The sequence below is a fragment of the Lepidochelys kempii genome, chromosome 13 (assembly GCF_965140265.1).
Source record: "Lepidochelys kempii isolate rLepKem1 chromosome 13, rLepKem1.hap2, whole genome shotgun sequence".
NCBI lineage: Eukaryota > Metazoa > Chordata > Testudines > Cheloniidae > Lepidochelys > Lepidochelys kempii.
The window spans coordinates 39,858,002-39,928,817 of record NC_133268.1 but is presented as its reverse complement, the minus strand read 5'-3'; the positions used below and the strand labels follow the sequence as shown (position 1 = coordinate 39,928,817).

The following is a 70,816-nucleotide window of genomic DNA, read 5'->3' as shown; positions in this document are numbered from 1 at the left end:
ACAATTTGGATAGATAGATAGATAGATAGATAGATATAGATAGATAGATAGATAGATAGATAGATAGATAGATAGATAGATAGATAGAGGGGGTGGATGAAGATAGATAGATAGATAGATAGATAGATATGTGGGGGATAGAGCGTTAAATATATCTAGATTATCTGATAGCTAGCTAGCTAGGTGGGGGATAGAGTGCTATACAGATATATAGCTAAATATATCTATGTAGATAGATAGACAAGCAGTTAGAAAGATAGAAATTCTATGTTTTAACATAACTTCTGTCCTGCAGTTTTCAAGATGATCTATCAGGTTGGGGATATAGCACCAACGAGTTTATGGACCAATCCTCAATTTCACTATGGAAATAAAATTATTAATAATGTTACATGGTAAGTTTCCCCCTTCTCTCCAATGGGCCTGATCTAAAAGCAATTAAAGCCAATGAGATTCTTTCCAAAGATCCCAATGGCCCTTGGATCATGCCTTTTGTGAACAAAAATGGGGATGTAACAAGTCTTCCACTGTGGAGCAAAGGGCTTGGTCCCCTGTGCATGGTTATTGTAAGGCTGTGTGTTGCTGTGGGAATTATGGAACAGGCAACACAAAGCTCATATTTGGGAAGGGAACAAAACTCTCTGTAACACCCAGTAAGTCGTTTTTCTTTAGCATTTTAATTGAATGCATAGTTGCGGACAGGACAGCACAAAAGTATTTTAGTTATTATTTTAAATAAGTATCTGTCTCCCAGAAGAAAATGGACTTGATTCCTTAGAGTTTGTAGAATACAATATAGTTGAAATAAGTGAAAATCTAAGAAGGGCTCAGATACTGTAATAGGTAGGTAGGTAGGTCAATCGATCACTCTGTTATGGGTTGAAATACTGGACTATACTTTTTTTCTTTTGGAACCTTCTTTGAAGCTAAAATTCATGTGTACATCCCAAGAGACATAAATTCAAAGAGATGCTGCTGCACAGTAATAATGCGCTTTGTTTTTGTTATTGGATGTGTCATTGTGTGTCTTCAGTAGCAAGTTGGAAATTGATCTTTGGGAGAGGGACGAAATTGACTGTGGAACCTGGTAGGTGATAATATCCAAGATATGCTGGTAAATATCTAATGGATTTGAAAGCCTAATTTGTATTATTGGAAGTGGGCCTTGGAATCTCTTGGGTAGCTTTGAAAATATCAGCATCAATGTTTTTTAAGACTAGAGGTGAGTCTTTTTGCCGTGGGCTTTATCACTGTGGGTAACAATGATTTCAAGCTCATCTTTGGATCTGGGACACAACTAATTGTAAAGCCAAGTAAGTATTTGGAACATTATGTGGGATTTTCAAAAAACATCTCAAGGAATTGGACCTCCAGTTCTCATAGGTATAGGTTAGTTCCAACTGGAATATTTTGGGGGAATTTCTCTGGCCTGTGTTCTGCAGGCAGTCAGACTAGATGATCACAGTGGTCCTTTCTGACCTCAGAATCTATGAAAGCCAATGAGAATTAGGCACTTAACTCCCTATCGATTCCCTTTGGAAATGAGGCATAATTCCCTTTTATTAAAGTGATAAAATATAAGAGCAGAAGGACTGAGAAATTAAGAGAAACACAAAAGGGGCAGAAAGGATTTGAAAAGTGGTGGAGTATGTATCTAATCTTCTTATAGGGTCACTGATCACTGTCATATCTGAGCAGGAAAAAAAGTCACAATGCTTCCCGGAGTAGAATTCTGCCTTTTTCTGATCCATAGTTAGATGACTCACCCATGTGGCCACTCCTTTTCACATATCCATTTTAGACAATGTAATTGTCCAACCAAACACACAAAGCCAGAGCCTCAACTCCATTAACTTCAATGACATTGCATCAATTTACCCTAGACTGAGCACCTGGCCTAGCAATTTAGACTTCAATATTAGCCACCATTGCAATTTGACATGTTTTTGTCAACATGGCCCCCTGGCCTCTGCAGTAGATAGATTTTTGTCATGGCAGAGAACACTGTGGGACTACAAGCGGGTACGACAAGCCAGTGTTTGGAAGAGGAACTAGACTGGTTGTCATTCCAAGTAAGTTCCTGTCCTTAATTTCTCCTGCTGTATGGCCTCTGAAGCAGGGCTGGCTAGAAATTTTTCATCAAAACAGTTTTTCCATCAGAAAATGCAATTGTGACAAAATCTTTTTTTTTTTTAATGAAAATATGTTGGTTTTGCTGAAGTTCACAAAGGGACAAGGCACGAAGGGCAATGCTGTTCCTATCTAAGTCCATGGGCATCAGGCACCTGCCTTTTGTATCATTCAAAAATCTCTCCCATTGCACCTAATTATGTTTAACTGAGAGCAGAAACATTTCAGACTCCATGAGCGACCACTAGATTCCACTCCCCTGTACAAGCTGGGGATGGAACCCAGGTGTCCTGACTCCCTGCTCTCCGCCCTACTCTAGCACACTAGACCCCACTATCTCCCAGAGCAGGGAATTCAATCCATGCATCCTGATTCCCGGTCCCTTGCGCTAATCTTCAGGACAGCTCTCCTCCCTCTGAACAGGGGTTAGAACCCAAGTGTCTGGACTTCCAGCCCATGCCTCTCTTGCCACTGCACCCCATAATTCACCCCAAAACTAAGGACGGAATTTAGAAACCCTAATTTAGAGCCCCTTCACACTAAAACTCTCCTCACATCCCAGAGGTGCGACTAGAACCCAGGAGTCCAGGGTCCTAACCCTCCCCTTTTAAGTCACTAGACTGGATTCCTTTCTCGCACCTGGGGATAGAACCCAGGAGTCCAGGGTCCTAACCCTCCCCTTTTAAGTCACTAGACTGGATTCCTTTCTCGCACCTGGGGAAAGAACCCAGGAGTCCTGAGTCTCAGAACCCCGACTGTAACCTACAATTATTAAATACAATCAGGGAGATGTAGACAGACAAAATACATCCAGCTACTGTATATTGGGGTAACATCTTTGGCATCAATGGCATTGCACTGATTTATAGCAGCTGAGGATCTGGTCCGTTATATGGAACAATATCAACACTAGGCTAGGATGTATTGGCTAATCCATCCCAAAGAGCTCTGTTTGCACAAGGAACAGCTCTTACATTTTTGTAGGGGGGGGAAACACTGTGTGAACTACGGCAGCACACTCACCTTGGGAGGTGGGACGAGACTTCTTGTGAAGCCCCGTAAGTGTAGCTGATTTTCATTCCTACTTGGCAGAAACCCAAATTTTCCCAGTGGAAAACCGGGCTGCAGCTTGGGCTTTTAAAGGTGTTTTCCTTTTAACTGGGAGGCTGAAATGTGTGTCCAGGAAAAAGAGAGTGAGAAAGTTCAATTTGGATTCCACCCTGCTGAAGGTGGACCTTATGAACAGCTCTCAGAACGTTCCTCAGCGCAGACCCAGAATGGTCCTGGTATTGTACTTCCCAACACAATAGCTAATGCCCGTCTGTCCTGATTCACAACCCCCACTGCTGGGATCTTCACACCACAGCCAACTCTTCCAATGCCCCTTAATCCTGACCCACCGCCTCCCTATCCCTTTAGGCTCCTCCTTGCGATCTGCCAGTATCCCTCAATCCTGACCCATAGCCCCTGCTATTCCAGCCCTGGGCTCCCTGGCCAACACATGCAACTCAATCCTACAAACAAATATTTCCTCCTTAAATTCCTGGTTTTCAGAATCATATTGCTGGCCTTGAGGTGCTCAACTTTGCCAAGTGATTTGCTGCGGTTTTTGCTGTGGAGGGAAATGTTGTGTGACTGCTGGCACAGGGGGATATGGGCTCGACTTTGGCTCGGGGACCAAATTGTCTGTTAGACCAAGTAAGTTCTCTGCCTTCATGGGTACTTCTTCTGTGGCACAAGGGTCTTTTTGGTCTTCAAGGCCCTCCTGAAATTGGCTGCTGATTTTATTGCTGCATTAGTGTTTAGATATAGGTAGATATTATATATCCATCCATCTATGTATCATTTTGATGGGTCGATTTTTCAAGGGCACCGCGGGGTGTGTTGCCTACGGGGTGGATAGTGGCCGAAGCATTGTGCCCCTAGATTCCTGGCCCACGGGTGTCAGCTCCATGGGGACAGATACCATTCTCTTGGCTAGGGTTTTTGTTGCAGTGGGAAGCACTGTGTGAATGATGGTACTTATAAGCTCAGCTTTGGGAGTGGGACAAGGCTCCTTGTTAAACCTGGTAAGTCCCCTGGCTGTGTCACGGTGATGGACATTAGCTGAACTGTGAGTTTCTGAGAATGTCCATTTTTGATACGTTTGGGGAGTGATTATTTTTGTTAATGGATGTGGGAGACACCCCGGCTACACTGAAGTTACTCAGTCCTACAAACACAGTTTCTGGTTTTGGGGATCCTATCACCATCCTTTAGGTGCTGAGTTCTGCTCAGTGATTTGCAGGGTTTTTGTGATGACGGGAAACGTTGTGTGAACATTGGCACAAGGGGATATGGGTTAATCATTGGCTCTGGGACTGAATTGTCTGTTAGACCAAGTAAGTGCTCTGCCTTTCCGTTTAAAAGTTTCCTCAGTTAAAAATGAGCGTTTGGTCATTAAGGACCTGATGAGAGCAGCAGAGGATTTTATGGAGGTGTTAAACCTAGTTTACACTAGACAAGGTTAACTAGCATCACTGTGTTGATATAGCCGTACCAGCACATTCCTCCAGTGGAGTGCTTACGATGCTACGGCTTAGACCAGCTCCCCTAACAAAATAAGGTACAGCAGAAAACATGCTCTTGAAGGAGGTTGGTACATTGGAGAGATTGCAGAGAAGAGCCACGAGAACGATTAAAGAATTAGAAAACCCACCTTATAGTGGTAGACATGAGCTCAATCTATTTAACTTAACAAAGAGAAGGTTCAGGGGTCACTTCCTTACAGTTTGTAAGTACCTATGTGGGGGACAAATATTCAGTAGTGGGCTCTTCAGTCTAGCAGAGAAAGGTCTAACACGATTCAATGTCTGGAAGTTGAAGCCAGACATAATCAAATTGGAAATAAGGCGTCAATTTTAAACAGTGAGAGCAGTTAACCACTGGAACAATTTACCAAGTGTCATGGTGGATTCTCCATCAAATCAAGATTGGATGGTTTGCTAAAAGAGCCGCTCTAGGAATTATTTGGGGGCAGGTCTCTGGCCCTGTGTTATACAGGCGGGACAGACCAGATGATCATAGTGGTCCCTTCTGGCCTTGGAGTCTATGAATTTAGTGTATGTAGCCACACAACACCATTGTGAGGTAGGGAAATAATGTCCCAATTTCACTGATGGGAGACTGAGGCACAGAGAGTACACATGACGTGCCCAAAGTGACAGAAATTGTCCATGGCAGAGGAGGGATTTGAATCTGGATTTCCCAAGTGCTTTGGCTAGCACCTGGACCACTCTACTTCACACACTGCAGAGCTATTTATTTACCTACATATGTTCTTGTGATTGGATTTTCAAAGGAGCCCAGGGGATTTGGGGGCTCTCTTCCTTTAGGTTCCTTTCAATATCCCATTTGGTATCCATGTCGAATATAATTGGAAACGTTGCCTGAGGTGGAGCACCTTCCTCCCCAATTCTGGCTTAGGGAGGTTAGTTCCTAGTCAATGCTGTCAGGGTTTTTGTTGCAGTGGGAAACACTGTGTGAATGTTGGCGCTGGTAAAGTCACCTTTGGGAGTGGGACAGGGCTCCTTGTTGTACCCAGTAAGTGCCGTACTCATGGTTTTAGTTGAATTTCTGAGTTTCTGAGGATGTCTATTTTTAATACATTGTGGGAGCTGGAGAATCACTCAGGGCTGGACAGAACTGAATTTCTCCTTCACAGAAGTTTTTTCTGACGCCCTTCATTTCTGACCCACAACCCTTTGCTATCCAAGCCTTGGGCTCCCCTTCCAGTTCTGCGGATGCTCCTCAATCCCAACCCACAGCTTTCTGCTATCCTAGACCTGGGATTTTCCCCTCTCTCCCCAGCTCTGCCAGTGTCCCTCAATCCTGTCCTTGCAATTCCTAGACAAAGGGATTCTAGTTAGAGCTTTGGGATTTGCTATCATGTCTCTTGCCCATGTCTAGGTAAAGGGGCCAAGAACTTTGCAGGGTTTTTGTGATGGCAGGAAATGCTGTGTGAATACTGATTCGGGGAGCTTCAAGCTCAACTTTGGCTCTGGCACGAAGTTGTCTGTCAGACCAAGTAAGTTGCCTTCCTTCGTATGTAATTTCTTTGCCTTAAAATACGTTTTGGTCTTGGAAGCTCAGTCCTGTTTCTAGGGTCACATATCCATCTGTCCATGAATCTATCCATCCATCTATGTACCCATCCATTCTTCCCTCCAAAAGAGAGGGAAAGAAATACAGAGTGAACAAAAGATTTCCAGAAAGGAAGGATAGATAGACAGACTCGTAGATTCCAAGGCTAGAAGGGACCATAGTGATCACTGAGTCTGACCTCCTGTGTAACACAGGCCATTCAACTTCTGCTCTAGGAATTATTGCGGGGCAGTTCTCTGGTCTGTGTTACACAACAGGTCAGACTAAATGATCACAGTGGTCCCCTTCTGGTCTTGGAATCTATCTAGATATCCATCCTTCCCTTCATAGAATCATTTTTTTTCTTTCTGTTCTGTCTTTCTATATTTCTTTCTCTATATTCTGATTTCTTCTCTCTCGCTCTGTATGTCTTGCTGTCCTTCCCTCTAGGAAATCTCTCTCTCTTTCTTTCTCTCACTTTTATACTGTGCCTGTGATTATCGTATCTGACTGCTCAACTCTATTAAGTCTCTTTACTATTACATTTTTCATTCTTTTAGGACTTAGGTGAATATTTACTGACACTGTAAGGAAAAATAGGAACAGAAGGGTCAGAACAAGAATCCCCTCATCCCAGGTTTCTGTCTCCAATCATTACCAAATGCTTCAGAGAATGGCTGAGGGAACCTCATGGTGGACAATTATGGAATAACCTGGCCAGGAATAGCTCAAGGAACCCATTTGTAAGTGCCCACCCTTCAGGAAGCTCTGTAGAACTTCTTGTAAAGGTGGCAAACACTGTGGGATTATGGGACTAATAACAAATTAATCTTTGGAGCTGGGACCATGGTCATTGTTAAACCAAGTAAGTTTTTTCCTTCTTTGGACTGAGTAGTGGCAGGGGAAAGAAAGACAGTTGGTCATTTTGGCAAAATATATCTATACTCAGTAAAGGCCATAGAGCAGAGCCTTTACTCACATTGATGAGTTATTTTCATGTATAGTAATTGGTCACCAGCCTGAGTGAGAAGTTCACAGCCTAGCACTCATATTTTGAGTGTCTTTTTGACTTGTTTCTTGGCTGAATTTGTCTTTGACTCCCATCAACTGAATCTTTTTCTACCCTTTCCTACATGGGTTCTTCCTTCCAGCAGGCAAAGTTGTAACAAGTTGCAGGGGCTGGATGCTGAAGTTAGAAAAACTTTGAAGTGGAAATAAGATGCAGCTCTTTAACAGTGAAGGTGATTCATTACGGGAGCAGCTTCCCAAGGCTGTGGTGGATTCTCCATTGTGTGGAGTTTTTAAATCATGACTGGATGTCTTTTTTAAAAAAACACCAGAAGTTATAGGAATCGTTGGGTGAAAGTCTCCAGCCTGTGTTATTCAGGATGTCAGAGTAGCTGACCAGAATGGTCCCTTCTGACCTTGAAATCAAGGGATGTGATTTTCAAACCCTCCTGATGGTCAGATCCCTCAGGTAGCTTTGCTAATCTCATCCTTTGAATCTATGGACGTGTTTTGAATCCATGTATCTTTTCCTGTGAGGCGTAAGAGCAAGGAATTATGCAAGGAATGAACTTCTGCTTTAAAACAAACCATAAACCTCCAGAAAGGAAAGGTGAGGAGACTGGAAGATGAGTTATTAGTTCGGAGGAGATGCTCAGAGACTATGGTGATGCAGACAATATGAGAACCTGGAGAAACCATTGTCTCCTCAAGAGTCAAAGCAGCAGTTACATTTGTGTTTAAAGCCAAATTTTGCAAATGTTGAAAAAAATATCTTGGCATGAAAGCTAGTCAGTTGTGCTAAGATCCGGGGAGGAGTGTGTGGAAGTAATATTAAATCATTTTAATAAGGGACTCCTGAGAGTGGACACCCTGAAAGTGTGCTGTTTTCAAAGCTGCACAAATTCTTTTTTTTCCCCACAGATATAGGCAAAAATAAGGTGAAGGAACCACATGAAACTTTTATCACTTGATCCAGGGTTTCTATTGTCATAGAATATTTCCTGGAGCTCCCCTCATGCTCCTCCACCAACATGCTATGAAAACTCCAAGGGGGTTAACAATATTTACTGGCACTGTGCTCCGAACAGCTCTGGATGAATTTAAGCCCTGATTTGATCCCTTTTGTTGAGACCTAGAGCACTGTATGGAAAAGAAGGGTGATAAATGAAACGGGAGAGAGGGAGTCATGGACAGAAGAAGTGATCAGGCTGGAAGGTTTCAGTAAAGGCCCTAAGCATTGTGTGACTACTGGGTCAAGTGCTGGTAAACTGATCTTCGGAGCGGGAACCAAAGTCTTCATCCAGCCAAGTAGGTGGCTTGTCTCCATTTGAAGTCCAACCCTCAGAGATTAAGTAGAATTCAATTTAAAGTTATGGAATCAGATTCCATAGTGGGTGTAAATTGTCCATAGCTTCATTGAAGCCAATGGGCTCAGATCTCCATCTGGTGTAAATCAGGGGACTTCCATTGAAGTCAAGAGAGCTGTGAAAATTTCACCAGCTGAAGATCCAACCCTACAGGTTTAAGTAAAGGGCTATGATACTGTGCTAATCAAGGCTATAAATATGACTTTGGATCAGGGACTAGACTGACTGTATTGCCAAGTAAGTATATTTGCTACTACTAATAATTTAATGGTGAGTTAGATATATGTATGAGGTGGGATTTTTTTGAAGCTGCTTAATGTATTCCACTGTCTAACTCCCATTCATTTTATCAAGAATTGGGCACCCAGGACACTATGGGGTCTTTGCTTTGAAACTCTCAGTGTCTTAATGTATTAATAATCCTCTGGAACTCATTGTCACAGATATCACTGACGGCTAGGACACTGCAAAACAACCCAAAGCCGTAGCTATGGCACCATCCCTCACTGAATTAGGGTGCCTAAATCCCTTATGGCCCTTTGAAAATCCCATCCTAAACAAAAATCTTTATCTCTTTATCGTCTGAAAAAAATTGTGTGCAACAAGGGAGTACATGCAAGAGAAATGGGATGAAATAAATATGAGAAAATCAGATATATTTCAATGGGATTCAGGGCCTAGGTCCCACTAATGTCACATAAGAAATCTGTAATAGAGTGGGAAATCAAAGCCAGGTCTCTCAAATATCACATCAGCACCTTATTCATTGGACCAGCCTGCCTCTTCCTTGGGCACCCAACCCATCAAGAGGAGGGTAGGGAGCAGGAGAGAGAGAGAGCCCAAAAGGGTTCTGTTAAAGGGGATGTGTATTGTGTGGATGGAAGTTTTGGATGGGGGAAGCCAACCTCTGGAAGTGGAAGAGTGTTGACTGTAACTCCAAGTAGCTGACTCATCAATTTAATTCAGAAATGACCAAGAAATGATTGATGAGTTGGAGTAATCTAAGCTCAGTGTAGAGATGGTCAAAGAGTGTAAAGTATTTTTCACAGGAAATTATGAAAAATGTTCATTTTTTCTAAATTTCTCTCTCCCCAGATACAAAACAAAACCCCCTAAAACAAAATCCATGAGTCAAAAATCATTTTCAGCTTTCCATAAAATTTTACAGCTTTTGAAAACCAAAAATTGAACTGTTTTACTGAAAACTCAAAAGTTACAAAAAAACCCAAAAACAAAAACAAACAAAAAACACAACAGTTTCTGGTTTTTTTTTTTTCAGACAAATGGAAAATTTCATCCAAAATTCATTTTGGCCATTAAGCCATTTGTCAGCAAAGGAAAGAATGAGTGGAAGAAACAAAATTGACCAACTCTACCCAAAAAGAAGGGAAAGATCTATATGGAAATGTTTGGCACCTGTAGATTGCTGGGATTTTTAAAGTAGTCTAAGGAGTTAGATACACAGCTGTCTTTGAATTTCTCTGGGATCTGGGTTCCAGAAACTTCACTAAAAACCCAGCCTCAGTGCATGGAACCCCGACTACAAATAGCCATCGCTACTATTATTGTTAAGCTGCATAATACTGTGTGATAACAATGCGAGAAAACTCCAGTTTGGGCTGGGGACGAAGTTATCAGTTCAACCAAGTACGTGACTTTTTCTCTGTATCCTTTCCTCCCACATTCCCTTTCTCCCGATCATGGTTTTATCCTGCTGTCCATCCCTGTAGTATCCGAGCACTTTCCACATATAATTAATAGGAATTGCGACTCCCATATTGGATTTCATATAAATACCTTGGCAGATTCTTTGTTTAAAATCAGAAATGTTAAGGCACCATTACCAGATCTGAAATATTTTTTTATAACATGTTACCAGTGATTATTGATCAGCTTAATTGATTTCTGTAGGCAGAAGTCATGGATTCATAGATTCCAAAGGCAGAAGGGACCATTGTGATCATCTAATCTGCGTTCCTGGATAACATGGGCCACAAATCTTCCCCAAAATAATTCCTAGAGCAGTTCTTTTCAGAAAACCATCCAATCCTGATTTAAAAATTGTCAGTGCTGGAGAATCCACCACAGCCCTTGGTAAACTCTTCCAACGGTTAATTGCTCTCACTGTTAAAAAATTACGTCTTGTTTCTAATCTGGGAAAGACGTGTGAGAAAATGTGTTTCAGTGATAATTACCTACCGATAATGTAGGAAACAGTATTCCCATCCCATGAATATTTTGAAGAGTTTAATTTTTTTCTCCATTTCCAATCAGAACGAAAAGGCAAAATCTCAAAAGTATTCATAAACCAAAAAACGGATTTTTTTTTCCTGGTTTAACTCACTCAAAAAATTTGTTTCAGTACTTTCAAAACATTTCATTTCGACTTTGACCTCCACACCGCTCTTTTTTTTAAAGTCTCATGTGCCTAATAAATTAATTTCAGTTTGACCTGGAAAATTGGAATTTTTCATTTTGAAAATGTCAAAACAAAATGTTCAGACAATTTTATAACTTTTCCTCCACATTTTTTTTCAAGCCAGGAAATTCATCAAAACTAATCCAGTTTTATGAACAGTTTTGGTTGCAATGAATTGGCATTTTTTTAACAAAAAAAAACATGTAGTTGAAAAATTCATGACCATCTCTAATAATGATGATTTATTTTATTATTTTATAATTTATTATTTATAGGGTTTACCGGACTGGGTCAGACCGGTGGTCCACACAGCACAATCTCCAATTTTTAGTGATGGCCAGGATCATAGGAACATAAGACGTAGGACTGGAAGGGACCTCCTAGGTTAACAAGTCCAGATACATAAGAGGAAGGGGCAAGAAATGCTTATGAGCACAAATAGAGTGGGAGCAAAAGCACCCAAATTGCCTTGACTATCAATAGGAGTAGGATACCCAGCCGACCTCTTGTGCCTTTGAGAATCTCTCCTTTGTTAATGAATGACATCAGGAGAGGAAGGGCAAAGGAGTTCTTGCAAAGGGAATGAGTATTGTGTGTATGATGGTTCTGGCTGGGGGAAGATGATCTTTGGAGGTGGAACTACAGTTACTGTAACTCCAAGTAGGTGTCTCTCTCTTTCAATTCAGAAATGACCAAGAAGCAGTTTAAGAGATACCATAAATTAAAACCCAGTCCCAAGGAAAAGATCTCTGTAGAAGTGTTTGGCACCTATACGTGGCTGGGCTTCTTCAAGTCATCTAAGGGAGTTTGACCCCTAGGTCTCATTAAATTTCAGTGGGATCTGAGTACTGAAACCCCAGCCTGAATCAATGGAGCTTCCAGTTCTTAGTGTGGGGAATGAGCATTGAGCGGGCCAGAGGTCCATATGACAAGCAAGCAGCAGCTGGTATTATTGTTAGGCTTCGTAGCACTGGGTGAGTAGCGATGCAAGAAAACTCCAGTTTGGGGTGGGGACAAAGTTATCCGTTCAACCAAGTATGTACCTATTTTCCAGTCTGTGTGTCCATCCATCTGTCTCTGTTTCACAAAGTTTCTTAAAAATACTGGGCCTAAATCCAGAATAACATCATTTGTGGTAAGAGTTTGAACTGGAGGAAGACCTGAATCAGCACCCTTGGGTCTAGTGGGTTTGTGATGAAGCTCACAGCAGTGTGTGTATAGTGGGACAGCTGGAAAGCTAACCTTTGGGAAAGGAACCAGGTTAACTGTGAACCCCAGGGAGTATTGGTGTTAAAACCAGCCATTCTGCTTTTATAACACAATAAGGTGTCAAAGGGTTCTTTGGGGATTCTTTAAAGCTTGTATATTTGGTTGGTTTTGATTGATCTGAAATATATTTTCACTCCAGTTGTTGCTATCCTAAGTTGACTTACTTATGTGTGTTGAAATCAGGACAGGGAATTTCAAAGCAGCATAAGAGAGCTACATGCCCAAATCCCTTTCAATTTCCATGAAGCTGGGCACAACTCCTTAAGGTCCCTTGAAATATTGGCCTGAAATGTTCAGCTAGTAAAATAACTTTCTATTCATTCCCCAGAGTTCATGCTCATATCTATGGTGATAAGAGCTAGCTGGATGGGTGTGTATTGGGATAAATGGATAGATGTATGTACACATGATAATAGGCAGTTGGCATTCCCTTGCTTGCAGCTGGGACGTAAGAGGATATTTGTACGGGGTTGTCTCACAGGGTGTATGATGCAAACAGGTTGATCTTTGGAAAGGGGATGGTGCTCTCGGTGATTCCCAGTGAGTATCACAGTCTGTTGGGAAGGTAAACAAAGAAACTGTTTGGTTTTTTTTTTCATTATTGTAGAGGTGGTGAAGAAAAGAAAGAAATTTAAGGGTGAAAATTTCAAAGGCACTGAAGATATTGAGGGCCAGATTTTCAAAGGTGGTTCGGCACCTAAAGCTGCGGATAGGAGCCCAGATGCATTTCCAGAAGCACCTAACTCCCATTGAAATCAGTCAGTTTTATGAAACCAGATGCTTTTGAAAATCCCACTAAGGAGTCGAAATGACTTTAAAAATCTGGTGCTAGGTCTCATTTGAAAATGGAATTTAGCCTCCTAAGGGTACGTCTACACTGCAAAAAAAGACGCACAGTGACAAGTCTCAGAGCCTGGGTCACCTGACTCAGGCTTGTGCTATGCAGTGTTTGGTCTTGGGCTGGAGCCTGGGCTTTGAAACCTGGTGAGTGGAGTGCGTCTCCTCACAGCCTGGCCTCCAGCTCTGAGCCCAAATGTCTACATTCCTCCTTTTCGTCCCATAGTGCAAGCCTGGCTCAGTAGACCCAGGCTCTGAGACTCACCACCATGTGGTTGACCCTAAGTCACTTAGGCCCTTTTGAAAATGTTATCCTGAGTCTACCTTATTCAGTCACTAGAGCCATTAAAAATTCTCCCTGCGTGATAGAAGGAGAGCTATAGACAGCTCAGTCTTCTAACCAGTCAAATGCAACATAGAGGTCAACTCTCTGCTCTATGTTCCAGGGGTGATTGATAAATAATATCCACGAAAAAGCAAAATCTCTCTCTCAGGGAGGACAAAGCTCTGTTGGTTTTTGCTAGGCCGTAGATCACTGTGTGAGTACTAACAGGGACAAGCTGATATTTGGCAATGGGACCATTTTAACGGTGAAACCCAGTGAGTAGCATGAATGAATTAAGGATTTCCTTTACTAATAATGATCAATGACAAAATTTTAGTGACACAAGTGAATGGTGTTTAGCAAACCTGATTTCAAAGACCAAATTTCCAATGGCAGTGCATCCATTTTTGTGGCATTTTGTATTCCCTTGTAACCATCCAGTGACATACTTTCAGCTGCCCTAAATTGACTAAGTTTCACGGACCAAAATGGGGCAATACTGACTTAATAAATACTGAGGATCTGGCTCACACAGGGCTAGGTGGGTACTTAGACTCATAGACTTTAAGGTTAGAAGGGACAATCATGATCATCTAGTCTGAGCTCCTGCTCTCCCACCCACTCCTGTAATAGACCCTTAACCTCTGGCTGAGTTACTGACAGCCTCAAATCATGATTCAAAGACTGATTTGTGTGTGAAATTATCCCTGCCCTTTTAGGACTTCATAGTGTAAGTGTAAAATTGATAAAAAGAAATAATTTCTCCCCCATAAAATGGACAGTTAGCCTGTTGAACTCCTTGGCATAGATTTCATTGAGCAGGACAGTTATATGGATGATGATGGAGAATTACATTAGCAAAGAGTAAATCTTATCAGTTTGGAAGGGCTATAAACCAGGGTATAAGCCAAACTCTGGGTTCTCCCATGACTGTCCAGTGCAGGGTCACTTTCACTTTCCTCTGGAACAGCCGGTATTGGCGACTAGCAGAGACAGGGTAATAAACTAGATAGAAAAGTCCCATGTTCTTATCCTGTAGAATTGGGATTTTCCAAGTTGGGAAGCTGAGAATTGCTTCCACAAAGGAAACAATTCTTCTGACGACTCCAGTATTTCCTGATAAACGTATAACACTATTAAATTTAATCTAATTTACAATCTATTTTATTTCCTAAACTTGCAAAGAAATGAGAATGAAGCAAGTAGCAAACCCAGGAGCAATCAGGTTAATTTATTTCAACCATCAGTAACAAGCTCAGACTGGAGAAGAGAGAGGCTAGTTTTTGTTGGGACGCAGATCACTGTGTGTTTGATGCAAACAAATTGATATTTGGGTCAGGAACCATTTTAAATGTGGAACCTAGTAAGTAACTATGTCAGTCTATCTATCTTCCCTTGTGTCATCTCTTTATCATGGCTGGTTGGGAAATTTTTGACAAAATGTTTTGGGTTCTTTTGGTTGGAAAATGTTTATTCATTGCGAAAGTTTCTCAGGTGCAGGATGGAATTTCTGGTCAAAACATCAGGGAGACCCATCCCATAATAGCCAGGTAATTACAACACTCATCTGGCATGCAGGCGACCCACGTTCTTAAGATCCTCTTAATGAGGAATAAGAGGGACCCAAACCTGGGTTTTCCAGATTGTAGGAAGTGCCCTAAACATCAGGCTATTGGCTATTCTGGAATGTCTAGCTGTCTGTCTCTTGCTCTAAAAAAGAATAATAATAAAAATTTGAGTTTTGTTCCAGTGCAGGATGGGGAAATCATTTCCCTTCCATCTCTCTCTACACCTTTAGCATGGAGATGCTGAGAAGGCTAGAGGTGAAGTGCAGAATCTGTAGTGGTATATTTCACTGTGTGTATGATACAGGATATAAGGTCCTGTTTGGAAAAGGAACAGAACTCTCGGTGATCCCCAGTAAGTATGAACTTTGGTTGGGAAAGGAAAGTCTTCCTCCCACCAGCTGAGGATTTCTGTATTTTTAACTGTCCTGAGAGAGAGAGAGAGAGAGAGAGAGAGAGAGAGATTTATACCTCTTCCCCAGATGACCGAATCAAACTTATTTCCTTCATATGATATCTATGGTGTAGGTTATGTCCAGGGCCCAAGGGCCAGATTTACAAAGGTATTCAAGCCCTAAAGGTGCAGCTCAGTGCCTAAAGGGAATTTCAAAAATGCCTAAGTATTAAAGTCCATGGGAGAAACTCACCTACTATGGCACTTCTGAAAATATCACTAGGCACCAATTTGCATCTTTAGGCACCCAAACAACTTTGAAAATCCAGCCCTAAATGCTAATCACAACAAGAAGAGAAGAAACTCAAGGAAAATAGTTAAAACCAAGACTTGTCGTGGAGCTGGAAGAAATAGCAAGAAGAGAGCTTGTAGGGTGAGCAGAGGGATCCATTTGTGTAGCTAGAAGGGATTTTGATGGGACGCGTAGCATTGTGTGAATACTGCAGGAAACAGGCTCATCTTCGGGAGTGGAACAAGAGTATCAGTGGAGCCCAGTAAGTACAGAGGGAAAAGAGTCTTCCATGGGTTAGAGGGATAGATTGACCATAACATACACAGGGAGACAAGGTGGGTGAGCAAATATCTTTTACTGGACCCACTTCTTCAGGTCTGGGGAACTAACTCAATCCCAGACCGGAAGAAGGGCTCTGTGAAAGCTCGAAATCATGCCTCTCTCACCAACAGAAGTTGGTTCAATAAAAGATATCACTTCACCCATCTTGTTGCCATAATATCCTGGGACCAGCATGGCTACAAACTGCCCATAACATACACCGGCAGGAATGCTGGACTGAAATGGAAAAAAAATGGGGCTTAATTGCTTGCTTTGCAACAAACTCCTTGGGCAAGTCAGTTATGGGTTTTTCCATAGTACCCAGCTCCCATTGATGTTAAGTTAGATTTGGGTGCTCAAATCGATGGAAAGGCCCATTCTTTCTTTGTTTATTCTTGTGCTCAAGAAGTGCTTATTCAACCCACAATATCATATGTGCCTATATAGCAATAGACAACAGCCTAATCCTAACATCTAGAATGTTGGATAAATTGGTAACGAGATGATGGGAAGTGTGGGGCCGGGATTGCTGACATATGGCCAATCACTGTGAGAATTATGGAGGAACTGGTGACAAACTCCTATTTGGGGATGGAACCAGACTGAGAGTGAAACCAAGTAAGATGATCAATATTCTGGGAGTTGATGAATGTGAACATGGAGTAGCAAAAGGCACTGCTTTTGGGTGGGGTTGTTGAAGTAGCCCAAGTGAGTTTGGGCTTGTCAACATGGGGACACTCAGGAAAGTTAATCCAAATTCACTTTCAAAGTGGATAGATATAACTGGATTAAACCCATGTGTAGACCTTAACTTGGGTTAGTTTAATTCATACCATTAATTAATTTGGATTAATTTTGCACAAATCCCATTGAATTTCAATGGCAGTTAGGGGGGCATGTTCAAAAGCACAAGAAAAGAGCCAGAAAATGTATTTGAGTGCAGGAGAAAATGCCTTACATCAGGGGTGGGCAAACTACGGCCTGTGGGACTGTCCTGCCTGGCCCTTGAGTTCACGGCCGGGGAGGCTAGCCCCCGCCCCTCCTCTCCCCCTCTCCCGCAGCCTCAGCTCGCCACGTCGCCAGCACTCTGGGTGGTGGGGCTGCGAGCTCCTGCCAGGCAGCGTGGCTGTGAGAGGCGCCGGCCTGCCCTAGTGCTCTAGACTGCGTGGCGGGCTCCGGCCAGGCAGTGCGTCTGCCAGTCCTGGTGCTCTGAGTGGCATGGTAAGGGGGCGGGGAGCGGGGGGGTTGGATAGGGCGTGGGAGTCCCGAGGAGGCCTGTCAGGGGGCGGGGGTGTGGATAGGGGTCGGGGCAGTCAGGGGACAGGGAGCAGGGGGGGTTGGATAGTGGGTGTGGTCCTAGGGGGGTGGTTAGGAGCGGGGGGTCCCAGGAGGGGATGCTCAGGGGACAAGGAACAGGGGGGGTTGAATGGGTCAGCGGTTCTAAGGGGGGAAGTCAGGGGGCAGGAAGTGGGAGGGGGTGGATAGGGGGCAAGGGCCAGGCTGTTCGGGGGGCACAGCCTTCCCTACCCGGCCCTCCATACCGTTTCAGAACCCCGATGTGGCCCTCAAGCCAAAAAGTTTGCCCACCCCTGCCTTACACTGTGAGATTTAAGCTCAATCTGTTTAGTTTATCAAAAACAAGCTCAAGTCGTGACTTGATCATGGTGTATAAGTGTCTTCAAAGGAGAGGATACTATGTGGAGAATCTTGTGGAAAAAGCCATACCAAGAACCAACAGCTGGAAGTTAAATCCAGATACATTCAAAATCGAAATGGAGCACAACATTTTAACAGGGAGGACGATTAACCATTGGAACAAACTACTAAGGGAAATAAAGAAGGCACTCTTTCTTGAAGTCTTCAGGTCAAGACTTGGTGCCTTTCTGGAAGATATGCTTTAGTCAAAAACAATACAGGGTAACTGGGTCACTATGGCCAGTAGTAGGTGCTCAGACTAGATGATGTATCTAATGATCCCATCTGGTTTTAAAAGCTATTGAAAAGTCCCATTAAAAACCTATAGGATTGTGCTGCTTAATATCTTAGGTGAGTTTGCAACTCTGCCCCATTGCACCTAATTCCCTTAGCCGCTTTTAAAAAGTCCACCCTGAAGACTTTCCAAGACGGGTAACACTAGGACTAAGGGAGAGAAGTGAGTAGTGCATACATACAGTAGAAGAATAAATACTGTATGTTTTAGTTAAATCGTCCCAGGATGGGAATGAGCAAGGATAGAAGTTGTGCGTGTCTGTCCATGTGGTGGTTCTGGGGATGTTTTTGTTATGCTCATAAGCACTGTGTGAACACTGGTGGTTACAAATTCATCTTCGGGAGCGGGACCAGGCTTCTTGTTAAACCAAGTAAGAGGCATGCATGTTCTCCCTTTGAACCCTTCGTGGCGGTTTTGTAGTTGATGGGACAGGTGAATTAGAATGGCAGCGTGCTAATGCGTGAGCCTGATATTGGTGTAGCGAAGATGTCCATGCTGTTTGCTTATTGCGATATGAATAGCCCTTCCTCCTTTCTAGTTCTCCCACAGCTGTCCATCATTCTAGTATCTGACGGGACTCGATATAAGGAGATGACAGATGGATAGACTTGGTTAAAGTTACTCCTGAATTATACTGTGGTGGGTGAGGAGCAAATTACCCCCATCCACCCAGGATAACGTAAAACACAGAGATCAACAGAACATCAGTCTGGTGATTAACATGTTCCAGGACTGTATCCTTTCTGTATCTGTAGAGGTCATTTGTGGCTTCACTACATTAAATCCTGAGCCCAGCCTGCAGGAAGGTGCATATGTTGGTAAAGGGCTCAGAGGAAGTAGAGGAATGATGTTTCTGTCACAGCATCAACCACTGTGTGAATAATGTAGGCGCTGGGGCCAAACTCACTTTTGGGGATGGAACCAGATTAAGAGTGAACCCAAGTAAGTGTGACATTAAATGCGCTAGAGGGGTCTAGCGGACAGGGGAGCAGTGTCCTGTTCCAGACCCTCCGCGTCTGTTCCTTTCTCTGCTCTGTGACCTTGGAGGCATCATTTTGTCTCTGTTTCCCATACCGCCCTTCCTATTTTAGACTGCAAGCTCTATGGAGCAGGACTGTCTCTCCACATATGCTTTGTGTAGCTCCCCAGTGCAATGGGGCCCTAATCAGTGACCGCTGTGCCTCGGTTCCACAGCAATAGGCAAGAGAGTGATAAGAATGTAGCCCTGACCTTGGATGGAGATTCTAGGTGTTACGAGAGGACTAATAGTAAGAGGGAAGATTATGCTAAAATCTGACAGGTAAGAAGAGTAACTGCTTAATTTGGTCCAAAAGGGGGTTAATATAACTAGGACTAAGGGGGGCACAGGAAAACATTGGATGGGTCAGAATAAATGATGTGTATTTTATCCAAGAAGTGAAAGGATTGGAATAAGCAGGGTGAAATAGGTGTATATAAAATGGTTCCGGGGAAGTTTTTGTTGTGGTGATAAACACTGTGTGAACAATGATGGCTTCAAATTCACCTTCGGGAGTGGGACAAGGCTTCTTATTAAACCAAGTAAGATGCATTTGGTTGATTCCTTTTAATTATTCAAGGAGTGACTGGTTTTACATTGGAAGAGATGGGCAATTTGGAATGGCCAAGTAATAATAAACAAGTTTAATGTTAGGTTTCAGAGTAACAGCCGTGTTAGTCTGTATTCGCAAATAGAAAAGGAGTACTTGTGGCACCTTAGAGACTAACCAATTTATTTGAGCATGAGCTTTCGTGAGCTACAGCTCACTTCATCATAGTGAACATGTCAGTGAAGAAAACTAGAAGTATGTCTATCTATCTGTCCGTCTGTCACACTAATTTGTGGTGGGACCAAATGGAAGAATCTAGATTGCTTTGGGGTTAAGCATTATCCAGTTAGATTCCAGCCAAGAGATGTCCACAGATAGGATGAGGCTTCTTAAACTAAGTTGCCCACAAAGTTCTCATTAGGCTCATGTTCCCTGTTGTATAGTACTCTGGAGGTCCACCCACCACCCTTGGGCTACCATTTCACAACCCAGTACTCTCGCTACATTCTTAACCCTCAACCACCCATGTGACAACACAGACACGCCATTTTGTAGGGCTTTGTACCACAGTGTAAATACTGGCACATTGGCGAAGCTGGTATTTGGAAGTGGGACCAAACTTCTCGTTACTCCAGGTGAGCTGAATTCCCATTCTCTGTGAGCCTTATTCTAATCTCCACTGGCCACAGTGTGTGCTCAGATACCACGGTGATGGGCATGACATAAGCACTGAAAGAGAAAAAGGACAGAGAAGGAGGAAGACATTGAGGTGCTGGACTGGGACTCAGATGGTCTGGGTTCAATTCCTGGCTCGACTCCATGTGAGACCTTGCAATAAATCCCTTAGGCAAGGAGTTTTCCAAAGAGCCTGGGGGAATTATTTGCTTATCTCCCATTGGGCAAGCAAACCCCTTTGAAACTCAACTCCATTAAATTCTTTGGAATAGCCTAGCCATAATCTCTCTGTGCTTCAATTCCTCATCTGTAAAATGGAGACATTTCTCCCTCTTTTGTGTGTCTTGTATAGTTAGACTAAACTCTTCAGGGCAGGGACTCTTTCTCGCCTCGGTGCCTGGGCAGCGACCTGCACTAAGCGGCCCTGATCTCAGTTAGGACCTTTATGTTCCACTGTCATATAAACAGTAATACAGTAGACTTGAACCAGTGTAACTGAGGCCAGAATAACACCCAGGGCATGTCTACATGGCAAGTTAATGCACAGCAAGCCAGGGTGTAAATCTGCTGTGCTCCAGCGTGCCACGTACTAACTGTTCAAGGTATCTCCATCTGCGCCCTGGTAATAGCAATGCTTTCCAGCCTGACCGGCGGGGTGTGGAGGGTTCCTTAATTAATGGTTGTATAGTGCCTTGACAATTTCAAAGGAGCCTGAGGGAGTCAGGCACCCAACTCTGGTTGAATTGCAATGGGATTTTGGCACCCAACACTCTTAGGGCTGCAAACATGAATGCGGGTCAAATGGTTTTGAATATACCAACATGTCAGTTAGATTTGAAAGCTGAAATCTAACAAACTAGATTTGCCAACCTGATAAATAGTATAGCCAATATTCCAATGGACATCTCAGAGGGTTCTTTGAAAATCTCTCTCTAGAATTACTATAAAATTGTTATTTAGTCATTATAGGGGGAGATCTGCAAATAAAACAAATGGATAAAAAGAAGCTTACAAGAAGTGGAAGGTTGGACATATGACCAGGGAAGAGTATAAAAATATTGCTCGGGCATGTAGGAATGAAATTAGGAGGGCCAAATCGCACCTGGAGCTGCAGCTAGCGAGAGATGTTAAGAGTAACAAGAAGGGTTTCTTCAGGTATGTTGGCAACAAGAAGAAAGCCAAGGAAAGTGTGGGCCCCTTAATGAATGAGGGAGGCAACCTAGTGACGGAGGATGTAGAAAAAGCTAATGTACTCAATGCTTTTTTTGCCTCTGTCTTCACGAACAAGGTCAGCTCCCAGACTGCTGTGCTGGGCATCACAACATGGGGAATAGATGGCCAGCCCTCTGTGGAGAAAGAGGTGGTTAGGGACTATTTAGAAAAACTGGACGTGCACAAGCCCATGGGGCCGGATGAGTTGCATCCGAGAGTGCTAAAGGAACTGGTGGCTGTGATTGCAGAGCCATTGGCCATTATCTTTGAAAACTCGTGGCGAACGGGGGAAGTCCCGGATGACTGTAAAAAGGCTAATGTAGTGCCAATCTTTAAAAAAGGGAAGAAGGAGGATCCTGGGAACTACAGGCCAGTCTGCCTCACCTCAGTCCCTGGAAAAATCATGGAGCAGGTCCTCAAAGAATCAATCCTGAAGCACTTACATGAGAGGAAAGTGATCAGGAACAGTCAGCATGGATTCACCAAGGGAAGGTCATGCCTGACTAATCTAATCGCCTTTTATGATGAGATTACTGGTTCTGTGGATGAAGGGAAAGCAGTGGATGTATTGTATCTTGACCTGAGCAAAGCTTTTGACACGGTCTCCCACAGTATTCTTGTCAGCAAGTTAAGGAAGTATGGGCTGGATGAATGCACTATAAGGTGGGTAGAAAGTTGGCTAGATTGTCAGGCTCAATGGGTAGTGATCAATGGCTCCATGTCTAGTTGGCAGCCGGTGTCAAGTGGAGTGCCCCAGGGGTCGGTCCTGGGGCCGGTTTTGTTCAATATCTTCATAAATGATCTGGAGGATGGTGTGGATTGCACTCTCAGCAAATTTGCGGATGATACTAAACTGGGAGGAGTGGTAGATACGCTGGAGGGCAGGGATAGGATACAGAGGGACCTAGACAAATTGGAGGATTGGGCCAAAAGAAATCTGATGAGATTCAATAAGGATAAGTGCAGGGTCCTGCACTTAGGACGGAAGAACCCAATGCACAGCTACAGACTAGGGACCGAATGGCTAGGCAGCAGTTCTGCGGAAAAGGACCTAGGGGTGACAGTGGACGAGAAGCTGGATATGAGCCAGCAGTGTGCCCTTGTTGCCAAGAAGGCCAATGGCATTTTGGGATGTATAAGTAGGAGCATTGCCAGCAGATCGAGGGACGTGATCGTCCCCCTCTATTCGACATTGGTGAGGCCTCATCTGGAGTACTGTGTCCAGTTTTGAGCCCCACACTACAAGAAGGATGTGGATAAATTGGAGAGAGTCCAGCGAAGGGCAACAAAAATGATTAGGGGTCTGGAACACATGACTTATGAGGAGAGGCTGAGGGAACTGGGATTGTTTAGTCTGCGGAAGAGAAGAATGAGGGGGGATTTGATAGCTGCTTTCAACTACCTGAGAGGTGGTTCCAGAGAGGATGGTTCTAGACTATTCTGAGTGGTGGAAGAGGACAGGACAAGGAGTAATGGTCTCAAGTTGCAGTGGGGGAGGTTTAGGTTGGATATTAGGAAAAACTTTTTCATTAGGAGGGTGGTGAAACACTGGAATGCGTTACCTAGGGAGGTGGTGGAATCTCCTTCCTTAGAAGTTTTTAATGTCAGGCTTGACAAAGCCCTGGCTGGGATGATTTAATTGGGTATGGGTCCTGCTTTTGAGCAGGGGGTTGGACTAGATGACCTCCTGAGGTCCCTTCCAACCCTGATATTCTATGATTCTATGATATTTAGGGACCTAAATCCCACTGGAAAAAAAATCAGTGGGAGTTCATCACCTAGCTTCCCTCTGTGCTTTTGAAATTCTTCCCCATGGTTGGCATTAATTTTAGTACTGCTGCTAAGTCATGTGAGGAGGATTCCTTGAAGAGAATGGTCAAGATCTTTGTGATTGTATCCTTGCTTCTCTAGCTGAAGGTGTGATCCTGGAAACACCCAATCCATTGTTTTGAAATCAGTGCTAATGAATGGAAGTTGAGGAACAGGTTCTGTGAGCTTAGACGTGTTTTTGATACAATGAATAGCACAGTGTGAACTATGGGGCAGGAGATACATTCATCTTCGGCAAAGGAACAAAAATATCAGTCGAACCCAGTGAGTATGTAACCCATTGCAAGACAGAACAACATCAAGGGATTTCAAGAGGTGATTGAATTATGGAAAAAAAAATAATGAAAAAATGATTCACTAATTGATGAGTAAATATTGCAAGAATGTACCTGAATATTATTCAGTCATCTCTAGAGATGGTAGAAACATTTCTTTGTGAGGGTCTTAACTGAAATTTTATGGGGAAATTAATCAGATAATTTATCCACAAATATTATTTAACCAACACTAAGGTGGTATTTTCAGTGGAGTCGAAGGAAGTTAGGTGTGTCAATGGAAGCTGGGTAAAGAACGACCTTCGTCTCTGTTACCCCAGTCCTCGTTCATACAGATATAAATAATGATGAGGGGACTATAAGAAAATATAATGTTTTGTGGTTCTTGAGTGGTACTCTGATACTGTGGTGATGGGCACTGAGAGAGAGAGAGAATTTATAAGTACATTACTGGAGTATCAATGTCAAATATGCATTGAATATTTATCTTACAGCATTCAGAGACAGAAGCACTTTAATGTATGAGGATAGATAGAGACAGATACTCTGAATGTAAGGATGGATACAGGTATTGCAATGGAAGGAAAGAAAGAAAGAGAAAGAAAGAAAGAAGTTGATATCTCGGCATGTTTTTGCTGCAGTAATAATTGCTTTTCGCATGCCAGTAGCTTCAAAGTCATGTTTTGGAATGGGATGAGGGTTCTTGTTAAACCAGGAAAGTTGCATGCAATGTTTAAATTTAACAGGGGAAGTGTCTATATATTTGGCATTGGAGTGATCATGCAACAAATGCTAAATGCTGATATAAATAGGAAAATAAGTGGATCTCTCTTGAGTTGCCATCACTCTAGGTATCCAGAGATGAGACCCCCCCAGAGAACCACCGCGGATTCTATAGGTCTTCTCTACTCTCCACTTCAGTGACAAGCCACTAGTTTCTTTATCACTGGAGTATTTATAAGTCTCTGAACAGCATCTCTTCACTCACTATCAGTCTGAGATGGGAAAGTTCTATTCCCAGCAATATATTACCCAGGGTTACAATTTCAGCTCCATTGAAGTCAATGGCCAAAACTTGCATTGACTTCAATGGTCCAGAGTTTCACCCCAGGTTTAACAATCCAATCCCCCCGGCCTATAACACAACCCCCGGGTCTCTCTTTGGTCTATGTCCTAGGTGTTGGGGCCCCCACAACTATCTCACTGTCCTAGATTGCTGTCCCTTGAAGACCCATGTGTCTTGACTTAGACACACTATTTTGTAGAGGTCTGTGTCACAGTGTTGATTCTGGGGCAAGGGGGAAACTCATATTTGGCAGTGGAACTAAACTTCTAGTTACCCCAGGTGAGCTGAATTTCTATTCTCTATGAGTAGCTGGACCTGATGTTGATCTAAGTTACATGAGGTTATACAAATGGCAGTGACATTGATTCCAATAAAAAGAAAAGGAGTACTTGTGGCATCTTAGAGACTAACAAATTTATTTGAGCATAAGCTTTCACGAAAGCTTATGCTCTAAGGTGCCACAAGTATTCCTTTCGTTTTGCGGATACAGACTAACATGGCTGCTACTCTGAAACCATTGATTCCAATAGATGTACTCCTGTTTTGCGTTGCGATGAGTGGAAAGAGAACCAGTCCCATTGACTCCAGTGAAATTATTCCTGATTTACACGTGAATGAGTGAGGGAAGAATCACTCTGATCTATCTGAGATAATAGAAAATATATGGGCAAAGAACTAACGTGTTCCTATTTATCGGCATATCCTAGAAAGGCTTTTGTGGATCCAAAAGGTCATTTTGCAGAGGCCATAATTGTTCTGCCTTATATCCTGCACTTAGCACAGAGACCACTGGGTAGATCAGTGAGGAGATGGTGGTGGATGCAGGGTGAGGGTTTCTGTCACTCTGTGAACCACTGTGTGAATTATGGAGGAGCAGGGACTGGACTCATCTTTGGGGATGGAACCCAGGTGAGAGTGAAGCCAAGTAAGTGAGATGTGAGGTGAGAATGTGAAAATGTCTGACGAGCGTGAAGTGGAGCAGAGAGGGGAAGAGCTTAGAGTTGTACAAAATATATGTAAATAGGGTTAAGGAGAACCAAGAAGGTCAGGGAGTTTGAGGTGGGATTAGGACTAAGCAGAACAAAGTTCAATTCCCATATTTACCCTTTTAGGGCAAGTCACTTAAGCTGGAATTTTCCAAAGAGCCTAAGAGATTTCGGCCCTCAGGTCCTATTGAAACTCAATAGCAGTTAGGTGTCAAAATCCCAGCTACAATCTCTGTTTCAGTTCCCCAGCTGTAAAATGGGGACATTAATCGTTTCCCGCACACACACTTTGGCTGAGATTTTAAAAGCCACCTAGGGGATTTGGACACCCAATTCCTATTATTTTTTAATGGGAACCTGACATATGACTCCTTCAGGCAGCTTTGAAAACCTCAATAAACTCTCTTAGGTGGGCATGGTCTCTGGCTCTGCATATGAGCAGCCCCCAGTTGAATGGGAAAAAAGTATTTCCTTTTATCACTGTTACATTTGCTGCCTTTCAATTTCTTTGAATGTCTCCTTGTTCTTGTACTATAGATTTTCATAGCTGAGGGATATGGATAACACAAGCCATAGCATTTCATCCATATACCCGTGCCCTGAGCCCAATAACTACTGTTTGGGTAAAGCATATCTTCCAGAAAGCTGTCCGAAGCCACCACAAAATGGAGAACTTGCCATTTTCCATGGTAGCTTGTTCCAGTGCTTAAAAGGCTGGGTAAATAGATGTGCCAGATCTACCATCTCTCTCTCGCTCATTCATATTTTATATTCCTGTAATATGTCCCCTATTGTTCTCTTGACTGGCTTTTTCAAAGTTGCCTCAGGGAGTGAGCTGTTCATCTCCCTTTAATTTAAATGGAAACTTGAATATAATGAGGTATATATTGGACTTGAACTCAGCCGACGTGGTTTCTATTCACAACTCTTCCAGTAACCTGCTACTTCACCGCCCCCTGCCTCAGTTTCCCTATTTGTAAAATGGGGATAAAGATGCTGACCTCCTTTGAAAAGCACGGTCAGATCTACTAATGATAAGAAGCAGGTATTGTTATCATTAATGCTCTTCAGCCCCTTTGAAACTCCCAGCCCTCCTCTCTAAAGTATCGGATGAATTCAATGAGAGGTTAAGTTACAGGAAAAGGTCATATCAGAAGTGTGAAGTGTAAGAAAGACAGATAAAAATATTGGTTTTGGGATGCAAAATGAGCAGTGGGTTCTGAGGAACCATAGGCCTGTCTTTGGCAGCACAGAGGGGGCTCTGCCGGAAACAATGTGATTTTTTGGACAGGCACAAAGTTATCAGTTGAAGCCAGTAAGTATAAAACCCCGTAACAGACAAAACAATGTCAGGGAGTTAGATGTGGAAACTATTATTCATGATATGAATAAATCATGCACTGATTAATGGGGGGAAATCTCATCTGGTTTAATTGATCATTATTAATCCAGCCACTGTGCTGGGAAACGTCTGTTTGCAGCAACATGCACTGGGAAAAGTGTAATTAAATACCTTAGTCCGAGCTATTATTCCACCTGCTCCTGCTGATGTAATGGGAATAATTAGAATGTGGCTGTAAGTGGATATCCAGTGTAGTAGCCATTGAATGGAAATGGGCAGCAAGAGAGAAAGAAAAGACAGACAGACCTATGTGGAGGCTGCCATGGTATTTACTAAGTGATAAATACAGAGAGAGTAAAAGGGTCAGGAAAGTGGCCAAATGAAAGGAGAATGAGTGATGGATTGAGGGATAAATAGAGGCACAGACAATGATCGATAGAAAGAGCTGGGTGGCTAAAGTGGTAGAAAGAAAGAGATAAGACTTAGTGCTTATGATCCTTGCAAGTGTTTTCAAGGCTCAATGAAAAGAATGTGGGCCAAATCCTCAGCTGGTGTAAATCAATGTCGCTTCACTTCACTTACCATCTAGTCCCTTCCCCTCCGTGCCTCTTTATCCCCATTTCACAGAAGGGGATGATGGTATGAATCTCCTTCGCAAAGCATATTGAGATCTACGGATGGAAAGTGGTGTAAGGGGTAATATCTGTTATTGGACCAACTTCTGCTGGCGAGAGAGACCAGCTTTCGAGCTACACAGAGCTCTTCTTCAGGTTCTCGAAAGCTGGTCTCTCCCAGCAACAGAAGCTGGTCCAGTAACAGATATTACTTCACCCATCTCATCTTGCTAACACCCTGGGACCAACATGGCTACAACAACAATGTGTCGAAAGAGTAGCTATTATTATTAGAAGTCCCAGGTACGCCACTCATTTACACCAGGTGAAGATCTGGCCCCTGTGGAATAAGTGCCGTGAGTCTGATTCTTCTCACACCAGGCATTGGCCAATAATAGTTCCACCGATTCCAGTGGAGTGCCCGCTGACTTTCCCCTTTCGCTGAGGCGGGTGGATCGGGCCTGTTGTCGTTCAGGGAGGCAGCCAAGGGAGAGTGGAGGTTGCATGGGTGTGTGGGGACAATTCTGAGCATGTTCTTGTTGTACCAGAAAACACTGTGTGAACATCAACAGCTACGAACTCATCTTCGGGAAAGGGACCAGGCTTCTTGTCAAACCAAGTGAGAGGCCAGAGTTTTATTCATTTGAGCTGTGGCTAGGGCAGCTGGATTCCCAGTGAGTGTTATTAAGGGCTATTTAGAGTGGCAATACACTAGTGAATATCTGTTTGATATTGTAACAGTACAGGGATCAGTGAAATGTCGCTTGCTGTCCAATTAACATCCAATCTTTCATCTTTTTCCATTGATTTCCATCACCATAGTGTCTGGTGGGCCTCGTTAGAGCAAAGGGAGATTAGATAAATAAATAAATGGAGCAATTATTTTAAATAACCCAAGTGTCACGAATTCCATCCCCTTCCTAGGAGATACCATCCACAACCCAAGACTTCCTGTGTATTGCCCTAAATTTTCTCCCACTATGGTTTGCTTCCCCCACACACCATTTTGTAGTGCCTCGTGTCTGGGTGTGAACACAGGGGGTTACAGCAAACTCACATTTGGAGCAGGGACCAAACTTCTGGTATCTCCAGGTATGTTTAATGCCCCAGGGGTTTTTTTAAACTGGTTTGTCAACTTCATTAAGAGTAGAATTATATACAGGCACGTAGGGCAATTCCCCCCATTGGTGTAAATCAGGATACATTGACTATCACTTGAGTATGGAGCTATGTTGATTTACGCTCAACCCAAAGATGCCCGTGTGATGTTCATTGGTGGGTTTGAGAAATTCAGTAATAATTAGAGGTGGTCAGAAAATGGAAGGATTTTTTTGTGAAAATTTTCAACAAAAACCACAGGGTTTTTTTGGTTCTTATTGGAATTTGCATCAGAAAAGGTCAACGTTTTAGTGGAAAACCCTAAACACCCATAATTGCTCTATTTCCAGCACCTGAAAACCAAAAATATTCAGCTGAAAAGTTGCAGGTTTCGCCCAACAATGTTTGATTTTCATGTTCTTTGGGTTTGCCAAAGAAGAGTTTAAAAAAAAAAAAAAAGGAAATGAAAGGGAAGGAGGCAGCTTCCATGAAGGTTTTCATTCAGTTGAAATCTCAGTTTTCCTTTGAAGGGAAGTTTGGCAGAAGTGTTTCTGACCAGCTCTAAGAGGGAAAAATCAATTTTATTTTCATAGCCCTGCACTGATTTTTTTCTAGAAAGTGGTCATTGTCTTGTAGTTAAGGCACTGAATGTAACTGGGGTTTCTTTCTAATTCTGCCAGTGTCTCCCTGTGTGATCTGGGACAAATCATTCCTGGTGCTTCAGCTCCTCCTCTTCAAATTCATAATATGGTACTTTCGTGTCTATTTCCACTGTAGGCTCTTTGGGGCAGAAGCTGTCTCTTCTTCAGTTTGTACAGCTCCTAGCACACTGTGCTCCTGGATTTGGTTTGGACCCCTAGGTGTGTTACAGTAATGTGTGTGTGTGTGTGTGTGAGATATTACACATATATTCTCTTTACGTATAGTTGTAAGTGTATATACACACATATACGTAGCTGGATCCTAGACATCAGCCGATTCGCTAAAAGCAGAGGTGGTGGAGTTTCGGTTGCATCCAAAATCACTGAGTGAACTAGGAGGCTCAGGAACCAGATTTACCTTTGGGAGTGGCACTCAGGTGAAGGTGGAACCCAGTAAGTGAGAAGTAAGATGAGGAATATGGGTTAATATGCAGGGTGCAGACACCAGAGGGGGGTGCTTAGTTTGTTGGAGGGGCTGCAATAATGGGGTGAAACTGAGCAAAAAAGTAAGAAGTCTTGTTAAATGACAAGGGACAGAATAGACGCCCCAGGTGATCAGATATCACGGGAACAAGGATCATGTGCGTACCGAGACAGACAGATGGACAGAGATACTGCTGTGAAAGATGCCCCAGTTGGAAGGACAGACAGATAATGCAGATGAAATAAAGGGCATAGACACTGTGGACGGAAGGACAGATAAAGAGAGAGAGGTGCAAGAACAGATAGCCAGATTTACCAGTCCTGGGGAATGGGGCTTCCATCCCCTTCCCTTGGTGTTCAGTGCCTCCTATGTGTGGACAGAGCTCCACACCCAGGCCAGAGAGCTATCCCCGGCCCCACCATTTTGTAGAGGCTTGTGTCACAGTGAGGACCGGGGGATTCGATAAGCTTCTGTTTGGAGCTGGGACTAAACTTGTGGTTTCTCCAGGTACGTTCAGTGTTCCCAAGTGACTTTTGTTTTGTTTAATCTGCCTTGGCGTTTTGGGAAGAGCTTTCCCAGTTAGCTGGTTGTGTTTTGGCCCTGCCGGGAGTAAAGGTGTAGGTCAGGGCCAGCCCCGTAGCTGGTATGAATTGGTGTAGCTCCATTGACCCCAAAGGAGCTGTGCTGATTGAGGCCTCCTGAGGCTCTGGCCCTACACCACGAGCCATTAGAGGGGGCATGAATGGGCCGGTGGCAGGAGGAAGTGCTAGAAAGTGACTGAGTGCCTTGCCAGACTGGAGCAGACCTGGGGTCTATCTGCCCCAGTCTCTTTTATCTGATAGTGCCCATTGTCATCATGAATGACTATGGATGGGCCTATGAACGGACTGTGGATAGTCAGTCTCACTCTTCGCCTGGCCCAGTGACTATCTACTTATGCGAAACCATCTGCTCCACCTTGGAGTTAGCTGTGCTGCTCGGAGTACCTTTCCCAGACCTGAAGAAGAGCTCAGTGTAGCTTGAAACCTTGCCTCTTTCACCAGTGGGAGTTGGGCCAATAAAAGATATTCCCTCATCCAGCTTGTGTCGCTATAGGCCAGTGGTTAGGGCGTAGATGTACAGCATTCTCCTACAATGTGAGAGAGCCGGGAACAAATCCCGTCTCCACATCAGGCAGAGAAGGGAATTGGACATGGGTATTATTCTACATCCTAGGCGATTACCCCAACGACTGGGCTAATATTTATAAGGGAGGTCCCCTCCAGTCTAGGCTAGGCCTGCACCAGAGGCAGGTTCCCCGGACAACCAAGTGTAGACGGTACATGCTGGGAGTAGTTAAAATACTGCCATGTGAGACAGGACTCCTGGGTTCCATTCCTCCCCCCGTGGCTGACTCACTTTGTAACTTTGGGCCAGGCATTTATTCTCTGTGACTCAGCGCCGTCAGGAAAGCTCGTGAAGGCTTCCTGGGCTGTGTGGAGTTTGGAGCAGATCAGCTGCCGTTTGGATGAGGGACGTGGCTAAGGGTCAGCTCAGGTGAGCAGGACACGGACAAATCCACAAAAGCAGAATGTGGAGAGTGCGCGACGGAACTGGAACGCAGCACTTCATATTTTGTGGCTGGTTTTCATGAGATAGATAAATATCACCTGGGAAATGCACTACTTGACCTATTAAGTCCTTGTAACCCTCCTGTGTATTGCTAGAATCTCTCAGGTCATCACATACATCGTAGAGTTACAGAAGTCAGGGATGAAAGAGACTGGGCAGGTCTTTCCCCACCCATGTGCCAATGGTCTGTTGTTCCTATAATATTCAGTAGGGACCTTTTACACTCCTTCCAGTCACTTCCTTTGGGAAATCATTCCCCAGTCCTCTGACCTGTTTTGTACGACATGGTAAAGGGAATGAGCTGGGACCATTGCCTGCATTTCGTAGAGGCCTGTGTCACAGTGTGACTAATCAGGGAGTGTGGGCAGTCATATTTGGAACTGGGACCAAGCTTCTTGTTACCCCCGGTGAGTTTGATTTGCCTAACGCTGCTTCAACAGCAAAGCCAGCCATCCCTTTTAGACAATTGTAGTGTACTGAAAACCGGTGCTAAAATTACAGCTTTCCCTTTCAATTCCAAGGGGGCTGCTTGCAGGTTAGGGGGCTCAGGGGGAAGTGCATGATCCTCAGCAGTTATTTTGCAAAGAGCCAGCCCAGAGCAAGTTGTTCCTCTCTGCCTTAGGGAGAAGCCTGCTTTATCTCTTGCTGGGTTTGGTTCTTGATAATGAGAGTTGTGGAGTCTAAGAGATAAAGCAGTGTTACCTTGCAATCTTCCAGAAAGATAAAACTATAAACTACTCTAACTTCTCTGCACGTATGCTGCGAATATAACACCAGTGAGGGGGTGGGCCAGGCTTTCATGGCACCTAGGTTGCCTAGACAGCTTTGACGATGTCAGCCTAAGTAACTTGACCAAGGTCACACAGACTGTGACAGCAAAGCTGGGATTTGAAGGCAGATCTCTTTTGTACCAGCCCAGCCAAAAAGAACAAACAAACAAACCAACCAGCCTTTCCTTTTACTTCATTAGCTGTAGCAAGTACAGACTAAGTGGGACCTAGGAATCCCTGGGGATGGAACTAGATACCTCTTTTCCATCTCCAATTCCCACACGATGGTGGCAGCAAAAGGGGTCCATCATGGACACATGGGGAAATCCAGTTAGAAATGGACTTATAGACCTGGTGTCCAAAGCAGGAAGTGTTCCGGAAACCCTAACAGAGGGCAGAATCGTGTCAGACATCAGCCCAGTCACAGATGTTCTTGTAAAGGCTTCCTGGGTTGTGTGAATTATGGAGGTGGGGGATATAAGCTCACGTTTGGAAAGGGGACCAGGCTGGCGGTCAGGCCGGGTGAGTATAAAAGAACGATCAAATGATAAGGGCAGAAGAAGAGATTGTGTGATGGCTGCAGAAGACAATGATTCGCAGTCCATGGAATACAGAGAGATACCTAAGTGATCCTGCAGATGGAAAGATAGACAGAGGGTTAGGAAGAGGTATGCATGGGGATAGATCAATACAGCAGTGCTACACAATGAAAGAAAGAAAGAAAATATAGTAACGAGGGACTTATGATTAGACAGATGGATCTGAGTAACTAGATGTGTACATATACAGAAGGCAGGGTACAGATAGATAGGATCTTGAGGCCTGCAGATTCTATTAGGTGACCCACTTGGGCATGAAAACCCTTGTATTTATTGAGAGGGAGTACAATTTTCAAATGAATGACCTTGGGTCCCATCTTCGAGTGACTCAGGAGGCTAAGGGGGAAAAAAATCTTATGTGACTTAGAAGCCTAAGACCCACTGACTTTCAGCAAAACTTGGGCTCCTAACGACCAACTTTTCCTAGGTATTTCGGTGACTAAAGATGCAGATCGGAATTCAATGGGAATTAGGCACCTTACTCTGTTTGACACTTTTGAAAATCCGACTAGGTGCCTATCCGCACCTTTGGGCTTCTAAATACCTTTGAAAATCTGACCATAAGGTATTTAGGTGCTGAGTGGGATTTTTCAAAAGCACCTAGACACTTAACGTCTATTGATGTTAATGGGTGCGAGGTGCCTAGGGACTGTTGAAAATTCCACTCGGTGCCTAAATACCTTTAAATCTGGCTCATGTCACTTCTGAAATTTTATCCAGAATCTTTTCACATGATCATATAATTCCTAGGTTTAGAAGAGTCAGGGTAGTAAATTACTTCGTAAATCACCCAGTCAAACTCCAATCTCTGGGTAAATATTGGATTCTTGACAAGAGATTTCCACCAGGGATTTCTTCAGTTCTTTTAACAAATGACTGGAGTAATGTGATTTCTCAGTCGAAACGAAATAGTTTTACAAATTTCATGTCATCTGAAAAAAAATCAGACTGACTTGAGACAGTCACCCTCCCATTTTGTAGAGGCTGTCATCATAGTGTGAAAACTCAGGGCTATGGAAAAATCATATTTGGAACTGGGACCAAACTTCTTGTTACCCCAAGTAAGTTGACCTCTCTGTGCTGCTTTAACCAAAGGACCATTTTAAAGGAGTCTGTGGTACAGCTGGGGATGCAACCGAGATTTCCCGAGTCCCATCCCAAACACAAGACCATCTTCGCCCTTGAATACATTAGCAAGTCGGGTGATGGATCAGCCAAGACCAGGGATATGGGCCTAGATGGAACTTTTCCAGCTCCAATTCCTATCAGGTTTTGAAATCAAAGTGGGCCCATGATGGACACATTGGAACCTCAGCTGGAAACAGACTTGCAGACTTTGTGTCCAAAATAGGAAACATTCCCTAAAAGCTTAAGTGCAAGCAGAGTATTAGGTAAGGTCAGTGCCATGAAGAAGGTTCTTATAAAGGTTTCCTGGGCTGTGTGAGTTATAGAGGAGATAAGCTCACGTTTGGAAAGGGGACCAAGCTGATGGTGAACCCATGTGAGTATGGCACAAGGACAAAAAGAAAAAGGCTTCAGGGAGAGAGGCAACCAGTTCTCATTGAAGTTCAATGGAAGTTGGCTGCCTAACTTTGAAAATATCAATCATAATGCAGAGGATACATGATGGAACTGAAATGCAGTGTCTCGGTATTTTGTGATAGGTTTTCATGGCAAATCAATAGATCTATGAATGGAAAGGAGTATGGATAGATAACACAATGATTAGCCATTAACTTTAAAAAATAGTTTTCAAAACCTGGACATTCTGAAAATGTCTGTCAGTTACAAAATAGAATTTGGATAACTCCCATTATGAACCAAAAATTATCAAAATGGGTATATTAAGGCTATATTTATAAATAATGTATAAAGGGTCAATAATCAGTTATTCGGTTTTGTGAGCCTGTCAGAGGCATGCTTAGTATGTACTGTGAACAGTTATAACTCATCAGTAGAAGGTGCTAAAGAAAGGTACAATCCATGGTTATGAGCTAGTTACTGACTTGTTGGATTCTATAACAGTCTAAGAACAGTTGATTAACCATTCAATAAATACCGATCAGTTGTTTCTTTAACTTTTATAAACCATACGTAAATGGAACCTGAGTATAACTGGTTGGAATCTAGTCTAGTCAATGTCTATACCCCACTCCTCACCATAGTATCACAGAGGTCTGGTAGGTCATATTTAGCTGAAATCCACTCTAACAATATTTTTCCTTGCCATATACTGTAGGGCCCTCACTTAGTATCTATGCAAGCTTGGAAGATGCCCAATTCGATAGTGACAGGCACCAATGCAAAGCCCTGAGGTAGGTAGACAGACAGACAGACATATGCATGGTTTGGAAATGTACTAGCTGACCCACCAAGGCCTTATAACCCTCACTTATTTCTCTTCATATCATCCTATAAATTCCAGAGTGACAAATGTGAGAGAAGAATAAGGGATTACTGGGTCAGCCAATCCATGCCTCCATCTCTTAGCCATCGCTGGGTTTTTCCCACCCATCTGGGTCCCCAGAGATGTGTTAAATTGTTTTGTCCAATGGGATTTCCCAGCCCTTCACTGGGAGAGCATTTCACAAGCTTCTCCACTTCATATCCAAGATGAGCAGCAGTTGAAAGAGTCACCTCCCATTTTGTAGAGGCAGGTGTCACAGTGTGAGTAATGAGGGGCTAGGAAAACTCATATTTGGAATGGGGACCAAAGTTCTAGTGACTCCGGGTAAGTTTTTATTCCCCACCCCCCAAGGGTTTGTTTTGAAGCGGCTTCCCATGTAGGTTTAAGGCCAGGTAAGAATAAAAATTGCCCCCTATGTTATTATTCATCGTGTTTATGACATTAGTGCCTGAGGCCCAGCCTGGAAAGGGGCCCCGTTGCGCTAGGTGCTGTGCAGACAGAGATGCTGCCAGTCCCTGCCCCGAAGAGCGGACAATCGAAATAGAGCAGACAGGCCCGCTGTGAGGGAAGGAGTCAGAGTGAACAACGGGATGGCAGCATGGCATGTTAGTGCCATGATTTTTTAGCTGAATTAAATGAGGAGGGAATCAGCTAAATGAAAGGACAAAGGAAGGGAAGGGGGTGAGGAGGACACGGCAGGGGAGAAGGAGGTAGGAGGGCAGTGTGAAGTGCTTAACATAATCCTACCAAAATAGAAGAAAATGGATTTTTCTTCCAAAATGGAAAATGTTCCAAAGTACAAATTTTTGCTATGGGGGAAAAAAAAAAAAAAAACCAACAACAGCCATGTGACAAAAATGTGCAATCAAGGAATTGCTAATGAAAAGCTAAAGTGTGGAATGACAACCGAAAAACAAGCATAACGAAAAACAATCATTAACAATTTCAAGGAAATCAAATCCCTTAGGTGGCTTTAAAAATCATAGAATCCTAGGACTGGAAGGGACCTGGAGAGGTCATCTAGTCCAGTGCCCTGAACTCATGGTATTATCTAGACCATCCCTGACAGGTTGGAAAAAAAATCTAGGGCAATGTTTCCACATTTGAAAATCAAACATGTTTAGTGGGGGAAGAGCGGTAGCAAAGAAAAGTTTCAAGCACCTCTACTTGGTATCCATAGAATGAAGTATTCTAGATTAAGTAACCGAGGGCTAAACTCTGGTAAATGGAAATAGGCCTGGGAAAGCTCCCCTGGCCTGTGAAATACGGAGGTGGAGGCCATCAGGTTCTCTCTGGAAGTGGAGCCACGCTGGCAGTCAAGGCACAAAAAGGAAATGAGAAGGGCAGACTAGGAGAGCTCGCTGCGGGAACCGCAGTTGAATGATTCAGGGTAGATTGAGGGAGCACATTGTATCCAGGGATATTTTAAACAATGGTTTCAAAACCAGAAAGTGTAGAAAACAAATTCTTTCCGTTTCAAAATGGAGTCTGGACAACTCCCAGCGGGTTTCCAAATGGGTGAAGGAAAGTCTACCTGCTGGATAAAAACTGAAATGTAAGAACGAAAACTGCGGGGGGTCAAGTAAAATTTGAAACTGAGGGTTTTTTTGTTTTTTTTTAAATGGGAAAAGATCAGTTTGAGAGGGGGGTAAATACCCATTTTCATGAAATGGCATCATACCGGAAATAGCGTGAATGAAAACTTGCAGCTCGTGTACCGAGACTGTTCCCTACTTTGGCACTGCGAACACGTCCCTGAGGGCAGAAATGCTGGAATAGGTCAGTGCGGTTTTGGCAATTCTCGTAACGGCCTTGGCTGGGGTGTGAATTATGGTGATGGAAATGACAAGCTCCCATTCGGTAGAGGGAGCAGGCTGAGGGTCGAGCCCAGCGAGTATGGCCCAGAGAGGCAGGCTATGAAAAGGGTAGGGTGGAACTAGAGTGCAATGATAGAGAGAGAAATAGATAGAACTCAAGTCTACGACCACTCTGGTGTCTGTGAGGATCAAAGCCATGCAACTTTATGAGGGGCGAGATACTATGAAGCTGGAACCTATGTAAGCACTTGGATTGAGAGACCAGTGAGAGAAACCACCACATTCATCCTGAAGTCAGAGAGTTTCCGAGTGGTTTCTCTGACTCATTCTTGGAGGAGAGTATTTGTAATGGTTCGGACTGGGGTGGGAATACTGGACCTAGGACAGTGATCTTTGGAGCTGGAACAGAACTCTTAGTGCTTCCAAGTGAGTTTCCTAATTAAAATAGTCATTATGGCAGAACTTTGTAAAATCATCTATATTCGAACCAGGAATTTTAATGTGAATGAGGTATCCAGCTCCTGAAGCAGCCAAATCTAGGCCAAAAAATTCTTTTGACTTTTCCAGATCAACCTAAAAATCTTCTATTTTATGTGTCTTTTCTTTTTTTCTCCTCCCCTCCCCGCACTTCATTAAGAGGAGCTTTTTGGCACTGCTTGAAAATGATATTTTTTAGAGCTGGTCAGGAAGTGGGTTTTTCCTCCCCCGTCCCTGATTAAAGAAAAAGTTTCAGCAATTTTCTAAACTTCATCTAAATATTATTCAGAAACATTTTGTTTCCACTGAAAACCTGAACCACCCCAGAATTGGTTTTGTTTGGGGCAACCCAATGTGGTTACTTGAAAAAAAGAAACAGGTTTGGATTTTGCCACAAACAACCCAAAAATGGTTTTCAGGTTTATGGCTCTTCAACAAACATGCCCAAGTTTGTCAATGAAAACAGAACTTTATTGCTCAAATATTTTCATTTAATTGAAAAGCAATTAAAAAAAGATGGAAGAAGTTGTACCAACTCACATTTTTTTTCCCAAAGGGGATGAAGTGGTTTTGATTGATGTAGGTGTCCCTGCGTGGGGTTCTCTGGCCTGTGTTATACAGATCAGACTAGAGGAGTTTGTGATCCCTTCCCGCCTTTAATTTATGGCTGGGGATTTCAAAAGGAGCCAGAGGTCAGGTATCTTGGGCTGGCATAGCTCTGTTGGTTAGGGGCGTGAAGAGCTCTGATCCCTGTGCTGGCTGAAGTCCCTAGTTTAGATGCAGTTAGACCAGCAAAGCTGCGTTTTTACTGACAGAGCTTATCCCTCTCAGAGGGGTGGGCTGATGACACCGGTTCAAAGCACACCTTTGCAGATTTAGCTGCGTCCGCCCTAGGAATCCTTTGTGTTCATGTAGCCTAAGGGAGTTAGGCACCCAGATCCAAACTCTATGGAAGTTGGGCGTTGAACTCCCTGAAACACTCAGCCTGTGCATGTATGTAAAGTTACCTCCAAGGAATTTGTTTTGTTTTTTCCCCCCCAATGAGTTTAACAAATTCCTTAGGAAGAAACTTCTGCTGTGGGAAAATTGTCTCATAAGGGCCAGATTTTTAAAGGTATTTTGAAAAGCATAAAGGAACTTAACACCCGATATCAATACGTATAATGATCCAGCCATGACAGCCCACTGCAGAGACCCTTGTATCTTCCTGGTAAGCAGCTGGCCCTGGGCACTATCAACAGGGCTGGGCTATATGGACACTGAGTCTGATGGGGAATAGCACCCCAAAGACTTGTAGTCAGTTCTTAACTCTGCCACAGGCTCACTGTGGGCAAGTCACTTTCTCTGGGACTTTTAAAAGAGATTTAGGCACCCAAATCCTAGTAAATGTCAATGGGGTTAATTATGCTTAACTCCCTTTGTGCTCCTTTGAAAATCCAGCCATACAATATCTGAGCCTCAGTTCCCCCTGGAGTGGGAATACTCTGAGTGGCATGGGAGTGTAACTTGTCCGAGCAGCTCAGCTACTATGGTGCAGAGCGCCAGATAGGAACATAAAAGTTCGGTTACAAGGCTGATGTTGTGTCATCAGAATCGCTTCCATCACGCCACACGACGAGGTCACAAATGCAGCCTTCCGATGTGAAAACACAGAAAATTGGCGCAGGGGAAGAAATACAAGAAACAAGGGGGAACCCTAAATTACTTTCTGTGTCAATGGTTAACGTACTCAGCGCGTGGAGACATTTTTCTTCTGAAACTTTTTTCGGTAGAAATTGCAGTCAGCCACACCGCTTAGCATTTCTTGAGTTTGTCAATTGCGCCAAATGCTTCTTTGGAAAAAGGAAAAACCACCAAAACCTGAAGGCCCCCTCCACCCTCCAGTGTTTCATTTCAACATCTTTGAACCGAATTATTGACTTTTCAGTCTGAAAGAACTTTGCTTCAATGTTTAATTTAATTTTATTTAAATAAATTCAAAAACATTTTAAAAAGTGGTGAAAATTGAAAGAACGAGGAGTCTGGTGGCACTTTAAAGACAAACCCATTGATTTGGGCAGAAGCTTTCGTGGGTAAAAACCCCCTTCTCCAGATGCATGGCGTGAAAATGACAGATCCAGGCATCGATACACTGACACATGAAGAGAAGGGAGTCACCTCACGAGGGGAGAGACAGTGCTATATATAAATATATTATCTTGATGCCTGCATCTGTCATTTTCACACCATGCATCTGGAGAAGGGGGGTTCTTACCCATGAAAGCTTTTGCCCAAATCAATGGGTTCGTCTTTAAAGTGCGCCCCCCCCCCCCATACTTGGCAAAATTGAAACAAAACATTTCAGGTTTGTCCAAGGGAAATTTTTTTTTTTTTTTTTTTTTTTACACTTTTCGCCTCACCAACGTTTTTAATTTCCGGTCTGACCCCAAACAAACCATTTGGGGGTTGACTTTTCAAAATGACCAATGACCCGAAACCATATAATGTTGTGACTCGCCCAGCTCTAGTTTAACTGTGCCCCAGGTGGATTCCAGCCCTTTAACGGTTTGGGGTAGGGCGTGGAATGGTTTTTGCAATGCCGTTTCCCTGAGTGTGAATTATGGAGGAAATAACAAAGTCACTTTTGGTAGTGGGACCAGACTAACAATAAAGGCTAGTAAGTAAGGGGACGTTCATAGAATACATCTTTGTGCAAAATCCATGTACAATGGATGGCTCAGTGGACAGGGAATGGGATATAGGGCCTTTCGTTTCTAGGGGGTGCTGTTTTCAATTTGGCCCCAGATCTGGGATGGGAAATGGGGCTTTTCATAGCTAGGGGGGTAGTTGCAAAAAGTTGGGGAATAGAATGGGGGCATTTCAGATGTACATGGTTCTGATTCCCATCCAGAGGGACCAGTGAGGTCAGGGGATAGGATCAGATTCCTTTTGCTTCTAGGACACTTGTACCAACCCAGCCCAAGGTTGAGGGAATAGCTGGCTTGGAGAGGATGGGCAATCAGATACCGACCCTCACACCTCAAGGGTGTGAGCACCAATCTGGCTGAAAGGTTTCTATGCTGGCCTGCATGGAAGAAATTTGGTCCAAGGTTGCAAATGAACAGACATTCATCTCTGCGTCACCACTAGGGCTGGCCTCCCCATGGATGGCTCAAGGACTGAATGGTCCCTGGACTTCCCCGTGACGTCTAGGCAAGGCCCTGGCAGTGGAAAGTTGAGGTGTGTTGGCAGGAGGTTTTGCATAGTTTGGACCTGCCCCGTCCATCCTGTCAATAAAGGGCCTCAGAGATACCAGCAGGCAGCAGCTCCGACGAGGCCTCTGTTCATTTAGGCAGAGAGAACAACAGGAAACGTGGGCGATGGGGCTGCGGTTATAATAGTGCCTATTTACCAAAACAGCCTGCAAAGTCTCAGAGCGAGGGGTGAATTCTGTGGGCAGTTACAGGAAATCGGCCTTCGGAGTTAGAACAAAGTCTCCAGTCGCTCCGAGTAAGCTTGAGAAACAAACACACGTCACAGGCGTTGCACTCTGCAAAACCAGCCTCTCATTGTTATCTGCTCAGTCAGCCGTTTGCAAAAGTACCGCACAGTCAGAAAGGGAGTGCAAAAACAACCACCACACACCCCCTCTGCTAGCGTTAGTCAAGGGTTTGGGGTACGTAGCACAGAGTCAGGCAAATAATGATTAACTGTAAAACTAATGACGAATCTATCTGGCCTTTCGCCGGCAATAGCTAGCTAGCTGCCCAACCATATCCAGTCTTGCCTCATTGAGATCTACCCATTGATCTGCACTCCTCCAATATCCAGCCAACCATCCATCCATCATTTCCTCTGCAGTCTCTCTCCGTCCATCCCTCTGTAAGGCCTATCCTTGTCTCCCAAATAGTCCAAAACTGAAATCTAGCCATCCATGAGCAGAGACCAGAGAGTGGAACTGCCATGACACACCATGACACATTCAGTACAGAATAGGGGTGAGAAAGTGACTTTTCTGGGTATCCCAAACCCATAACGAAGGGAATGCAGAGAAAAACCAGACAACTGAACTGCTGTCTGGAGGGTCTGACCTTTGGGGAAAGATTAAAGAAACAAACATTCATAGCTTGAAGTGATTATGTCTATAGGACAATTATCAACAAGTATTTGAATAGGTGTAGGGAGGAGAAATTTTTAAATCAATTTTGCTCTTTTTCTAGAAAGACATGCTCTAGTGCAAACAGGAATTAGTTCAGTCAACTCTTACGGTCCAAGTAATACAGGAGGCCAGACTAGAGTAGAACAGGGGTCTTTCCTGGCTTTCTATGATTTTGTTCTGCCTTTGCTAGATTAAAGAAGAGCTGCCTACTGTCAGAAATCTCTTCCTTGTATAGACTGGGGTGAAGTTGCCCCTTGACCAATCTAGTCTATCCAAGAGGAGGTTATCTTAAGTCTCTCTCTACATGGCCTGGTTTTCAGATTTAGATGACGAGGCATGCAAGGACTATGGTTAGTGACCCCCGACCATATGATTTTTCTCTTTCACAGATCTCAAAAAATCTAAAGCTTCTATCTACCAAGTGAAGTCCCAAAATGGGATCTATTCAGCTTGCCTTATCACGGACTTCTCCCCTGGCAACATCAAAGTTGGGATCTCAGATAGATCTCTCACAGACGTCAATGCCTCCATTGTGCAGGTGAAAAACCCAGACAGCGGAGAAATGGAAGCAAGCTATGGGACGGTGCTCTGGGAAGACCAGGAGAACATTCGCTGCATTGCTGAACATGAAGAGGGAGTAGACAGTATGAAGGAGAGTGCTGAGGAAGGTAAACGTGCGGGCTGGGAGGTGGTTTCTAGGCTACAGGCTGGGCTCTGGTCCCAGATTGGTGGTGACCAATGAAATGACCCATTCTCATTGGCATGTGGGAGATATGGATAAGCTGGTGGCAGGGATAATGGGTTTTGTAGTAGGGGTCCACAGGCACCGATGCTAGGCAAGGTGCCATTAAATCTCTTTATCAATGACCTGGAAGTAAATATAAAATCGCCGTTCTTAAAATTTGTGGGTGACCCAAAGATTGGCAGAGTGGTAAACAAGGGGGCGGCCAGGGCACCCTGGTTCACGTGGCCAGTCAAATAAAACGTGCCTTGAGACAGCCGAAGGCTACACCTAGGAACACAGGCCACCCCCACAGAACAAGGGACTGTATCTCCGAGAGCAGCGACACTGAAAGGGATTATGGCGTCACAGCGGACAAGCAGCCAAAGAACAGTTCCCAGTGCGGCCCTGCAGTGAAAAGGGCTAATACTATTTTTGGACATGGCAACAAGCGTCCTACTCACCTGAATGCATCCCTTCACAGCCACGGAAAGCGGAGCAGCTCCTGGCTAGGCTCACATGCCCCGGTGAAGGTCACTGCAGACCTGTGAGGGTTGCTTTGACAGGTGGCTCAGCCCTCTGGCTGGATCAGTCTTTAGCCTGCCCCTGCTGGGGTCACAACTCTCCAAACTAACCTTCCAAATTCTTTACCAGAAACAAAACCTCCCAGCCTCTCCTGCAGCCAGTCTCTTCTCCAGTTACTGAGGGGCTGTTTCAGGCTTCCTACAACCATTGCCCTCTGGCCTTTCCCCCAGCTGGGCCTTCTTAGTGCTTCCACCTGGCTCCTGATACCTCTCAGGTGGGGCTTGTCCTGGAATCAGGGCGGGCTGGGCCCAGCCTCGGCAGCTCAGGGAGAGTGCCACCCTGTTACAGAGGAGTAAACAGGGGAGTGGTGAGTCGGACTGGGTGGGGGGTAATTTTAACTGTGTACACAGCGTACGGGAGCCCAGTACTGCATCCAGGTCCAGCAGCCACATTTCAAAAGGGTGTAGACTAGAGCTACAGAAACCATTTGAAAGGCTGGGAAAATCCCTTGTGGTGAGCGACCTGCGGAGCTCAGTCTGTTTATCTGACCAGAAGGGCGAGGTGGCTTGATTCGAGTGCCTGAGTGCCGCGAAAGGGGGAGCACGCAGGTCCTGGAGGCTCCTCCACCTAGCTGAGAAAGGCACAAGAGGAACCCCAGGCCGGAAGCTCAAGCCAGATAAGCTGAGATGAGATCTGAGGCACAATGTTCTAGCAGCAGGGGTGATTAGCCACTGGGACAAAATCCCCAGGGGAGTGCTGGATTCTCCAGCTCTGGCTATTGTCAGCCCAAGCTGATGTCCGTCTGGACGATGCTTTACTCAGACACGATTGAGGTCAATACCGGGGTGCCTGGTCCGACTAGATGATCTAATATTCCTTCTAGCCATAAAATCTGTGACACTCTGAACCTTAGTCTGTGTTTCCACAGCACCTAGCATGAGGAAGCCCTGTTCTCAGCTGGCCCCTTAGCACAGCCATTGTAAACATGCTAAATAAAAAGACACAGATACTTATGTGAATGAAATTGTTTTGATTATTTCTATTAATAGCTGATGGGTATTTTTATTTACAGGTGACACATGCAAGATAATGGAGCTGGATGACAATTTTGAGACAGGTACGGATGCAGCGTCCAGGACAAAGCTAGGACTGATAAGAGGAAGCACTTGCATAAGACCATAAGAGCGGCCAGACTGGGTCAGGCCAAAGGTCCATCTAGCCCAGTGTCCTGTCCTCTGACAGTGGCCAGTGCCAGGTGACCCAAAGGGAATGAACAGAACAGATCATCACCCAGTGATCCATCCCCTGTCGCCCAATCCCAGCTTCTGGCAAACAGAGGTTAGGGACACCACTTCTTTAACCTGTGGAACTCTCTGCTGTATGGAATTGCTGAGGCAAAGAGCTTCATCTGGGACTTTCAAAGTGGGCCGAAGGGAGCTAGAGACTGACTTTCAAAGGGAGTTGGGCACCCAACTTGTGAAAATCCCAGCCTCTGTGAACAGGGTCAGCTAGTCTCTCGTAGGGTCAATGTCATCCCATTCCTTGTAGCTTCCAGCTGCATCGAACCCCCGAGTAAGAGTCAGGAGTGAGGCAGATGTCAGAATCCATAGTGTGTGTGTGTCTGATCTTTTGTGACCTTTGTTTTACTGTTGTCTTACAGACAATCAGCTAAACCTCCTGTCATTCACGCTGCTGGGCCTGAGAATCGTTTTTGTGAAAGGAGTGGCACTTAACCTGCTCCTGACCTTCTGGCTGTGGAAAAGCTAAAGTGAGTGGGATGGGGAAGGCTATGGGGATCCGTGTAATCCAGCCAGCCAGTCTTCCTTCACCCTCAAATCTCTCTCTCTATCCATCCTTTCCTCAGCAGCATCTATCTGTGTAGCTCTCTAGCCGTCTTCCCCTCCAGAGTATCTTTCTCTCTGTCCAATCTATCTGTCCATCCTTCTCTCCATGGTATCTCTCTTCCTATCATCTGTCTATCCTGGCTTCATAGTCTCTATTATCTATCAATCCATTCTTCTCAATATATGTCATCTATCTACCTATTACCTTCTATCCTTCGTTTGCCCTTGTATTATCTACCTAAGGGTCCCTCTTTTCAATCACTCCTTCCTTCCCAGGATCTGTTTATTCATCTCCACCCAACATTTTCCCTTCCCACTATCTATCCATTACCATACACACCTATCTATACCCACACACGCCTCTCTGTCCATCCAACCCCATAAACAGCTGTCTATCCATCATACCCACTATCCACACCTCTGTCAATCCATCTTTCCTTGCCAGTAGCTATCCATCTGGATATCCATCTCTCTCTTTCTGTTTTATCTTTCCATTCCTAGTTGTCTATCCAGCACAATGAAATCCTTCAACCTGGCTGGGGTCTCCAGTCCTGACTGCGCTGTAAACAATAAACGGACACTCTCCTTCTGCTCTCTCATTACAGGAGTGGAAGGAAAGAGGACAGATGGAATCTGGAGTGATGGGAATTCCTCAGAGACCTGGTGTCATCTCTTCACCTTCCCATGCAGCAGGAAATATAATGAAATGAATGGTCCCCATATCACCTCTGTATATAGGCCTGATGTATAATGATCTGATGTGCTTTCACTTAGCAAGTTTTAGAAGTATCTCACCTACCTAGCCTGGTTTTTCCATGACCCTCCTCCCTTTCACCATCCACAGATTGACACATTTATCCTCACAAGCTCCCAGTGTGGGGCAAGGAATTGCTATTAACTAGAGCTGGTCAACAAATGTGCGTGAAAACATTTTTCGATGGAAAACTGGGTTTCAATTTTTTTGGCAGAAAGTCCCCATTTTCCTAGAAAAAAACTTCAAATTTTCATCAGAAACCGAAAATGTTTGGCTAAAAACTGAATATTTTTCAGTTTGGTTTTTTTACAGTTTTTGGCTACAAGATTTTTCAGTTTTTGTCTGAAAATTTTCAGTTTTCAGTTGTCAAACACCAAAACCAACTTTTTTTAACAATTTTTTTCCAGTGCAAATTTCAACAAAAGTGAATATTTTTTTAGTCTTCATTGAAATTTTCTGCAGAACAAACCAGCTTTACCATTAACCCTATTTTGAAAAGGGGAAATTGAAGCACAGAGACACTGAGGCTGAGATTTTCAAAGCCTAAGGGCTTTGGGCACCTGTTTCCCTTTGAAATCAGTGGGAATTGTGCATTAAAATCCCCTAGGTTGAATTTTACACTCTCTGCCACACACTGGGATTTTCAAAGGTGCCTCGCAGAATGAGGCACCCATCTCCACTTGAAATTCAATAGCATTTAGGCAGCTAGTTCCTTTGAAAATCCAGCCAACGCATTTCTGATCGTAGTGGGTTCTTTAAGTTGACGCTAGACAAATTCAGCCTGGCAATAAAGTGCCCATTAACAGTGAGGGTAATTAACAATTGGACTGTCTTAACTAGGCATGTGTGGATTTCCCCTCGCTTGTGCTCTTTACATCAAGACAGGATGTCTTTCCAAAAGGCCCGCTGTAGTTCACCTAGATGTTATGGGCTCAAAGCAGGGATCAGCGGGCAAAACTCTCTGGCTTGTGTTATAGGCAGGAAGTTGGGCTAGACCAGAATGGTCCCATCGGGCCTCTGTGACTTGAAGAAACTTGTACACATGACCCCATGTGTCTCTAACCGTCCCTGCTCTGCAGAATTTGAGGCCAGATCCCTGGGTGGTAGAATTCTTCCAGCAATTCTGGAAGAGGTGCTTTAGCCAAGCACCAGATGTGCTTGAGTCACATGCAGGTTCTGGGCCCATTGCAGGGGAGATGTAATAGCCAGGAAGTCGGACTAGCCTTTCCTGCCATAAACGCTATGAATTTATACCAGCTCTGGCCTGAACCTAGCTTTTATGTTTCAAATCTGCATTTATACCGACCTTTAGCTCTGTTAACCTGATCTCCCTATTTTCAGCCTTTATAAATTGTGATATTTGCTCATGTTTATGCTTTGGAAAAGATTTTATCTTTTTTTTTCATTTCCTGCCGAGCTTCTTTGTATCGCATTGAGGAGATGATAATGTACTCAAATTTCCTTTCTGGTCCGCCCTGGGCTGCTATTAAAGAACTTGGCTGATCATGAGAACCCTTGCTGTTTTGTGTGTTTAGCCCTGGGAGATTTATTCGGACCACCAGCTGGGGAAATACAGGAAGGAATTCCACCTAATGGACAATGCGTGGGCTTGGGTGAGAAGATGGTTGATTTTTCTCCCCAGCATCCAGTGTTGGCCGTTATTGGGAATGGGATAAAAGGCCTCTCCCCGGTGCAGGATGGGGGGTCAGGGAATGGGGTATTGGAGTTCTCCACTCCAGCCAGTTCCAATCTGTCCCCACGGCTGAGGGACTTGCTGGCTCAGAGGGGTGAGGAATGGGATTTGGGGTCTTTCCCCTCTAAGGGGCACTGGCTGAAAATATCAGCCAAAGCAAATGGCCCACATTGAAATGACAACTCAGGACTAGAACCCAGGTCTTCCGGGGCCTGTCCTAGTGACTAGCCACACTGCCTCTCCAGCAAGAGATGCAGCACACGCCAGCGTGAGGCGGTTCAGCTGGTTTCCAGCTGCTGTCAGGAATGGTCCTGAGGATGTCACACGGAACGGCTCATAGCTAGCCTCTGCCCAACCATCCTCTTCATCTCCGCTCCACCACGGGCCACGGGGAGAACAGGGTTCCCTGCCCTCCTGTCAGCATGCTCATAACTCCTGCAGCTCTGCACTCAGACGCTGACTCGCATCCATTCTCATGCTTCAGGGCTGCAGCCCGTTGCTGGCTGAGACACGAGTGGCCGGATGTATTCCGGATTCCCCCCCGCTCCTCTGAAGCATCGGGAATTGGCCCCAGCTGGCGATGGGACACCAGGCAGGGCTGGCTAGGGCGCTGCTGTGGTACAGAGAATCAATCCTCTTTCTAGATGCTGGGCTGGTGCATCTTGTTCATGTGATCAGGATCACTAGATTTGGGGTCAGGAAGGAATTTGCCCTGGGTCAGATTGACAGGGACCAGGGGGGAGTTCACCTTCCTCTGCAGCATGGGGCACCGGATTTACCTGAGCATCACTCACCTAAACAATTCCCTGCCATGTAGGGGTCTGTGTCATACAAGGGGTCAGACTAGAAGCTCTAATGCTCCCATCTGGCCTGAAATCCCATGAAATCTACAAAATAGCCCTTCTCTCTAGGCAAACCACAGACCCCCGTCACCCTAGGATCTGAGCCGCGCCCAGCTCTTGAGGGATTCTACAAGGCCACCTGTAACCCTGCATGCAATTCAGTCACCCGTGCTCAAGCCAGCTTCATGCAAACCGGGCCAGGTGCGGTGGAGGGCGACTGGGATGATCAGGGGAATGGAGAGCAGCTCATAGGAGAGGGGGTGGACAGAGCGCTCACTGTAAATAGACCGGGGGGCGAGGAACACTGAGCAGGGAGCTATTGCAGCAGCTGGAGGACAATGTTGGCCAAAGAACAAATGGGTATAAACTGGCCATGAACAAATTAGAAGGTTTCTAACCCTCAGAGGAGGCAGGGTCTGAAACAGCCTCCCAGCAGGAGCCAGTGGAGGACAGATGCCCAACGAGGTTTAGGATGGAGTTTGGTACCTTTAGGAACAGGATGGACTGCGCCAGCAGGGTACGGGACTCAACAGCCCGGGAGGCGCCTTCCAGCCCTGTGTCCGATTGTTAGAGCCCTACCAAATTCACAGTCCAATTTCACGGTCATAAGATCTTAAAAATAGCGAATGTCATGATTTCAGCTGTTTGGCTAGTATCAGGGGGGAGCCGTGTCAGTCTGTATCCACAAACACAACGCGGAGTCCGGTGGCACCTTAAAGGCTAACGGATTGATTTGGCCATAAGCTTCTGTGGGTGAAAACCCCACTTCTTCAGATGCATGGCTCTTTATCTGCAATTGCACGGTGTTGTAATTGTAGTGGTCCTGAACCAAAAAGGAGTTGTGGGGGGGGGGCGGGGCGGGTCACAAAGTTATTGCAGGGGGGGGTTGTGGTACTTGCCATCCTGACTCCTGGTGGTGGTGCTGGCTTCAGAGCTGGGCGGCAGGGAAGAGTAGGGTGGCCTGGGGTGGGACTGTCACTCGCACTTCTGCGCTGCTGCTGGCCGGGCCCCGCCTTCGGTGCCGGGCCCTTGGCCAGCAGCCGCCGCACTCCGGCCAGCCAGCTCTGAAGGCAGAGCCGCCGCCAGCAGCAGGGAAGAGTAGGGTGGCCTGGGGTGGGACTGTCACTCGCACTTCTGCGCTGCTGCTGGCCGGGCCCCGCCTTCGGTGCCGGGCCCTTGGCCAGCAGCCGCCGCACTCCGGCCAGCCAGCTCTGAAGGCAGAGCCGCCGCCAGCGGCAGGGAAGAGTAGGGTGGCCTGGGGTGGGACTGTCACTCGCACTTCTGCGCTGCTGCTGGCCGGGCCCCGCCTTCGGTGCCGGGCCCTTGGCCAGCAGCCGCCGCGCTCCGGCCAGCCAGCTCTGAAGGCAGAGCCGCCGCCAGCGGCAGGGAAGAGTAGGGTGGCCTGGGGTGGGACTGTCACTCGCACTTCTGCGCTGCTGCTGGCCGGGCCCCGCCTTCGGTGCCGGGCCCTTGGCCAGCAGCCGCCGCGCTCCGGCCAGCCAGCTCTGAAGGCAACAGTGCAGAAAGCAGGGTGGCAATACTGCGGCCTCCCTGGAATAACCTGGTGACCGCCCCGCAACTCCTTTTTGGGCCAGAACCACCAATTGGAGAAATGCTGGTCTCTCCTGCGAAATCTGTATAGTAGGGGGTAAAAGCAGACAAACGACCAGATTTCATGGTTTTTCGTGGCCGTGAATTTGGAGCGGCCCTACCTATCATTCATGCTCATGACCTGTGAGGCCGGGAAGGATCATGACACCCTCATCACAGGTGGGAAACCGAGGCACAGAGCTATTAAGTGACGAGTTGGTGGGGGGAGGGTCACCCAGGGAGTCTGAGCGCAGCTGGAAATTGAACCCACGTGAAACAATAACTTCCAATGAGAGAGTCCCACCGCTCAATCAACTGAGTTGATCACAGGGAAGGTGAAGAGGTGAACAGGGAGATTTCCGATAGCACAGGGCTCTCTAACCTGGCACACAAATGCAAAATGGGATCCTATGGCTGGAAAGTGGAGCTAGACACTAAGGGGCAGATTGCTAACACCGTGGGTAAGTAAACACTGGAGCAAAGCCCCCAGGGATGTGGTGGATTCTCTCTCAGTTGGGGTCATTAAGGCTAGGATTCCAAAGAACCCGAGGGGAGTTGGGCTTGGAAGCTGGATTTTCCATTACATAGGGAATTCTGTGAGTTTGCACTTTTTCCCCAGCCTGAAACCAACCAATTTTTTAAAAATTTCTCACAAAATGAAATTCGGGGGAAAAAAAAAAAAAAGGTCATTCTGGATGAATCCAAACATCTCTCTTTGATACCACCAAGATATTTTGTTCTGATTTTGACCTATTAAAACATGTTATAATTTTTTTATATATATATAAAAACAAAAACTCCAAATGCCCCATTCCACAATGGGTGGATTCGACACGGTCGAAATGCTCGGACTCATCCCGCTCGACGTTTCCCCCAACTTTTTGACTTTGCCGAAAAATGGCATTTTTTCATCCTAAACTGATTGGATGAGACCATTCTGAGTGGCTCTGTTAGGCACACAACATCCAGCTGCCCCTTTGGAAATCCCAGTCTGCATCGAGATTGGCTGGCTCTTCCCAAAAGATTTGCTCAATCGTGAGTGATCGGGCGAGACACTGGACTCACCAGGGGAGACCACCAGGGCCTGTGTTTTTACCAGAGGTCAAATGAGATGATCTCATGGTCCCTGTTGTCCTAAAACACATGAGATGCCAAGAAGTTAGTGAGTTTGCTTCACAGACCCTTTTAGACTTTGAGGTTTCCTCCCCGCGCCCCACTTTGGTTTGTTGTATATGTCAACAACAAGTCCCCCACGCGCAGCTGGGAGGCAGGAAATAACAAGTAGGACAGGAAGTGGAAAATGACTCAGAACCCAGGTGGGGGTGAGGTTAAGAACATGTCAACATTTCCATGACAACACGGCCACCCAGAGATCTGGGTCACCTTTGAAGCTCTCCCCTCCCGTGCAAACCACTTCCTCTGGAAAGAGGAGTTAAAAATATGAACGTGGCAGAGAGGGGCACGTGGCGGGGTGAGGGGGGTGCACGTGGCGGGGGGAGGGGGGCACGTGGCGGGGGGAGGGGGGCACGTGGCGGGGCAGCCGTTAGACCACCAGCCAGGGCAGAAAGGAGACGCTGCCCACAGAGCACGCGGCCCCCGACCGCACCCGGGGGTGTGTGGAAAGAACAACCTATGTATAGAGTCACACAAGGGGAACGGAAATTACCCTGAGGGGGGAGGGGAGCTCTACATAGAGACCCTGCCCCTCTCCCTTTCATTCAAGGAGGGGGGGTCCCCTTTGGGATACATCCCTTTCACCTGCTACCTACCGATATACCCCCCTCTATACAGGGCAGGGCCCCCCTGGGGATAACCCCCTACCCTCCTCTGCACCCCTTTGTACAGGGCAGGGTCCCCCTGGGGATAACTCCTTACCCACCTCTGCACCCCTTTATAGAGAGCAAGGTTCCCCGGGGATAACCCCCTACCCTCCTCTGCACCCCTTTATACAGGGCAGGGTCCCCCTGGGGATAACCCCTTGCCCACCTCTGCACCCCTTTGTACAGGGCAGGGTCCCCCCGGGGATAACCCCCTACCCTCCTCTGCACCACTTTGTACAGGGCAGGGTCCCTCGGGGATAACCCCTTACACTCCTGTGCACCCCTTTATACAGAGCAGGGTCCCCCCGGGGATAACGCCCTCCCCTCTCAGCACCCCTTTATGCGGGGCAGGGTCCCCCCAGGGGATAATCCCCTACCCACCTCTACACCCCTTTGTACAGGGCAGGGTTGGGCCCCCGTCATCTGCTACCTTCCACCTTTGCACAGGGAGCTGGAGTTCCCCTTGGAAATACACCTCTGGGTAAGATTGCCGCTGCCCCCCTCTTCCCACATAGGGACCAAGGCTCGGGGTCTCTCTGGGACGGTTGCAGCTAATGCAGAGCCAGGACTCAGCCCCTGGGACCTTGGGGCGCCTGGGGAAGTGAGAGAAGATGAAAAGGGGGAAATTGAAAGGAATGAAATATAAGGAGGAAAAAATGTCAGCCTGTGTGCAATTCATAAAGTCAGCCACCAGAGGGCAGCAGCATCTGCAGAAACTGCAAGAAAAGAAAGAAAGAAAGAAAGAAAGAAAGAAAGAAAGAAAGAAAGAAAGAAAGAAAGAAAAAGAGGAAGGAAGGATTGTGAGTCACAAAGGGGTTTAAAGAAAAATATTCTCAGGTAATTTGGGACGATTAGTGGAAAATCTTTCACCACCAGGGGGAGAAAATGTAGCCTTTTAAATCCAAGGTACTGGTGAAGTTGTGAAAACCCACCAGATGGCACTCATGTCTTGTCAATAGGAACAGACACCCCAGAGCGGGAGGCCCTGTGCCCCGTTCCTTGCCCTCCTGAGTCAGCCAGTCCCCCTGCCCCGGGCCGAGATGGGCACAAGGGACGTAGAGGAACTGACGCACCAGGTTGGCCAGGTGCATTGGTCTGCCCTGGTGTGGCAGGGCGTGGGGCAGAGACCCGGGACTGGATGGATGGGGTGCTCAGCAACCCGGGCAGGTACCAGCTCCCACGCTCTGATCAGCCCTGGCAGGCAGGAAGGAGGAGTGGTGTGCTGAGGAGCCCATTGGTCTGATCTGACACAGCAGGAAGGGTGCGCGCGCAGCAGATTAGGAAAGGGACAGATTTTAAAATGTTATTAAAGCTAATGTTACAAAAAGTTCTACGGTACATAGGTTGGGGAAAGAGTGTCGGCAATCTGGGTGTAGTGCTTAGATTACCCACAAACACACCGTTAGCTTGTAAGTCCCATGACACAGAGCAATGACCCAAAGCAGCACTAAAGCTGAAAATACCCTAATGCCACTGTACACGCCCCCAGGTCTGGTCACCTCCTCTCAGAAAGACACATTAGAATTGGAAAAGGTGCAGAGAGGGGCAACAAGAATGATGAGGGGGATGGGACGGCTTCCGGAGGAGGAGAGATTAAAAACCCTGGGACCGGTCAGCTTAGAAAAGAGGACTAAGGGGGTATGAGAGAGCAGTGGTTCTCAGCCAGGCCTCTGGGGTCCGCAGGGGTCTTCCAGGGGGTACAGCCTGGCGACATGAAACGCACAGCAGAGTCAGTACAAACTCAAATTTCATACAGACACCCTGTTTATACTGCTCGATATGCTGTACGCTGAAATGCCAGGACAATATTGATATTCCAGTTGAGTTATTTGATAATTATATGGCACAAAGTCAGCCATTGTTCAGTAGGAGGGTGGCTGGGACCCTGTTGTATTTTTAGGTCTGATTTTGTAGGCAAGTCATTCTTAAGTGAGCTGAAACTTGGGGTTACACAAGACAAAGGGGTACAGTCGTCTGGAATGGCTGAGAGCCGCTGGGACAGAGGGGTATAAAATCAAGCCTGGTGTGGAGAAAGTAATTGTTATTTTCCCCTTCACTTACCACAAGCCTAGGAGTCAGAACCGGGGCACCCAAGGAAACAAACAGCAGCAGGTGTAAAACAAGCAGAAGGAAGTTCGTCTTCTCACAGCGGACCCTCAGCCTGGGGAACTGGTTACCAGGGGACGTTGTGAAGGCCAAAAATATACCTGGGGTCAAAACATAATTACATTAAGTTCCTGGAGGCCAGGTCCATCAATGGCAATGAGCCAGGAGTGCAACCCCATGGCCTGGGTGTCCCTAAACCTCCAGCTGCCAGACGCTGGGACAGGACAAGAGGGATCACCCTGGATCACCCAGAACTGCCCGGTTCTGGTCATTCCCGCTGGGGCCCCTGGCACTGAACGCTGTCGGAAGACAGGACACTGGGCCATTGGACCATCGCTCCGACCCAGAACAGCTGTTCTTATTTCGGATTTCAGTGAGTGGAGGCAACTTTCGGCAGGATGTCCGAGGGCCGCTTAGTTCCTTGGCTGCTCTTGGGTTCAAGGATAAAATGTAAACATTGTCCTTTGGGAACATTTCTCAGCCAATTGCCTCGATTTTAACGTGTCCTAGAGGGGCACTGCAGCGAAATGACCAGCCCAGGACAGCGTTTTGGTGGGTGCCGCCGTGGAGGAGGAAAGGGATGGTGCCAGCTTGCCCTGACCGGGCGCTGGGGGGGTGTGGTGCGGTCACCCGGGAGGAGGGGAAGCAAGGAGGCGCTCAAGGATCCATACTGTTGGCTAGGCTGGCCGGTGAGCTGGGAAAGCAGATAGCCCCAGGGCCCCCCGCTCTTGGGAGAATCCAGAACTGGAACAGACAAGCTCAGCATTCGCGCCAACAGCCAAGTTTCTCGGCCTTGGCCCTCTGGGGAGCATGGGAAGGGTGGACCCACGGCCAAGGCTGGGCACTGATCTCTACTCGACACCTCAGGGTGCTCCGAGTCCCGCAGTGTGAGCACCCAGTGCTGAGACATACACCCCCCAGGGCTGGACCCCGTGTTGTGGGGGAGGGAGTTTAGGCCCCAGGGAAGGAGTTGCCATCACAGGCAGGAGCCCACGGGGCAGGCACCCCTTCCCCACAGCTCCCTGCTTGGCCTGGGGCCTCCTGTCAGCACCGCCAGGCTTGGCTGCTGATGCCAGGAACAGGGAGCAGCATCTCAGCAGCTGGCTCCTCACCCCTTCGCCTCTTGGGACGGGCCAAGCACAGCCCGGCATGCCCTGGTGGGCAGCATGGGGAAGAACGTCTCCCCCGTTCTATTTAAATGGCAGCCTGGGGGGCGGGCGCACGGGGCAAGAAGGACCCATTGGTCTGGGCTCATGCAGCAGGGGTTGCGTGCGCAGGGGAACACTGGGCTAGGCAGGCTCAGGACCCTGATCCCATGGAGCCAGGTACGTCTATAGGGCAAGGAGGGCTCCCGGGCTTGAGCCACAAGGGTGCTGGGGTAGCAGGTAGGGAGGCCCCTGCTCCACCCAGCCCAGCGCAGTGGCGGGGGCTGCTGCGTCCACTCAGCGAGTCGGCGTAGAGCACTGCACATTCGCTGCAACACCTAGTTACCCTGCCCCAGGTGAATCCCGCCGCCCCTGACCCGCGGAGAGCCCAGCGCCCACCTTTGAACTGGGCTCTTGTCCCAAAGTCACGCCCCTCGCTGGCCTCCCAGAGACAACCCTTCCAACCCAGCCACGCCACGGGAGACGCGCTGCCCCTGGAACACGTGCGGCTTGGAAAGCAAGCTGGGAGGTGAGCTCCACTCCGGAGCAGGGACTAGACACAGGGAAGAAAGCACAGCCCCGGGGGACGGGAAAGGCTTGGCTTGCTTAGCCCAGCCGAAGGAGGGCCGAGGGGAGCCGACTGCTCTCCCTACGTGCGGCTGCGGGGTAGAACCCCAGCAAGGGAGGAGAGCTTTTCAAGTGTAAAGACAATGTCGACAGGGGACCACATGGGGATAAATCGGCCCTGAATAAACAATCTGGAAATGACAAAAAGGTTTCCAGCCCTCTCCAAGGCGCGAGGGCCCGGAGCAGCCTCCCCTAGCAGGAGTGGGGACAAACCACCTCGCCGGTCTGGAGATGGAGCGGGATGAATTTACGAAGGCGATTAGAGGAAGGGGTTGCCTAGCACAGCAGGGCCTGGACTCGAGATCCCTCGCTGCCCCGTTCTCAGCTCCGAGATGCGTTAATGGAGAGATCAGGGTGAGGGGAGACGCGCTTTGGGATCTCAGGAATGGGGAGGGTCTAGGGTAAACTACAGCCCGCCAGCTTCTGCTGGGGAGCAGGGTCAGGGGCTTGCCCCACTCCGGTGCTTCAGCCGGGGAGCAGGGTCAGGGGCTTGCCCCACTCCGGTGCTCCAGCCGGGGAGCAGGGTCAGGGGCTTGCCCCACTCCGGTGCTTCAGCCGGGGAGCAGGGTCAGGGGCTTGCCCCACTCCGGTGCTCCAGCCGGGGAGCAGGGTCAGGGGCTGCTCCATGCAGCTCCCAGAAACAGCAGCATGGCCCCACTCTGGCTTCTATGCGTAGGGGCAGCCAGGGGGCTTCGCTCTGCACACTGCCCCCCCCCCCCCAGCACAGCCCCCATTGGCCGGGAACTACGGCCCATGGGAGCTGCAGGGGCGGCACCTGCGGACAGGGCAGCGTGCAGAGCCGCCTGGCTGCAGCTCCGCATAGGAGCCAGATGGGGGACATGGCCACTGCTTCCAGGAGCTGCTTGAGGTAAGCACCTCCTGGAGCCTGCACCCCTGATCCCCCTCCTGCCCTCCGAACCCCTTGGTCCCAGCCCAGGGCATCCTCCTGCATCCAAAACTCATCCCCAGCCCCACCCCAGAGCCTGCACCCCACACCGCTTCCCAGCCCCCTCCCACACCCTGAACTCCTCATTTCTGGCCCCACCCCAGAGCCCTGACCCCATCCTGCACCCCAAACCCAATTTTGTGAGCATTCATAGCCCACCATACAAATTTCTATTCCCAAATGTGGCCGTGGGCCAAAAAGTTTGCCCACTCTTAATCTAGAGCCCCACTCTACACCCCAGCTATCCCACGTCCACCCCACAAAGAGAGCTGCTCCCTTCTGCTCACCCCAATCAGAGCCCAGAGCAAGCAGCTTGCTCTCCCCAGCCAGCCTACAGCTACAGAAGACAGTGGGTCAAGCCCAGCCCAGCTTGGGAGTAACTGAAATTAATTGTCCGGCTGGTCATTTGGGAGCTCTCAGTCAATTGGCACGGAGCAGAAGCTGCCCTTGCCTGTGGTAGCATAAGGAGAGAGGCTCAAACGCTCAGTGGGGTGGGGGACTCTCCCCATAGTCACAGCTAACCCCAATGCCCCAGAGCGGAGTCGGGGGGCACTCTGCTAAACACAGTAGGGGGCATTCATCCCCGAGTCACAGCTGGCTCCAGGATAGCACAAGGAGGCACTGAGCAGGGGGGGTTGAGGAGGGTGAGCTCCCCCCTGGTGGTGAGCACTAACCCCAGGGTCACAGGGGGGAACACACTGCAGGGCAGGGTGTGTGTGAAATAGGGGCAGAGCCTTCCCTGCCTGCAGCTGCTCTGGAGGCTCAGAGGCCAGGGGGAGAAAGCACACACAAACAGGTGGGGGAGCATTTGCCTGGAAGATCCTAAAATAGAAACAACCCCCCCTTCTTCCCCCCAAAGTACCGTCTCAACCCAAACCTTCCACAGCTCCCCCCTGCAATTGCTTTGGAGGCCGCGGGCCCTGGACCACAGAGCGATGGTTTCCATGTGATAAGAGATGGGAAGTGGGGGGTGGGCATGGGGTTTGGGTTTCCATGGCAACCTGCTTCCTGCTCCCCCCCGAAACTGGGTCATGCAGAAGTGACTGCTGGGGAGAAGGGGTGGGGCTGGGTGAGTCTTCCTGAACGGGGGGCGGTGGGGGGTGAGCTGGGGAAGGGAAAGCTGAGGAACCCCCTGATCCATCACAGAAGTGCCAGACACAGAACCACAGAACAATGGGGTTTATTGGAGGAGGGGGTCACAAGTGGTGGGGGGAGGGGCTGCCATCTTCTCAAGAGGCCTCATCAGTTTGCACTGTTGCAGCCCTTCCCCATGAGGGGCAGGACCCACGTCCATGGGGGGGCTGGCACATCTGTCCCCTGGGCATGGCATCAGTGACCATGAGAGGTAGTCAGGACCTGCAGGGAGACAGAGGGGGCACAAAGATATCTGGAGTTACTGCAGGGGAAGATGGGGGATCCCCCAAATTACACAGACTCCCCCCCCCCGACCTCCAGAAACACCGTGACCCTGAGCTCGCAGCCAGGTTCCATGACCCCCATCTCCTCACATTTCCTCCCTCTCAGAGCCCTGGTCCAAGCTCCTCCATCGCCCCAAATTCCAGCCCTGTGTCCTCTGCAGCTCAGTAAGAACGGCCATCCTGGCTCAGACCAAAGGTCCATCCAGCCCAGTGTCCTGACTGCCGACAGTGGCCAATGCCAGGTGCCCCAGAGGGAATGAACAGAACAGGGAGTCATCACGTGATCCATCCCATCGCCCATTCCCAGCGTCTGGCAAACAGAGGCTAGGGACACCATCCCTGCCCACCCTGGTTTGGGGTCCTCACCCACAGTTTGAGAACCTCTCATGTAGATCGTACAGATCTCCAGGCCTGTAACCCCCCAAACTCCATCCACTCCTTGGTCTCCAGCTGAGCCCCGACACTCAGCCTCCTGCAGGGCCACTACACCAGGATTAACTCCACTCCTCTCAGCCAGGGACAGAACCCAGGCTCCCTGTTCCCTCTGCCTCACAGCAGCAAAGAGAAAAGACGTCTCCAGAAATCCTGTTTGCTACTGACAGAGTTCAAAGGGCACGTCAGCCTCAGGCAGAAAGATGAGCAGTGGGGGTCTTGGAGTCAGGGCTCCTGGGTTCTGTCCCAGCTCGGGGCGGGGGGAGGAAGGGCAGTGGGTTACAGCAGAGGGGCCAGGTGTCAGGACTCCTTGGTCCTATCCCGACTCAGGGAGTGTGGCCCAGCAGAGGGGCTGGGTGTCAGGACTCCTGGGTCCTATCTCAGCTCGAGGAGGGAGTGTAGCCCAGTGGGTTACAGCAGAGGGGCTGGCTGTCAGGACTCCTGGGTCCTATCCCAGCTTGGGGAAGGGTGGGGCCCAGGGGAGCTGTGTGTCAGGACTCCTGGGGTCTATCTCGGCTCGGAGAGAGGAGTGGGGCCCAGTTGGTTACAGCAGAGGGGCTGGCTGTCAGGACTCCTGGGTCCTATCCCAGCTTGGGGAGTGGAGTGGGGCCCAGCAGAGGGGCCGGGGGTCAGGAACTGTGGGTTCTAGTCCCAGCTCTCTTCAGCCCACAGAAGTTTAAGCCGCTAAGGCAAACAGACTGGCCCCCAGTCGGATGCTGCTGGGCCCCACCCCTGAGCCGTACCTAATGGTCCCCTGGCTCAGCCCACGAAGTTGATGACGACGAGGTGCAGGATGGTGCTGGCGAAGAGGAAGTCTGCGAAGGCCCGCTCTGGCGAGATGCCCTGGAAGTCACCTTTGTTCTGTGGGTTGATCTGGATCCGCAGGCAAACTAGGGAATGGGAGGAGAGAGCAGCTTGCACCAGGGGCTGTGTCTGGGGGACAGGGTGGGGAAGGAGACAAAGACAGCAGAGGAGGTGGTGCAGCTTCTCCAGGCTGGAGCTGCTCATGGTGCTGCTGAACCCACACAGGAAGAGGCCCACATCCAGGCAGTGCTGGGAACAGGCTCAGCCCCCAGGAGGAAGCTGCCCATAGCTCTGAGGAAGCAGCTCAGGCTGGGCAGGAGTGCTGCTCACTCAGGGATGGGGTTGCCATGGGGTGGTATGTCGTTGCCTTGGGTTACTTGCCGCCTAGGATGAAGCTGCCCACAGAACTGAGGAGCTTGAGTAAGAGATGCCCAGGCAGGGGGGCGAGGAGGCAGCAGTTCCTATGGAGTAGGGATGCCATGGGGGTTACTCTGGGAAGAGGCTGCATTGTCTTCTGCCAGGAATCAAGCCGGCCAGACAGGTAAACGCACGTTCTTTCACCTAAGGAAACTGTGGAAAGCTTGTATGCAGCGTTGTTGTAGCCGTGTTGGTCCAGGATATTAAAGAGACAAGGTGGGTGACGGAATATCTTTTATTGGACCAACTTCCATGAGCAAGAGACACAAACTTCGGAGCTTATTGAGAGCTCTTCTTCAGGTCTGGGAAAAAGCTGCGTGCAAGTACCAAAGCTTGTCTCTGTTGACAACAGAACTTGGTCCAATGAAAGAATTATTTCACCTACCTTGTCTCTCGGACAAAGCTTGTAACGTGCTAGAATTACGTTTCAGTCATTACGAATTGTGGTTTGTTTTATTTGTGACCTTCCCTGCCTCTTTCACGTGTAATCACTTAAACCCAGGCTCCTGGTCAATACGCTTATTTTTGTTTGGCTACAAAACCATCTTAGTGATGTCTAATGAACTGAAGTGCCGGTCTTCCGCTAAACTCCTGGGCTGGCGTGGGCTCTGTCTGTTCGGAGGCGGTGAATGTGATTTGCGTGAGGGTCCCGGCAGAGGGAGCGGACGCTGCTGGTGCCGCCCTGCGAGCGGTAAGCAGGCTGGTGGAAGGCAGGGCGAGGCCACTGTGCTGCGCGCCGGCTGCTGGTGTCGGGGCTCGGAGCCGAAGCTGCACAGAAGCACCCAGGGCAGGCGGTGACAACCCACTACTGGCCTTGGTGAACCCCCCGTAAGATCAGAGGGGGGTCCTATAGGATGGTGCTGCCATGGAAAATATGGTGGGGTTACCATGGGGGTTACTCCGGGGTAGCGCTCCCACAGATACAGCCACCATGAGAAGATGCTGTTGCCATGCGGGGGCAGGGGGTTACTACGGAATGGGGTGTCAAAGGGGGTTACTATGGGAGGGGAAAGGCGGGGAGATTACTACAGAAGAGTATGGGGGGGTTACTATGGGATGGGGTTGCTGAGGGGGGCATTGCCAGGGGAGGGGGAAGAAGAGGTCACGGCGGGAGGCCGCTGCCGGGGGAACGGGCGGCGGGTCACGGGGCGGGGGCGGGTCGCGGCGGGAGGGCGTTGCCCGGGAGAGGAGAGGTCGCTATGGGATGGCGTTGCCGGGAGAACGGGCGGCGGGTCACGGGGCGGGCGCTGCCGGGGTCACGGGGGGCGGGCGCTGCCGGGGGGGGGTCCCGGCGCGGGGGCGGGTCACGGCGGGAGGCCGCTGCCGGGGTCACGGGGCGGGCGCTGCCCGGCACTCACCGCCCAGGATGAAGCTGCCCACGGCGGAGATGAAGCCGCTGAGGAAGGAGTTGAAGGGGAAGGTGCCCACGCCCAGGCAGTAGCCGAACTGCAGCGCGCCGCTCAGCAGCACGTAGAGCAGATACGCGTCCAGCACCTTGAGGCGGCTGGCGGTGCCGCTGCTGTACTCGGCCAGGAAGCGCCGCACCACGGAGCCCACCGAGCCGCCGCCAGCCGCCGCCGCGCCCGACATGGCCCCGCCGCGCGCTGAGCTGGCCGGAAGCCACCGGCCGCAGGGCGGCGAGAACTTCCGGGGCGCCGCGCACGCAGGCGCAGAAAAGCCAATGACGGACCGCGCAGGCGCGGTGACTGAGCCCTTCAGTATAGCTGCCTAGGCGCCTTGGGCACCTCCACGGCAGATTTGTACTCAATGCGCATGCGTCTTATGGTGATCGCCATAGGGCGCCGACTGTGATGTTCCAGAGGCATGCGCAAGGTGCACTTCCGGGGAGCTTGAAAATACAATCCGCATGCGCACTCCCGACCCAGCAACAGCAACCCCCCCATGTGCGCATGCGTGGAAATGCCCTTTTTCAGCCTTTGCGTTTCTCCGTGGTCCAATCAGAATCCAGCGCTAGGCTGTTGCTGGGTCGATTAGGAGGTTGATGCCGTGGGGAGGGGAACATGGGACCGAGAGCCCGGAGTCACGGTTCCGGGAACTTTCCGTACCTACACGGCCACCTGAGGAACCCCCATATTATACCCCACGTGTGTCCCCCCATAGAGTGTCCCTTACACCCCTCCGAGCCCCCTGTAACCCACGTGCCCCCCACCAAACCAGCCCCCCTCCGAGCCCCCCTGTAACCCACGTGCCCCCACCAAACCAGCCCCCCTCCGAACCCCCCTGTAACCCACGTGCCCCCCACCCAACCAGCCCCCCTCCGAGCCCCCCTGTAACCCACGTGCCCCCCACCCAACCAGCCCCCCTCCGAGCCCCCCTTGTAACCCACCTGCCCCCCACCCAACCAGCCCCCCTCCGAGCCCCCTGTAACCCACGTGCCCCCCACCAAACCAGCCCCCTCCGAGCCCCCCTTGTAACCCACGTGCCCCCACCAAACCAGCCCCCCTCCGAACCCCCCTGTAACCCACGTGCCCCCACCAAACCAGCCCCCCTCCGAACCCCCCCTTGTAACCCACGTGCCCCCCACCAAACCAGCCCCCCTCCGAACCCCCCTGTAACCCACGTGCCCTCCACCCAACCAGCCCCCCTCCGAGCCCCCTGTAACCCACGTGCCCCCCACCAAACCAGCCCCCTCCGAGCCCCCCTTGTAACCCACGTGCCCCCACCAAACCAGCCCCCCTCCGAACCCCCCTGTAACCCACGTGCCCCCACCAAACCAGCCCCCCTCCGAACCCCCCCTTCTAACCCACGTGCCCCCACCCAACCAGCCCCCCTCCGAACCCCCCTTGTAACCCACCTGCCCCCCACCCAACCAGCCCCCCTCCGAACCCCCCTGTAACCCACGTGCCCCCACACCAACCACCCCCTTCCGAGCCCCCCTTGTAACCCACGTGCCCCCCCCTTTCCGAGCCCCCCTTGTAACCCACGTGCCCCCCACCGCCCCTTCCGAGCCCCCCTCCGAGCCCCCCCTTGTAACCCACGTGCCCCCACCAAACCAGCCCCCTTCCGAGCCCCCCTTGTAACCCACGTGCCCCCACCAAACCAGCCCCCTTCCGAGCCCCCCCTTCTAACCCACGTGCCCCCCACCGCCTCTTCCAAGCCCCCCTTCTAACCCACGTGACCCCCACCAAACCAGCCCCCCTCCGAACCCCCCCTTGTAACCCACGTGCCCCCCACCGCCTCTTCCGAGCCCCCCTTCTAACCCACGTGACCCCCACCAAACCAGCCCCCCTCCGAACCCCCCTGTAACCCACGTGCCCCCACACCAACCACCCCCTTCCGAGCCCCCCTTGTAACCCACGTGCCCCCCCCTTTCCGAGCCCCCCTTGTAACCCACGTGCCCCCCACCGCCCCTTCCGAGCCCCCCTCCGAGCCCCCCCTTGTAACCCACGTGCCCCCCACCAAACCAGCCCCCCTCCGAACCCCCCTGTAACCCACGTGCCCCCCACCGCCCCTTCCGAGCCCCCCTCCGAGCCCCCCCTTGTAACCCACGTGCCCCCACCAAACCAGCCCCCCTCCGAGCCCCCCTGTAACCCACGTGCCCCCACCAAACCAGCCCCCTTCCGAGCCCCCCTTGTAACCCACGTGCCCCCACCAAACCAGCCCCCTTCCGAGCCCCCCCTTCTAACCCACGTGCCCCCCACCGCCTCTTCCAAGCCCCCCTTCTAACCCACGTGACCCCCACCAAACCAGCCCCCCTCCGAACCCCCCCTTGTAACCCACGTGCCCCCCACCGCCTCTTCCGAGCCCCCCTTCTAACCCACGTGCCCCCACCAAACCAGCCCCCCTCCGAGCCCCCTGTAACCCACGTGCCCCCCACCAAACCAGCCCCCCTCCGAACCCCCCTTGTAACCCACCTGCCCCCCACCCAACCAGCCCCCCTCCGAGCCCCCCTGTAACCCACGTGCCCCCACCAAACCAGCCCCCCTCCGAACCCCCCCTTGTAACCCACGTGCCCCCACCAAACCAGCCCCCTTCCGAGCCCCCCTTGTAACCCACGTGCCCCCACCAAACCAGCCCCCCTCCGAACCCCCCCTTGTAACCCACGTGCCCCCCACCAAACCAGCCCCCCTCCGAACCCCCCCTTGTAACCCACGTGCCCCCCACCAAACCAGCCCCCTTCCGAGCCCCCCTGTAACCCACGTGCCCCCCACCAAACCAGCCCCCCTCCGAGCCCCCCTTGTAACCCACGTGCCCCCCACCAAACCAGCCCCCTTCCGAGCCACCCTGTAACCCACGTGCCCCCCACCAAACCAGCCCCCCTCCAAGCCCCCCTTGTAACCCACGTGCCCCCCACCAAACCAGCCCCCTTCCGAGCCCCCCTGTAACCCACGTGCCCCCCACCAAACCAGCCCCCCTCCGAGCCCCCCTTGTAACCCACGTGCCCCCCACCAAACCAGCCCCCCTCCGAACCCCCCCTTGTAACCCACCTGCCCCCCACCAAACCAGCCCCCCTCCGAGCCCCCCTGTAACCCACGTGCCCCCCACCGCCTCTTCCGAGCCCCCCCTTGTAACCCACGTGCCCCCCACCAAACCAGCCCCCTTCCGAGTCCCCCTTGTAACCCACGTGCCCCCACCAAACCAGCCCCCCTCCGAGCCCCCCTGTAACCCACGTGCCCCCACCAAACCAGCCCCCTTCCGAGCCCCCCTTGTAACCCACGTGCCCCCACCAAACCAGCCCCCTTCCGAGCCCCCCCTTCTAACCCACGTGCCCCCCACCGCCTCTTCCAAGCCCCCCTTCTAACCCACGTGACCCCCACCAAACCAGCCCCCCTCCGAACCCCCCCTTGTAACCCACGTGCCCCCCACCGCCTCTTCCGAGCCCCCCTTCTAACCCACGTGCCCCCACCAAACCACCCCCCCTCCGAGCCCCCTGTAACCCACGTGCCCCCCACCAAACCAGCCCCCCTCCGAACCCCCCTTGTAACCCACCTGCCCCCCACCCAACCAGCCCCCCTCCGAGCCCCCCTGTAACCCACGTGCCCCCACCAAACCAGCCCCCTCCGAACCCACTCTTGTAACCCACGTGCCCCCACCAAACCAGCCCCCTTCCGAGCCCCCCTTGTAACCCACGTGCCCCCACCAAACCAGCCCCCCTCCGAACCCCCCCTTGTAACCCACGTGCCCCCCACCAAACCAGCCCCCTTCCGAGCCCCCCTGTAACCCACGTGCCCCCCACCAAACCAGCCCCCCTCCGAGCCCCCCTTGTAACCCACGTGCCCCCCACCAAACCAGCCCCCTTCCGAGCCACCCTGTAACCCACGTGCCCCCCACCAAACCAGCCCCCCTCCGAGCCCCCCTTGTAACCCACGTGCCCCCCACCAAACCAGCCCCCTTCCGAGCCCCCCTGTAACCCACGTGCCCCCCACCAAACCAGCCCCCCTCCGAGCCCCCCTTGTAACCCACGTGCCCCCCACCAAACCAGCCCCCCTCCGAACCCCCCCTTGTAACCCACCTGCCCCCCACCAAACCAGCCCCCCTCCGAGCCCCCCTGTAACCCACGTGCCCCCCACCGCCTCTTCCGAGCCCCCCTTCTAACCCACGTGCCCCCACCAAACCAGCCCCCCTCCGAGCCCCCCTGTAACCCACGTGCCCCCCACCGCCTCTTCCGAGCCCCCCTTGTAACCCACGTGCCCCCACCAAACCAGCCCCCTTCCGAGCCCCCCTTGTAACCCACGTGCCCCCACCAAACCAGCCCCCCTCCGAGCCCCCCCTTGTAACCCACGTGACCCCCACCAAACCAGCCCCCTTCCGATCCCCCCTGTAACCCACGTGCCCCCCACCGCCCCTTCCGAGCCCCCCTTCTAACCCACGTGCCCCCACCAAACCAGCCCCCCTCCGAACCCCCCTGTAACCCACGTGCCCCCACCAAACCAGCCCCCTTCCGAGCCCCCCCTTCTAACCCACGTGCCCCCACCAAACCAGCCCCCCTCCGAACCCCCCTGTAACCCACGTGCCCCCACCAAACCAGCCCCCTTCCGAGCCCCCCCTTGTAACCCACGTGCCCCCCACCAAACCAGCCCCCTTCCGAGCCCCCCTGTAACCCACGTGCCCCCCACCAAACCAGCCCCCTTCCGAGCCCCCCCTTGTAATCCACGTGCCCCCCACCAAACCAGCCCCCTTCCGAGCCCCCCCTTGTAACCCACGTGCCCCCCACCAAACCAGCCCCCTTCCGATCCCCCCTGTAACCCACGTGCCCCCCACCGCCCCTTCCGAGCCCCCCTGTAACCCACGTGCCCCCCACCAAACCAGCCCCCTTCCGAGCCCCCCTGTAACCCACGTGCCCCCCACCGCCTCTTCCGAGCCCCCCCTTGTAACCCACGTGCCCCCCACCAAACCAGCCCCCTTCCGAGTCCCCCTTGTAACCCACGTGCCCCCACCAAACCAGCCCCCCTCCGAGCCCCCCTGTAACCCACGTGCCCCCACCAAACCAGCCCCCTTCCGAGCCCCCCTTGTAACCCACGTGCCCCCACCAAACCAGCCCCCTTCCGAGCCCCCCCTTCTAACCCACGTGCCCCCCACCGCCTCTTCCAAGCCCCCCTTCTAACCCACGTGACCCCCACCAAACCAGCCCCCCTCCGAACCCCCCCTTGTAACCCACGTGCCCCCCACCGCCTCTTCCGAGCCCCCCTTCTAACCCACGTGCCCCCACCAAACCACCCCCCCTCCGAGCCCCCTGTAACCCACGTGCCCCCCACCAAACCAGCCCCCCTCCGAACCCCCCTTGTAACCCACCTGCCCCCCACCCAACCAGCCCCCCTCCGAGCCCCCCTGTAACCCACGTGCCCCCACCAAACCAGCCCCCTCCGAACCCACTCTTGTAACCCACGTGCCCCCACCAAACCAGCCCCCTTCCGAGCCCCCCTTGTAACCCACGTGCCCCCACCAAACCAGCCCCCCTCCGAACCCCCCCTTGTAACCCACGTGCCCCCCACCAAACCAGCCCCCTTCCGAGCCCCCCTGTAACCCACGTGCCCCCCACCAAACCAGCCCTCCTCCGAGCCCCCCTTGTAACCCACGTGCCCCCCACCAAACCAGCCCCCTTCCGAGCCACCCTGTAACCCACGTGCCCCCCACCAAACCAGCCCCCCTCCGAGCCCCCCTTGTAACCCACGTGCCCCCCACCAAACCAGCCCCCTTCCGAGCCCCCCTGTAACCCACGTGCCCCCCACCAAACCAGCCCCCCTCCGAGCCCCCCTTGTAACCCACGTGCCCCCCACCAAACCAGCCCCCCTCCGAACCCCCCCTTGTAACCCACCTGCCCCCCACCAAACCAGCCCCCCTCCGAGCCCCCCTGTAACCCACGTGCCCCCCACCGCCTCTTCCGAGCCCCCCTTCTAACCCACGTGCCCCCACCAAACCAGCCCCCCTCCGAGCCCCCCTGTAACCCACGTGCCCCCCACCGCCTCTTCCGAGCCCCCCTTGTAACCCACGTGCCCCCACCAAACCAGCCCCCTTCCGAGCCCCCCTTGTAACCCACGTGCCCCCACCAAACCAGCCCCCCTCCGAGCCCCCCCTTGTAACCCACGTGACCCCCACCAAACCAGCCCCCTTCCGATCCCCCCTGTAACCCACGTGCCCCCCACCGCCCCTTCCGAGCCCCCCTTCTAACCCACGTGCCCCCACCAAACCAGCCCCCCTCCGAACCCCCCTGTAACCCACGTGCCCCCACCAAACCAGCCCCCTTCCGAGCCCCCCCTTCTAACCCACGTGCCCCCACCAAACCAGCCCCCCTCCGAACCCCCCTGTAACCCACGTGCCCCCACCAAACCAGCCCCCTTCCGAGCCCCCCCTTGTAACCCACGTGCCCCCCACCAAACCAGCCCCCTTCCGAGCCCCCCCTGTAACCCACGTGCCCCCCACCAAACCAGCCCCCTTCCGAGCCCCCCCTTGTAATCCACGTGCCCCCCACCAAACCAGCCCCCTTCCGAGCCCCCCCTTGTAACCCACGTGCCCCCCACCAAACCAGCCCCCTTCCGATCCCCCCTGTAACCCACGTGCCCCCCACCGCCCCTTCCGAGCCCCCCTGTAACCCACGTGCCCCCCACCAAACCAGCCCCCTTCCGAGCCCCCCTTGTAACCCACGTGCCCCCCACCAAACCAGCCCCCTTCCGAGCCCCCCTGTAACCCACGTGCCCCCACCAAACCAGCCCCCTTCCGAGCCCCCCCTGTAACCCACGTGCCCCCCATTTCTTCCTTGTTGCATTGCCCCCCATAGAGCCCTTCGGCCCCAGGGCAGATCACTTTACGATCCGATCCCCCCAACCCTGTGTCCACCCCGGGGCAGAGCCAGGCCCCCCGCTACTGCTGGCTGCACCCTAAGGGCAACCAGTGTCCACGGCCCATTCGACATCACCCCGCCTTTACACCCGACTCCTTCCCCGGCCCAGCATCAGGCCCCGCCCCCAGGGCTCGGCCCCGCCCCCGCCCCGCTGACCGAACCCGGATCCCGCCAGCCCCCATTCATCCGCCGAAGCCCCGCCCCCGCCGAGATAGCCCCGCCCCCGAGGCTCGGCCCCGCCCCCGCCCCGCTGACCGAACCCGGATCCCGCCAGCCCCCATTCACCCGCCGAAGCCCCGCCCCCGCCGAGCTAGCCCCGCCCCCGCCGAGCTAGCCCCGCCCCCGCCCCGCTGACCGAACCCGGATCCCGCCAGCCCCCATTCACCCGCCGAAGCCCCGCCCCCGCCGAGCTAGCCCCGCCCCCGCCGTGCTAGCCCCGCCCCCGAGGCTCGGCCCCGCCCCCGCCCCGCTGACCGAACCCGGATCCCGCCAGCCCCCATTCACCCGCCGAAGCCCCGCCCCCGCCGAGCTAGCCCCGCCCCCGCCGAGCTAGCCCCGCCCCCGCCCCGCTGACCGAACCCGGATCCCGCCAGCCCCCATTCACCCGCCGAAGCCCCGCCCCCGCCGAGCTAGCCCCGCCCCCGCCGTGCTAGCCCCGCCCCCGAGGCTCGGCCCCGCCCCCGCCCCGCTGACCGAACCCGGATCCCGCCAGCCCCCATTCACCCGCCGAAGCCCCGCCCCCGCCGAGCTAGCCCCGCCCCCGCCGAGCTAGCCCCGCCCCCGGACTCCGCGCCCTGCTCAGCTGCGATGAGCTCAGCTGGGCGCCGGGTATGGCGGAGGATCTGGAAGACCCGTGAGTCTGCGCTACCCCCCGCCCCGCTTGTGGGGGGTCGCTGGGGTCCCTTTGCGGGGCGGGGGCCCTGTTCCCATGGCCCCTAAGCGCCCCGAGGACTTGGCTGCGCTGCGTCTTTGGGGGGGAGCCCCCCTGCGGCATGCCCGGGGTGGGGAGCTGGACCTGGGGGGCTGAGAAGCTGCAGGGCCGGGGGGGGAAGGGTTGTGAGGGCGGAGAGGGGTCTGGCAAAGGCAGGAGAGGAGCTGGAGGGAGTGAGGGGGGCAGGAGGGGGGCTATTGCGGGACTGGGCAGAGGAGGGGAAGGACGGCGGGCTCTTGGGGGCAGAGGGAGGGGGTTATTGGGGAGCGGGTGGGGGGATTTGGGGGGAAGAATGGAGGGGGTTATTGGAGGGCAGGGGATTGTTTGGCGATGGGGGAGAGAGGAGAGTGATCCTTGGGGGAGGGGGCTGGTGGGGGGGCAGGAAGAAGAGAATTATTTGGGGAGAAGGGGAGGGAGGAGGAGTCATTGGGGTAGGGGACTCTTGGCGGGGGGGGGGGGGTTATATGGAGTGAAGGGGGAGGGGACTGTTGGGAGGTGGGTCCAGAGGGGGGCAGCAGGAGGAGGTTATCTGGGGTAGGAAGGAGGGAAAGGGGGTTGATACATTCTGTCAGGTTGTCTGGGGGGGCAAACAGCTGAATCCTGGTGTCCCTGTGCCCCTCGGGGGGGGGGGGAGAGTCCCCTGGGTGTGTGTCCCCACCCCTGCCGGGAGAGGCAGCCAGCACCTGCTCCCCTGGGGAGTGACTCAGCACTATCCCTGCCCCAGAGCTCCTTGCCCCTAGCCATGGGGCAGCAACCCCTGAAAAGCCCCTGGGTGATGGGCGGGGGGATACACCAGGGGGCAGTGGGACCCTGTGAGAGGAGCTCTGGGACCCCGTGAGGGGCAGCTGGGACCCCAGTGAGAGAGGCAAAGTGGGTGATGGGGAGCCTCTGCCCCCCAGGACGGTGAGATGCTCCCCCAGCCTGGGGGGTGGGGAAGATACCTGGGTCCCTCTATGTGGGGGGGGGGGGTCAGTTGATGCCCTCATTTGGAGCCAGACCCCAATGGGTCATTAATGTGTTCCCCCTCCCACATTGCTCCCCTGTTCTGTCTGCCCTCCGGCCCCCCGCACTGTCTGTCTGTGGGGCTGTATGTCCACCCCCTGGCTCAGGCCCCAGGGTTGGCTCAGCGGCTGGCTCCCTGCCTGGCGCCCCACGTCCATGTCCCACCTGAAGAACGTGGAAGCCCGGATCCTGCAGTGTGAGTAGTGAAATTGGCGGGGGACCCAGCCTGGGGTGTATCCTTCATGGGGGACCTCTCTCCTGTGATCCATGGGGGGAGGGGGGTGTCCGTGGGCAGGGGGCTGGGTAGGGCTTGGGGGTGTATTTCCTGTGGGGGGTGGCTGGGGGCAAACATCAGCAGCTGAGTAAGGAGGCCATGGGGTAATCCCCCCATGGGGGCTGGGTCAGAGCCCCCCATGGTCACAGTTGGGGGGCCTGGGTGGAGGGGGGACTGGGTGGAGTGTATCAGGGAAGGGGGCCCAGGACCCCCTCTGGGGGGGGTCTGGGAGACCCAGGGGGTTAAGTACCCCCTATAGGTGTGCTAGCTGATCCAGGGGCTTGGGTAGGAGTCTCGGGAGTGTATCCCTCATGGGGGGCACTAGGGGACCCAGGGGCCAAGGAGAGGTGTGTGAGGGGCTGGGTCAGGGGCTGGGGTCCGGGCAGGGGGATACACCTCCTATGGGGGGGGCTGGGCTGTGGGGGCGATGGGTCAGGGCCTGGCGGCCAGGCTGGGCACGGGGACACCCCCTATGGGGGGCTGGCTCAGGGCCCCCCTGACTCCCCCTCTCCGTGCAGGCCTGCAGAGCCGGTTCGTGGGGCGGTACGTGACCCTGCCGGGCTGGGCGCGCATCTGGACCGTCTCGCTGTGCCCAGAGCAGGGTGGGGGGCGCACCCCCTTGGTCCTGGTGCATGGCTTCGGGGGCGGCGTGGGGCTGTGGGTGCTCAACCTGGACCGGCTTGGGACCCGGCGGCCCCTTCACGCCTTCGACCTGCTGGGCTTTGGGCGCAGCTCCCGGCCCGCCTTCCCCCGCGACGCCCAGGGCGCTGAGGCCGAATTCGTGCGCTCCATCGAGGGCTGGCGCCAGCAGATGGGCATCAGCGCCATGATCCTGCTGGGCCACAGCCTGGGCGGCTTCCTGGCGGCCTCCTACAGCCTGGCGTACCCCGAGAGGTGAGGGACCCCCTGACCCCCCATACCACCCTGCCCCCCAATCCTACAGCTTGGCGTACCCCGAGAGGTGAGGGCCCCCCCGG

At 50.3% G+C, this 70,816-nt stretch overlaps 2 protein-coding genes and 1 gene segment (V, D, J or C); 2 read left to right on the top strand and 1 right to left on the bottom strand.

Annotated features, from left to right (window-relative positions):
• The first annotated feature begins 11,651 nt into the window (after positions 1-11,651).
• LOC140896676 (T cell receptor alpha chain MC.7.G5-like) lies at positions 11,652-46,997 on the top strand. The segment is given in 5 exon segments: positions 11,652-11,706; positions 42,039-42,317; positions 43,968-44,012; positions 44,556-44,663; positions 45,345-46,997. Coding segments are annotated over 4 exon segments (471 nt in total).
• A 10,429-nt stretch (positions 46,998-57,426) lies between these two features.
• DAD1 (defender against cell death 1) lies at positions 57,427-60,996 on the bottom strand. Of its 2 annotated transcripts, XM_073308645.1 has the most exons (3): positions 60,692-60,987; positions 58,856-59,002; positions 57,427-57,618 (listed from the first exon to the last, which is right to left on the bottom strand). In XM_073308645.1, exons 1-2 carry the CDS (start codon positions 60,921-60,923, stop codon positions 58,872-58,874), a joined length of 363 nt encoding a protein of 120 aa, XP_073164746.1. In that variant the 5' UTR covers positions 60,924-60,987; the 3' UTR covers positions 57,427-57,618; positions 58,856-58,871. The 2 variants fall into 2 exon arrangements, with proteins under 2 accessions (XP_073164746.1, XP_073164745.1); XM_073308644.1 differs by lacking the exon at positions 57,427-57,618 and having other exon boundaries at positions 58,963-59,486; positions 60,692-60,996.
• Positions 60,997-68,402: 7,406 nt separating this feature from the next.
• Positions 68,403-70,816, top strand: part of ABHD4 (abhydrolase domain containing 4, N-acyl phospholipase B) — a 6,533-nt gene continuing 4,119 nt past the window's right edge. The window contains exons 1-3 of the mRNA XM_073308643.1: positions 68,403-68,485; positions 69,673-69,761; positions 70,358-70,733. Coding sequence (XP_073164744.1) covers positions 68,463-68,485; positions 69,673-69,761; positions 70,358-70,733 — 488 coding nt within the window. The 5' untranslated portion in view covers positions 68,403-68,462. The remainder of the gene's footprint in view (positions 68,486-69,672; positions 69,762-70,357; positions 70,734-70,816) is intronic.

Coding starts and splice junctions, on each gene's coding strand:
- DAD1 (XM_073308644.1), bottom strand. CDS start 60,923: ATGTCGGGCGCGGCGGCGGCTGGCGGCGGCTCGGTGGGCTCCGTGGTG. Junction 59,487..60,691: donor GGGCAGCTTCATCCTGGGCG/GTGAGTGCCGGG, acceptor AGCTTTCCACAG/TTTCCTTAGGTGAAAGAACG.